Source organism: Pinus tabuliformis, chromosome 7 (genome assembly GCF_031772625.1).
Source record: "Pinus tabuliformis cultivar Carrire ecotype Pingquan chromosome 7, CPIR1, whole genome shotgun sequence".
NCBI lineage: Eukaryota > Viridiplantae > Streptophyta > Pinopsida > Pinales > Pinaceae > Pinus > Pinus tabuliformis.
Window position 1 is genome coordinate 363,183,874 of NC_142293.1, and position 72,089 is coordinate 363,255,962.

The 72,089-nt window shown below is 38.6% G+C and overlaps 3 protein-coding genes across 6 annotated transcripts; all 3 read left to right on the forward strand.

Annotated features, from left to right (window-relative positions):
* Positions 1 to 25,336: 25,336 nt before the first annotated feature.
* On the forward strand, positions 25,337 to 26,362 carry LOC149247466 (uncharacterized). Its single transcript, XM_089458237.1, has 2 exons — positions 25,337 to 25,702; positions 25,817 to 26,362. Exons 1-2 carry the CDS (start codon positions 25,439 to 25,441, stop codon positions 26,054 to 26,056), a joined length of 504 nt encoding a protein of 167 aa, XP_089314363.1. The 5' UTR covers positions 25,337 to 25,438; the 3' UTR covers positions 26,057 to 26,362.
* A 657-nt stretch (positions 26,363 to 27,019) lies between these two features.
* LOC149247467 (wax ester synthase/diacylglycerol acyltransferase 4-like) lies at positions 27,020 to 30,918 on the forward strand. Of its 3 annotated transcripts, XR_016266630.1 has the most exons (4): positions 27,020 to 29,070; positions 29,191 to 29,517; positions 29,639 to 29,780; positions 30,023 to 30,918. XR_016266630.1 is itself a non-coding variant. In XM_089458236.1 (3 exons), the coding sequence occupies exons 1-3, from the start codon at positions 28,768 to 28,770 to the stop codon at positions 29,696 to 29,698; spliced, it is 690 nt and encodes a 229-aa protein (XP_089314362.1). In that variant the 5' UTR covers positions 27,020 to 28,767; the 3' UTR covers positions 29,699 to 30,909. The 3 variants fall into 3 exon arrangements, 2 of the variants coding, with proteins under 2 accessions (XP_089314362.1, XP_089314361.1); XM_089458236.1 differs by having other exon boundaries at positions 29,639 to 30,909; XM_089458235.1 differs by having other exon boundaries at positions 27,027 to 29,070; positions 29,191 to 30,901.
* A 25,906-nt stretch (positions 30,919 to 56,824) lies between these two features.
* On the forward strand, positions 56,825 to 59,256 carry LOC149247468 (uncharacterized). Of its 2 annotated transcripts, XM_089458234.1 has the most exons (3): positions 56,825 to 57,523; positions 57,554 to 58,507; positions 58,622 to 59,217. In XM_089458234.1, exons 1-3 carry the CDS (start codon positions 56,921 to 56,923, stop codon positions 58,817 to 58,819), a joined length of 1,755 nt encoding a protein of 584 aa, XP_089314360.1. In that variant the 5' UTR covers positions 56,825 to 56,920; the 3' UTR covers positions 58,820 to 59,217. The 2 variants fall into 2 exon arrangements, with proteins under 2 accessions (XP_089314360.1, XP_089314359.1); XM_089458233.1 differs by having other exon boundaries at positions 56,825 to 58,507; positions 58,622 to 59,256.
* Positions 59,257 to 72,089: the final 12,833 nt, after the last annotated feature.

Consider the following 72,089-nt stretch of genomic DNA (forward strand, 5'->3'; position numbering starts at 1 on the left):
GTTCCATAGGTAAGTTGTCTCTCTTCACTCATATTTTTGTAATTTAATGTTAACTAGTTGATAAATTGCTTTTTGATTATAAATCACTTGATTAATCTAATTAATTACGTGTTGTTATTTCTGGGTTGTTACACCATTGCCTTGGAGCCCATTTTAAGTCATACAAGCTCTTCTTCCATTTTCACACTAATTTATCATTCCCTTTGACCTCATACCCTTATGGTTGTTTCATATATATGTCTTCCTTGAAATCCCCATGGAGAAAGACTTTCTTTACATCTAACTGGTCAAGATGCAAATTTTCTGCTGCCACTAGACTTAAAATAGTTCTAATTGAAGTCATTTTAGTAACAGGAGAAAAAAATCCATCAAAGTCTATAGCTTTCTTTTGTGCAAACCCCTTCACCACGAGTCTAGCCTTATACCTCTATTTACCTCCATCATATTCCTTCAACCTATAAACCCATTTATTCTACTACGATGTTTTACCTATAAGAAACTTGACTAAGTCCCAAGTCTGGTTATGCATTACGGAGTCCATTTGTTCTTCCATTGTTTGCTCCCACTTCTTCCTCGTTTCTACCAGCATTACTTATTCATGTCTTTTTGGTTCATGATACATAATATAATGAAAGAGAGTATCATTTAGGGGGTCTACTTATATTGGTAGATCTTCTAACACCACTTTCAGGTGTTTGAGGTTCCTGTTGCTGTTGTGGATGTTATTGTTGTTGTGGCTACTGATAATTATGATTTTTAAGCACCTCTACTTTTTCTGTGATCTCATTAAGCACCGTGTATTCTTTGTTTTCCTTTTCCTATTTCTTTTCCTACATCTAATCCTTATACAAGACCTCTTCACTGAATATGCCATATTTGCTCCTAATTATTTTGTGATTTTCATAATCATATAAGTCATAACGAAAATCATTAACACCTTATCCAATAAAGGTACATTTATTTTATTTTTCCTCATACTTTGTTTTATTTTCTTTGTTGATGTGGAAAAAAGTTTCACAACCGAAAGTCTTTAAAAATGAGTAGTTTACCTTTTTACCTATCCATGCCTCCTTTAGAATACGACCATGCAAGGAACTTGAAGGCCCTCTATTTATTAGTAAACAACAATATCTACAACATCTACCCAAAATTGTAAGTGCAACCCTGCATGCAATCTCATTCACCTTACACTCTCCAGGATTGTCCTATTCATTCTTTTTGACGCACCATTTTCATGTGGTATTCCTGGAACTATATTCTCTCTATGAATTCCATGTTTTGATAAATAGTTATCAAACTCTTTGTTGCAACATTCACCTCCATTGTTTGATCTAAGACACTTCAACTTCTTTCCTGTCTCATTCTCAACCAAATCTTTCTATTTCTTGAAAGTATCAAATACATCAAATTTATTTCAAATATAATAAATCCAGGTTTTCATAGTGGCACCATCAATAAAAGTAACATAATAGTGAGAGACATAAAGAGATGAAACCTAAGCAGGTCCCCATACATTTGTATGCACATGCTCTAATTTTTCTCTCTTCTTTTCTTTCCCAACTCTGATAAATATGACTCTCTTTTGTTTTCCATAGACACAAAGTTCACAGAAACCCAAATCAGCATGCTTCAAACCTAGCAACACATTTCTTGAGTGAAGAATCTACATCCCCTTCTCACTCATGTTCTTGAGCCTATAATGCCAGAGTGTATTATATGCTCCTATGGAGGTTAAAGCATTAACAAAATTATAAATACTATTTCATAAATACAATGTACTAACCTTTTCTCCTTTTTCTATTTCTAGGGCTCCTTTAATGACCTTTCAGGTTTTGTCTGTAAAAGTAGTTACACACCCTTCACCTCCCAACTTCCTTGTTGAAATTATATTTTTCTTCAAATATAGAATACACCTTACCTCCTTAAATAGCCATTGGTGTCCATTATGTTGCTTTATAAAAACCTTACCCATTCCAATGATTTTACAGGGTTTATCATCACCCAGATGAACATGTCCAAAATATCCTTGAATATAGTCATGAAAATGTTTCGTATCAGGTGTGGCATGGAATGAGGCCCCTGAATTGACCACCCAGGTATCAATAATTTTCTCTATTAAAAGAATCAAAGAATCTTGCAACACATAACCTGTCATATTCACTTCATTATTATTCTCTTATTGTCCATTTCCTTCTTTTCCCTTCCAAGATTTGTAGTATTTCTTTAGGTGTCCTTCCTTCCGACATTTTCAGCATACTATCCCTGATCTTGACTTGGATATGCCTTTTCTTAACTTATTATGATTTCCTGGGATCCTTCCTCTTTCCTTTTTCTTCCCCTAGTCTCTGCAGTCAAACAATTACTTGATATCTCACTAGAGCTTTTTTGTCACATTTCCTCACTAAGGTTGGCACCAACAACATCATAAACTTTAAAGTACTAGATCCAGAGGTAGAGTTAATAATATCCATGACTAAGCCATTCCAACTTTCTGGCAATGAGCATAGAAATAAGAGAGCCCTAACTTCATCATCAGCATTTACCCCTACAGAACTTAAATAATTGATAACCATGTTAAATTCATTTAAATGATCAGCAATAGATCCACTTTCTGATATCTTCATCTTAAATAGATGATTCATAAGAAATACCTTATTTGAGGCTAAGGGTTTTTCATATAGTTTGGCCAATGTCGTCATTAAACCTTTTGTTATCCTTTCTGTTGAAATGTTGAATGCCACTGATGCTGCCATACACACCTGTATTGTTCCTAGTGCCTTTCTGTTGAGAATCTCTGATTTTTCATCTTTCATACTCATCGCCTTCTTTTATTTTCTTCTCAATGGTAGGTACAAATATTTCTGATACAGATAATATTCCATCAGCAACTTCCATAGCTGGTAATTTTGGTCATTAAATTTCTCAACCCTAAACCTACCATCTTCTACCATTGCTCCCACTCGAACCAGGAACCCTTCTCTCCTAAGAGTTTATCAGCCAAATAGACCTTCGACTTTGATACTAGTTTTTAAAAATTAGTTAATAGAGAATGAAATACATAAAATATTGTAAAAACACAAATACATAAATGCATAAAAGAAGAGAGACATAGATATACGTGGTTCACTCAATTTGGGTTACGTCCATATAGAAATAACTAGTCCTTCCTTTTATAGTATCCAGCAAAATGAAGAGATACAACCTACAACAAATCAGCTATAATTTCATCTTCGCTCTCACATAGTTGTAGGTTTTAAACCTATACAAAAATTACCTACATATGAATTCTAAAAACAGAAAATAAACAATGGTGGGAGTATAAACATAAAATAGGTATACATAGATATTTTCCCCTAGATCCCAAAAGCAAGACTACCAAATTAATTTTTCATTATGTTCCTTTCAATGTTACAATACATATATACATGTCAAAGCATCCATAAACCTCAATCCATTAACCCTATATTAGAACATAATCACAGTTCCCTTAACCGAATCTACAAAATACCATGGGAAGAAAACCATCATGCACAAAATCATGTGTGAAACCCATGCTAAAAACCATAGGTAGGTCTGCCCACCTAATATAGGGTCCAAAAACAAAAATCCTGGGGCACTGCCCTAGACCCCATGCAAGGGGGCTATTGGGCCCCTACAAACCCCCTGACAAGGGGGATTCCCCCCCCCCCCCTAACCCCCTGACTTCGCGTGTAGGGATATTCGTGGATAGAATATAACACACACCCAACATTCTCCCACTTGTTGTTTTCTTTTCCACACAAGGGGTCACAGGAGAGCTTAGTCATTGGTCCAGCCTTGTAACACCCATTGTTTCTCTACATCAAGAGAACTTTCTAGTGCTAGCAGACTTCATAAATGCATCTGCAGTATTCTTCAAAGTGTCCACCTTTACCAGCAACACCTTTTTTTCATCAACCATATCCCTCACAAAGTGATACTGAACATCAATGTGCTTTATCTTTGAATGATAAACAAGGTTCTTTGCCAAGAAAAGTTCACTTTGGTTGTCACAGTCTATCCTTATATCTCATTGTACTAATCCCATATTTGAACACAATGTCTGCAACCAATCTACTTCCTTGCTTACATGAGTGGCTGTCATGTATTTTTCCTCTATAATTGAAAGTGCCAGTACAAATTGTCTCTTGCTCATCCAACTGAGTGCACCTCCAAATAGGTTAAATACCTACCCACTTGTAGATCTTCTCTGATCCATATCTCCATCCTAGTTTACATCAACAAAGTCATAGATGTCCAAAACCTTGTCTAGTCCCGATCTTCCTTGGTAGCACAGACCATAATCACTAGTGCCACGAAAATACATGAAAATCCACTTCACTGTTGTCCAATGCTCCTTCCCTAGTTTTGACATAAACCTGCTCAATACTCCCACTGCACGTGCAATGTTTAGTCTAGTACAAAACATTGCATACATGAGACTACCGACTTCACTTTCATATGGAACACGGGACATGTCCTCTTCCTCTTCTTGTGTCTTGGGACATTGTTCAACAGATAATTTTACATCTACATGAATAGGAACCTTTACCGGTTTACTATCCTGCGTGTTAAAACTCTACAGTATTGTCTCGACATACTTCCTTTGGTTTAACCAGAGCTTCCTCTTTGCCCGATCTCATTTAATTTCCATGCCCAAAATATAGTTTGCAACACCAAGATATTTCATGTCGAATTTAGAAGACAATTGGGTCTTCAAATCCTAGATAATTTCTTTGTTATTTCCAATCAGCAACATATCATCCACATACAAGAACAAATAAATAACATAGTCATCAATTAATTTAAAATACACACAGTGATCTGATTTTCTGGTGAAGCCAAGTCCTTGTATAAATGTATCAAATTTATGATACCACATCCTTGGTGACTGTTTTAACCCATATAGATAATATTTTAACCTACATACCAGTTATTTCTTACCCTTCACCAAAAATCCTTCAGGTTGCTTCATGTAGATCTCTTCTTCTAGATCCCCATGAAGAAATGTTGTCTTCACATCCATTTGTTCTATCTCAAAATCAAAAGCAACAACAATAGATAAAAGTAATCTAATAAAAGCTACCTTGGTAACATGAGAAAAGATAGCACCAAAATCAATTCCTAGCACCTGGGAATAACCTTTTGCTACCAACCGAGATATGTATTTCTCCACTTTTCCTTCTTCATTCATCGTCTTCTTAAACACCCACTTTCTTCAAATGGGTTTCTATCTAGCCGACAACTCTACGAGATTCCAACACTCATTTTTGTCCATTTATGCCATTTCATCAACCATGGCTTCTTTCCAGAGTTTTCCATAATTTGAATATACTACCTTCCTGACAGTTCTGGGATCATCATCAACAATATATAAATGAATAGAAAGCATATGGATTATACTTTTCTAGTTGCCTTCTTTCTTGAACTGATCTTCTCACAACTGGAGTTTGTGGCTCTTCATCTTTTGATTCTTATTATGTTGTAGAGTTTGATTCTTCCTCCTTTAGCTCAAACTCTATATTCTTAGGTTCCTTTGGTAGGACATCGTGTTTAATAACATCTTTCACCTCTCTAAACACCACATCTCAGTTGTATACAACCTTCCTTGTTTCTAAGTTCCAAAGCTTATAACCTTTTAAACCATCCTTATACCCAATAAAGATGCACATTTCAGATTTACTATCCAACTTGGTTCTTTTCTCCTTTGGAACATGTACATATGCATCACAACCAAATATCCTCATATGTGAAAGAGAGGGTTTCTTACGAGTCCATACCTCATGTGGAGATTTATCATCCAACGCTGATGAAGTTGATGTATTAACTAGGTAACATGCAGCCCAAAATTCTTTTCCTAACCTAGCACCACTAAAAATAATTCTTGCCTTTTCCATCAACGTCATGTTCATTCTTTGTACAACTCCGTTTTCTTGAGGTGTGTATGGAGTAGTTTCTTCCATTCTATACCACACTTCTTACATGACTCTTCAAATTCCTTCTTGCATAACTCTCGACCATTATCCGTCCTCAACACCTTTATCTTCTTCTCTATTTGGTTTTTCATGAGAGCCTTAAATTCTTTAAACATGTCAAAGACTTTAGATTTATTCCTAAGGAAATATATTAATGTATTCCTTGAGAAGTCATCTATAAATGATACACAGTACACAAACTTACCCAATGATGGAACAGACATAGGTCCAAACACATTACTCTGCACAAGCTCTAATATCCCTTTCGTCCTCTTATCACTAGAGGGGAAACTCACCCGATTTCACTTCCCATATACACAACATTCACATAAATCAAAATCCAAAGAGAAATTAGACATACCTTCTACCATACCATTACCATGAAGTATTCAAAGGCCCTTTTCTCCAATATGTCCAAGCCTTTGATGCCATAACATTGTCTTTTCTCTAGAGACCACAAGGTTTTTTGCTCCACTTTTAGGAACCATAGAACTATTGCACCCATCAATAAAAACGCTACCCGAAGATTGTATAGAGTTCAAATCCAAAATCCCCACATCAATACCAGTGCTCCCCAAACCATCTTGCAAGTATATTTCTCGAACATTACTTTACTCTTGTATCATCCATCTTGCTTACAGAAATCAGATTTTTGTCTAATGGAGGAATATGCAGAACACCCAGAAGTGTTCTAATCCTTCCACCTTGCAACTTCAACTTGACTTTCCTACGTCCGACAATTCTAGCCTTCCTATGATCCCGTAAGAAGACATCACCACCATCATATTTCACATACTCGAAAAACCACTGCCAATGGGGAGTGAAGTAAAAGGATGCACCTGAGTCAATCAACCATGCCTCATGATGTGCATGTGTACTTGAAGAAGAAGCCAGGTACACATCCCCACCTTCATCTAAGATGTTTTCACCTCTACAGAAGTAGCAAAGGTTCAGAGTTGGCTTAAGGAGGCCTGACCAAGGTTCAGAGTTGTTAGCGCCAACCAAAAAAACCCTAACTTCTAGCCCTTTCAGAAACAACATGCATAGCGCAGGCTGCAATCCCTCCCGAAGTAGTATTTGGGGATGCTACAACCAGGTTTCTATATCGAGAGACAATGTGATAAGTGGTCTTAATCTTTTATATTTCACACCTGCCTTCACGCAGATCGATACTATTCTATGGTTTGATATATTAAATCGAGTAAAATGGATTTTAGACCTTCGCGAAGGTCTATGATCAATCTTTGCATACCCTAAATAGGCAGATTATCCACTTTCGTGCATTAATCAATAACCCTAGATCTGCCCTCGCACAAATCTATCCAATTCATTAGAAATCATAGCAGAAATAACCCTTATCTTCGCAAAAATAGATAATTACTTAAGACATGCATAAATATGATAGATTCATTAAATTCACATAACATTTATTCATTATTCCACAGAAAAAATATTATAATGCGACAGATCGTAACATAAGAATAATAGACAATAATACTCAGATGCCTGATATTTATTCAAAATCAATCTTTATTATGCTTCACCATTTAGTTTACAAACTTCTTTACCCTGTGCACTCAGCTGCAGGAGCCTTCCCCTTTCACCCAAGTACAGGAAGCAGAGCCTTCCTGCCTTAACACTTGCCCAAAAATCTCTATCTTGACGTAATTCACATGTTACCTCTTAGACTCGCTATGAATCAACTATATATAAATTTCTTCAATACAATACCATGGTTCGCGGACCATGGGTGAGTCTCAAAACCAACATATTTACTTATCAAAACAAGGGGCTAAGACCCCTTTGACTCATATCTAGTTGCACGCTCCGCATCCACGTTTCTCGTAGACTTTACATCATTTTACAAAATGTTTACCGAAATTTTGGTTAACTAACCCCAAAAATAACCCTAGGGACCCTATTCCAACATGCCCCCAACACAAATATGGTGGCTCACCCTTGAGTAACTCAGCTGGCACCTTGATCTTGCTGCGGAGACCACCTAGCTTGACCTATAATACTGCAACTTCAGCAATGCTTTGCGTCGAGCCTGTTGTACTTCCTCTACGAACTTCTCTGTTGTCGGGCCTTCAACTACTGGGCGCATTGTCCTCTGTGTCTGGTGCAACACCTTGAGCTTTTCCTGAAGTGAGAGAGTAAGTTGGCAAGCTTCCTCTATCCATGACTATAGTCTGGCATTTAGAAGGGATTCTTTCCTCTGTAATTATTTTGTTTGTGCTTGCAGCTGCTTGCCTTCCTGTAACTTCGTGAGGCGTTGTGCTGGTGCCAAAGTGCGCGCCATTGCTCGAACTTCATCATACTTACGTTGTGTCTCCCTGACATTTGTTTTTAGCCTCTACAAGTTTGGGTCCTCCTGCAAGTTTTTCCACAACTCCATTGCTTGGTCGAACATCATTGCATATTCTATAACTGCAGCATCCAATGCGTTCATATTCTCTTTGATCGTTGCTTCGTGTTTCTCCCGAACCTCTAGTGGGGTAGTTGGCCACAACTTGAGCTACGGTTCTGATATCTTCATTTGAAAATAAAAATAAACCCTACCAATCTCATCCTTTGATGCGTGAACCGCAGCAGCTAATTTTCAGAATTTGGCTGCAGCTGCGACATCCTCCGGGATGTTCAATTCTCAAACGGTCTTGCAGTCTTTCTCTATGATTGTCTCCAGGCTTTGATTGCGTGTCTGTAGCTCCTCCTTTTCCTTCAACACCTGAGCTTTCTTTGCGAACATCCGCTCATTATTAACTTTGAACTCACTTATGACGGTGAGGGCGCACTACTCCCTGATCCTGATCTCGTTCGAGACCCCCTGATGCAACGCATGGAGAGTCTGAAGTGGCAGTGCGACCAAGTTAACTCCCATGTCCTTCACTATGCTTAACACAACACAGTCCTCATCTGACTCCACGCGAATGGACCCGTCTGGTAAAGTTATGACCCTGAGTTCTAGAGTCTGTTATATCTCTGTTATTGTTCCACTTCCTTACACCACACTCGCTTGCACCCCGCTTGCTTGAATCCTACCAGTATTGATTTGCAACTCACACAGATCCTTTTGGATGGTTCCTAGCATCTGCATATATTGTTGCTCAAATTGTTGCCACAACTCTATTGTGGTATCGCAGACCTTATCGTCGATCTCATCGAGATCCCCTTCCTTCAAGACCATTGGGTCAAAGTGTGTTTTATTATCAGCCTTGTGCTTCTTTCATTGTTCAGTAGTCTAATCCTTTCCGTGCTTCTTCAAGGTGAAAGGAGTGCTTTGTTCCTCTCCACCACCTCCTTCTTGCCTTGAAAGCTCCTGCTCATGTGTGTGCTATGAAGTCGACTCTTCAACTTCTTATCTATCCAAGGGTTCTTTCTCAGCCTACTCTTTTGCAGCGCATTCTTTCTCCAATCGTTCTTTGTCTGCAGTTGCCTTAGCAACAACTTACTTCTTCCTCTTCTCAGCCAGAGCTCACGTAGCCTTCTGAGCTACTTCCTTAAGCTTCTGCACAATGGTCGACTATGCGGCATAGCTCTTTGAACCTTTACTTGTTCCTACACCAAGCTCCGTAGGTTTGCGCCACTCTGTTGGCCAACTCCCCATGATCTCTGCACATCTGTCTCAGATACCAAATATGGAAGCTTGTGCCATAGGTGCTTTGGGTCCTTTCGCACCTTGATGGAAACATTGTGGAAATCGGCCTTGAACTCTGCGAAGGCTGTCAATTTATGGAACAAGGTGTCCAACTACATTGGCCTCTAACTGACAACTGTCCTCAGGTCCATCTCCATCAAAATATAGAATTTTTTTGATTCCTTAATCCTTTCTGGGTCCTTCGTCGACCACAATGAAGTGAACTTCATTTCTTTTTGTAAATCGTCCTCCTGTGAAGGAAACTGGTTGTCCTCCGGTAGCTTCCATGCTATTAAGACTATTGATAGTAACAACCATGCATAATAGAACGACTTGTTCTATTCCTGAGCCTTGTAACAATTCGCTAGGAATTCTTTGCACAGATACTTTGCCCAGTTGTATTGAACTCCCTTCGTGCACTGGGCTACTAGTGATACTATTGGCACCAGAACTTCATCCGTGCAACATTTCCTCATGATTTTGCCTGCAAGAATCTGGGTAGCAAACTGCACCGCCTAGTCTTGAATAAAGCGGATAGAATGTCTGCGTGACTTCTTAACGAGCCCATATCCGGCCTTCATCTTATTTGCTAATTATTTTTCCCCACTTTTCCCTCCAACTCCTTCGCAAGGTATGATCCTTTGTAAGGCAACGTCGTTATTCAATGAATTAACATGTTTCTGATTGGGATGGGCTCACCAATCCATAGGCACTCTTCGTGCACTAGCGCAAGGAGCTGGCGCACACACACCATGTTGATATTCGATCTATGAAAATGTGGCACACAGAGCATGTGCAACAACCCAACCTGCTCAACACCTCTGTCCTACTTCATGGGCTCCAACCGCATAAACCCAATATCCTCATAGTAAATTTTTGTCATATACTTTCTAGTAGCCAAATGTGGTAACCTCTCATGGTCTGCAAGGTCCCAATCCTCCTTTTTCAGCATGGGAATGTGCGCTAAGACCGCTTTTTCAAATTCCACCTATTCAGGCAAGAGGGGTGTCGACACCATGAATTTCATGGAATCTAGGTCTTCAGTAACTTTTCCTTTTCCCTTCCATAGACGAATATACGGCGGGAGCCAGGAGTCATGGGATAGGCTCACCCTCCTCCACATCTAACTCCTCCACAACCTGAAATTCTTCATCCTCCAGGTCAACCACTTTCTCTGGTTGTTTATCTTTTTTCTCCTTCTGTCTCACCTCAGGTTCTTCCTCAGTGAATGTCCTACTAATATCAACTTCTTCTACTTTAGCCTTTCGGCCTAGACAACCTCGGTGTGGTAGGCACAGGGGTTGTAGCTTCCATACTTGAAATCTCTAGGTCCGACGCATTAGAAATGACAGTTTCAGAACTTACGGCTTCTATGGGGTTTGTAGCAATGATTCATTTTAAGAAAAACACTCAGTCTTCTGCAGACAAATTTGCGAATGAGGGGCGCATCACAAAATCCTCCCAGAATTGACGACTCATAAGATTCAAACAACAAAGTGCCCAAACAACTCTCAGAATGCAAAGTGTTCTTCGGTGGACCAACATGCTCAATTTATAGAAGGTTTTGAATTCAAATCCAATCGTTCCCCCCAAATTCTGATCATAAATGCATCTTTGGCGACATATCTCCAAAGATATTCGCCATAAATAGTGCCTACCCACTCCTCTTAAATGATTTTTGGCCATCACATCATGAATAGTAACCCTAATGGCTACCTTTCAACCCATCTATGTGGCACCATCCTCCATGGTGCAGCTCATCCAGCGCAACTTCACCTGTCGCACTCTTGTTTTCCGTCACTCATCCTTCCTACCACGTTCTTTACTTAGTTGGGTAGCGTAGTTTATAGTCCCACAATCCCTTACAGATGCCTAGATTACTAAGACTGTCTTGCTTCCATATAATCATTACGTAGGGGCAGGATCCCCTATGTACAACTTCATCCTACTTAGTTCACTTTTTGAGGGAATGGTTCCCCATTTAGCTTCGCGAGTTGAATTTCACTACCATCTGTGATCTCCTTAATAACACATGGCCCCAACCAGTGCATTTGAAACTTTTCTAGAAATTTTGTGAACTTGTTTTCATCTAACAACACTAAATCATCTATCTTGAATGTGCACAACTTAATATGTCGATCATGCCATGCCTTCTCGCATTCCTTTTGCACTTGTTGGTGAAATCCTACAAGGAAGTTATCTTCTTCTAACTCCATGATCTGCGCGAGACGTTCCTCCAAGGTCTCACAATCAGCCATCCTTGTCAATACTGTAATATGTAAACTTGGCACAATATACTCCATAGGCATTACTGCTTCAATTCCATAGACCAACCTAAATGACGTTTGTCCTGTCAACTTCTTGTAGGTCATCCTATAATCCCATAACACAACAGGTACGTGCATGTCCCAGTCATTCCTTTGTGCGTTGCATACCTTTTCAATGCATGCTCAAAAATTTTGTTAAAATCTTCTACCGTTCCATTCGCTTGTTGGTGATAGGGCGTGCTCTTCTGATGGTACACCTGAAATTCTTCAAGAATCGCACTGATCGTTTCATTCAAAAAATGCGTACCCCTATCACTCATCAAAATCTTAGGGCATCCAAACCTCGTTAAGACATATTCAAATAAAAAATTCGCAGCAGTGGTCGTTGTACAATCCTTCACTGGCTGTGCTTCCACCCATCTGGTTAAGTACTCTATTGTAGTAATGATGTACCACGTGCCCGTCTTCTTACCTGGTGGTTGTATTGGACCTATAAAGTCAATAACCCATTTATCAAATACTTGCAATGAAACTTGAGGATTTAAAGGTAATTCATCCCTCCGTGAAGGATTCCTCGTCCTTTGGCAAGCATCGCATGCCTTGCATTATGCCTTAGAATCCTTGTGTAATGCTGGCCACCATAACCCCACATGCAAAATCTTTTGTGTGGTCACTTTCTGTGCATAGTGACCTCCTGCCACTGCTCCATAGGCTTCAACTAGGATATTAGCACGTTCAAACTCCAGAACATACTTTCGTAGTATCTCATCCATTCCCATCTTATACAAATGATCCGTAATCACTCAAAAATTGACAACGCGAACTACTAACTCCTTCTTCTATTGAGTGGAATAACCTTCTAGAGCTGTTCTTGTTGTTAAAAATTGAATGATATTAGAAAAATGATCTTCTGCGACACACACTGCAAATAGCTGCGCATATGGCAATCCTTCCTCTAAGCTACTTGGTTCTTCAACTGTTTCAATCCTTGATAGTTGGTCTATTCCTGCATTCAGCCTTCCAGCTTTCATAATTACTTTGAAGTCATACTCCTAGAACAATAGTAACCATCGACATATCTCCCCCCAACACAGGCTTATTGACCAAGTACTTCAGCGCGGAGTGATCTGTGTACATTTTAAAGTGTCCACCCAACAAATAATGCCTAAATTTCTGTAGCGCGTAGACCATTGCTAGCCCTTCGTGCTCTGTAGTGGAGTAATTCTTCTCATCTTTGGATAACTTTCTGCTCGTGAAGGCTATCGTATGATCAATCTCTTCCTCATCTTCTTTTGTTAATACTGCTCGTAACACAATGTAAGGGGCATAAACATGCACATGGAATTCTTTCTTCCAATCCGGAAACACCAAAATTGACATTGTCACCATTTTCTCCTTCAAGTCATCCAAGTTGCGCTGACAATCTTCATGCCAGCAAAACATCACATCTTTCTTCAATAGTTTCTCCATCGATGTGGTTGTCTGGGCATACACCTTGATAAAATTCTTGTAATACCCAGTGTGTCCCAATGTCATGCACAGTTGTTTCACATTCCTAGGTGTTGCCAAATTAATAATGACAATGATCTTTGTAGGGTCCACCATCAATACTTGCTTACATACGACATGGCCAAGAAAAATTCCAAAGGGCACATAGAAAATGCACTTCTTCAAGTTCAGCGTGACCTGATACCTTCGACGGGTATCTAGCATGAGGCGCAGACTTGCAACATGGCACTTCACCAACCCAAACACAGTCCAATAATCAAAATACACCTCTAAGAATTTATGAATAAATTCCTTGAACACCACGATCACTACTCGAGAAAAGATTGCAGGTCTGTTCTTCAATCTGAATGGCATAATTGTATATTGAAAGAAACCCCACTCAGTCGTGAAGGTTGTTTTGCTTCAATCTTCTGACACGATCTTGATTTGATGATATCCAGGAAATCCATCAGTAAAAGAATACACCTATTGTCCACCAACATTCTCTAATACTTCATCAGTAAACGGTGTTGGAAATGGATCATGTGCACAAGCATCATTAAGCTTTCAAAGATCTATGCATATGTAGATTTCGCTTTTCTATTTCTTTTCTTGGACCACCATTGGGCTTACCCAATATTATTCTTCTACTGGCTCAATAATGTTAGCTTCCAGCACTTTATCTAGTTCTTGGTGCACCTTCTCTTTATATTTTTGATTTCGCCGATAAGGCCTCCGGTTAACAGGCTTCACATTTGGCTTCAACGTAATCTTGATAATGCCTAAATCTCTTATAATTCCTTTCAAATCTGAAAACTTCATTGGGAATAAGTCTTGGTACTCGTGCAACAGCTCAACTACCTTATCAACTGTATCTTCGTCCCAATAGTCTCTTATCTTTGTGAACTTAGGTTCTTCTGTAGAGCCAATGTTTACTTGCCGAGTTTTCAAAGGCTTTGATATATCTGGGTTCACCACCTTCGATCCTTCGACTTCATGTTGTCCTTCTGTTTCTGGAATGGTAATATTCCGCGAATCATCTTCCTCGTCTTCAATGGTCACGTTATAACATTCTAGCGCATGGCGCAACTGTGTACTCCAACCTGGCTAAGTCCATTCTACTGGTTCCTTTGGGGTTTTGAAGATAGCTGCTTTTATCTCTTGTAGCGCCTCATCAATGCTCTCAAACCCATCCTCAAAGCTGAAGGTTAAGAGAAAACTCTCCCTTAAAACATCCCACTCAGTTGTTCTATGGCGAAGCTCCATCTCCAAATACCAGTTCATTGTGATTGTATCTAACGTATGAAAGAACATATGCACACATTCTGGTTGTGGTAATGTTCCGCAGGCCTTATTCCATTGTGCCAAATGATCACGCAGGTCATCCTTCCCAATGTATTTTTCTGTCATTTTAGTATTAGCATATCCAAACCTTAACTTCATCATTCTTCTATATTCTTTCCGTCCAGCAAAGCTCTCCTTGTGCGCACCCCACCAATGGGTAGACATAGCACACAACGCTAATTCCAGTGCCTAGAATCAATGCTCTTCCGGTACTTCCCTTTCAAATTCATCTAAAAATAGTTCCACATCAGTCAAGTCTTCATAATGGGGAATATCTCTTACCTTAGTCGACACACACCTTAGCAACTTGGTCATCATATTCCAGCAGAGCGTAGATACTTCATGTAGCCGATTCTGCCACTATTCAAGCTCTTCATCTAAATTTGAGGTGCAAGAGCTATCCCTATCCCACGCAATTCGTCCATCGGCTGTAGGATTGATCCAATCCTTGTCTCGTGCTTTTATATTGTATATTTGATCCAGATCATCATCACTTTCTACATAGTCATGTACAGGTTCAGTATAATGCGCTCCTTCTACAGGGTCTAGTGGCACTACAACCCTAAGCGACTTCTTTTCAAACAACATCTTCCGCTTATTCAAGTTGCTTACTTCGTTCATATCAATAGCCCATTCAATTCCTTATAGCGTGAGGTATGGGTTATTGTCATCCACTATTTCAATGACCTCAAAATTAGCCAGCACGCTCACACCCTCAATGTCCACCATTGCGCCATATAAGTGGCCCATTGGAATAATATTATGTTGATTTTCCATGTGCAATTGAATAGAGACCATTGTAGCGCAAGTCTCCCCATCCTTTCCTATATCTACTTAGGTAGGACATTTGCATTAGACCCTAGATCCAAGATTACCTAGTCCATTTCATATTTGCCTATCTGCGCAGTTAGCCTCATCTCGCGCCCTATTCGCGTTCTATTCTTACCAATATTTCTTATTGTACGCTGTTCAGGAGGAGTCTTTTCTTTATTTGCGCACTTGTCTATTAACTCTTGAAACCATTCTACTGCTTTCTAATCGCGCAAAAGCTTCATACAAGTCTTCAGGAAAGTAGCTAGTATTAAAGGATCTACTTCTTGCGTCGCACTAGTCTCTGGTATTTTCTCATGACTCCCTAAGGTGGAGGCCTTAGCGAAGTTCTTCTTTGCTTCCATGAAGGTCTCTTTAGCGTAATTAAGATCAAAATCTACTTCCTTCTCAGCAGCCTTGTGCACCCATCCATCTTCCTCAGGCTACTTACCTTTATCTGCACCAATTGTCATACCACTTCTCAACACGATATTTATGCTCTGATCTTCTTTGCGGGGCTTAGCCCTCATCATTTGAATGTTTTACGTAGGTTGTTGGGGCTACACCTTCTTTTCTTGCATATTTTCCATAAGGACCAGACATTCCTCTATGACATGGTCAAACTGTCGACAATACTAACATGATGGATGTGTGGGATTTGTAAAATCTTGCGTGAAGTGCCTTGCTTCACCACAGTTATAACAGATTACCTACCCACACCCTCGACCTGGTCCAATGCCTCTTCCTCATCCTTGGACTTGCAATCCTTCGCGCGTTGCTCTTGCACCTTGATCCTGAGGTTGGTTCTCTGCCTGCATCCTGTAGGTAGGGGTTCTATCCATCATCATCTCATAACTCCTATAGTGGCATTCATCATGTCCTACAGACTTACAGAAATTGCAAAACAACTGTTGAGGGGTCTCTACAAACTTCTGCAGTAAATGGCAGTTCTCAATACCATGTTGTCCTCTAACCTGACAGACACCACACCATATTGCAACTCCCGTGCTCGTTCCAACATCATTCTCCGTTTTCAGGGGAACATGCTCTCCCCCTATAATATAGTTCTTATAGACCGGGCAATGATCCTTATCATGGCCATGACTCTTACACTTCAGACACCAGACCTCAGCGCGCACCTCTGGCTAAGCTTCATTTCCTTTCTTTAGGCTCTGCAACTCCAAGTGCAGGCTTTCCAACTGTGAACTAATTTATTGCACTCCAAGGTTCATATCTTGGATAAGCGAGGCATCTAGCCTCATCGCGATCTCCAAGGCTTCCACTTGCATTGCTATCTTTTGCTGTGACAGATGTATTCTTAAATGTGGCAAGAGCGATGCTATAAACCAATCGCAATGCTGGGAATTGAGATTATCATATTGGCCTACCTGATTAGGCACTTCAACCTCTAATCAAAATCCCAAGGTGTCTCATCTATATTCTATCAGATTTCCTTAAATTCAATTACTAACTGCGCCTCTAACTTAGGCTTACTGAACTCCTTGTTTAAAGCTAGCTGGGTATCCACCAATGTCGCATTGGGGTTATCAGTGCAATACTTGATATACCATGTTAATGCGTGATCCTGTAAGGTTGTAACCAACTGCACTTTCTTAATATTATCGTCTGTAATTTGTTGTGCTGTCCAAACAGCTCCTGCGACAAACCAAAACTATTCAGGATCTTCGCTCCTTGTTCCCTTAAAAATCAACATCTTCATCGCGTTCGCCATGTTGAATGGTGGAAATGGAGGTGGAGGGGGTGAAGGCGTAGGTGTATGAGGCGGAGGTGGAGGTGGAGGTGGAGTGGATGGATGAGGTATCCTCAGAATACCCTGTGTAATTAACTGAACTGCACTTTGTGGCGTAGTCAACACTGTCCCTTCATCATCACTTGAAGGGGGTTCAATGAGCAGACTATATTCTAGGCTGGATCCTCTGTTCCTTCTAAATAATCTCCTGCTCTGCGTATCCCCAAACATCAAGGTAAATTCATAACCCTCTTTTCACATAACTATATTTTAATCCAAGTCTTTAATGATTTCAAATACTTACCTTGTGGTCCTTTAAATATCCTTTGTTTTGCTTCGCTATAGCTCACATTTCTATCAATCATGAAATAAGTCATAAAACTTCCTAATGTGCAATCAATCTAGTGGTCCACAGCACGCACGATATTGCTTTCTGATGCTTCTAGACGTCGATCCAGTTCAGGAGTCCATACTATAGGGCCTTCGATCCTCCACATCCCTTGACTATCAGCAAATTTAGACAACCACTCGTATATTTCTTCATGGAAGAAACAAAAGAACGCATCGGTATCATCTGTGTACAAAAATCTCCGCAACCACTGCGCCTTGGATAATTTAGGGCTTCTGTTCTCTTGAGCCATGAATGCGTGTGATTTTTTATCAATCCACTTGTCAAGCTATTTCTTCGTAGGGAACCATTTATCATGCATCTCTTAGATAGATTATGGTCCTCGCAATGGAACCATTTGTTGGCTTAAGGGGGCCTGACCCAAGTTCAGAGTTGTTCGCGCTAACTAACAAAACCCTAACTTCTTGCCCTTTCAGCAACAACTTGCATAAAACAGTCTACAGTCTCACCCAAAACAGTGTTGGGGGATGCTATAACTAGGTATCTGCATCCAACGACAATGTGATAAGCAGTCTTAAGATTTTATAGCTTAGACCTGCCTTTGCGTAGATCGATAGTCTTCTATGTTATAATATAGTAACTCGAGTAATATGACTTCTAGACCTTTGCGAAGGTCTATGATCAGTCTTTTCGGACCCTAAACAGGAAGATTATACACTTTCATGCATTAATCAATAACCCTAGATCTTCCCTCATGCAGATCTATCCAATTCATCAGAAATGTTAATGGAAATAACCCTTATCTTCGCCAAAATAGATAATTACTTAATACATGCATAAATATGATAGATTCATTAAATTCGTGCAACATTTATTGATTATTCCATAGAAAACATAATATAACGTGACAGATCATAACATAAGCAGAATAGACAATAATACTCAGATGCCCAATATTTCTTCAAAATCAGTCTTTATTATGCTTCAACGTTCAGATTACAGACTTCTTTACCCTGCGCACTTAGCTGCAAGTGTATGTGCACTCAGCTGCAAGGGTCCATGCATTCAGCTGTGGACTTTCCAAGGCCTCCCACACACTTAGTTGTAGGAGCCTTTCCTTTTCACCTAGTTATAGGAAGCAGATCCTTCCTGCCTTCGCACTTGCCCAAAAGTCTCTATCTTGACTTACTTCACTTGTTACCTCTTAGACTTGCTATGACTCAACTATATATAGCTTTCTTCAATACAATACCATGGTCCACAGACCATGGGTGAGTCCCAAAACCAACCTATTTACTTATCAAAACAAGGGTCTAAGACCCCTTTGACTCCTATCTAGCTGTGTGCTCCACATCCACGTTTCGTGAAGACTTTACATATTTTTACAAAACTTTTACCAAAATTTGGATTAACTAACCCCAAAACTGACCCTAGGGACCCTATCCCAACAATAGTCCTTTTTGAAGTGCCCTTCCTTTCCACATTTCCAACACAAATTACAGGTTTTCCTCAAGATTTATATCTCCCTCTAGATTTAGATCTCCCACTCGAGGACTTATTTTTATTTTTGTTCTAGGACCGTCCTTGTACAAACAATGCATCTCCATTCTAGCCCTCCATATTTTTCCATCTCATCTCTTCTGACAACAAGGATGAGACTATTTCATCAAACTTCAAGGTATTTGTATTACTATATATTGTAACAACCAGATTATCCCACGAATCTGGTAGAGAACACAACAAATTGATGCACTTATCTTCATCTGAAATTTTAATATCAACAAATAAAAATTGACTTACCACATTATTAAAGGTGTTCAAATGATTTGTCACTAAGTCTCCATCCTTCATCCTTAGGTTATACATTTTTTTCTGTAAGAACAGTTTCTTCACCAAAGACTTAGATTGGTACAAAGTCCCTAACTTCTCCCACAAAGCTTTCACCATAGCTTCCCCTGATACATTCAACAATATTGAATCTGAGATACACAATCGTATTGTGCTCTTTTCTTTCCGATCCAACTTCTCCTTGTCTTCATCTAGCATTGACATTGGTTTAATACCTGGATCTAATGCGATCCACTGATATTTATCCACCAGTAGATCCTCCATTTTAAGTTTACACAAATCAAGACTCTGACCATTAAATTCCTCAATCTCTATCTTTCCAATGCTCGCCATGTTCTTTCACCACAAGAATCGATCCCGCATATCTCCCACTAAACAGGGTCTACCATAGGTCTGAGCAAAACCCCTCAACAACAGAGATGTCCCCTTGAATTCGATAACTATGATACCAAATGTAGGTTTTAACCCTTTACATAAATTACCTGCATACAAATTCTAAAAACATAAAATAAATAATGGCAAGAGCATAAAACATAAAATAGATATAGACATATATTTTCCCCTCGATCCCAAAACCGAAACTTCCAGATTGATTTTCATTATGTTCCTTTTATTGTTACAATACATATATATACATGTTCAAGCATCCATAAACCCCAATCCATTAACCCTAGATTAAAACATAATCATAGTAGGAGTCGCCTAGCGTACACCTCTGGTTAGCATCGATCAAGTGGGGCGATGAAGAGAATGAAGCTCGTCTGTTACCTCACTTGCAGTTGTTGAACAAGGATGGAGGTTTAATGCTTTCGAATCCATCGTATCAATTCTACCTCCTACTCGCAGTACGCTCTTTATGATCTAGGATGCAGAGAGGCATGCAACTCCCATGGGCAGTTTTAGAGAGAGCAGGAGACCTCAAAGATTACCCATCATGCCCAAAACCATGTGTGAAACCCATGCACAAAACCATAGGTAGGTTCGCCCACCTAATATAGGGTCCAATTTTTTTTTTCTTGGCGTGCTTCTCCAGACCCCGTGTAGGGGAGCAGTAGCCCCCCTACAAACCCACTGATAGGGGGGCTGTCACCCCCCTCTAACCCCTCGACTTCACGCATGGGGTTAGTCACAGAAAGAATATAACACACACCCAACAACAATCTCCTCTCTCTTTCTCTCTCAAAATCATAATACACTACCACAATACAATTCCCTCCTATAAACTGAGGGTTGCCTTCTAGGGAAAAAAAACCCTAAATTAACATAACCTTTACTGTTAGATCATCTGCCTGAGGAAATGCCCAAATTGACTATGAAATTACAAGATTTTACAAGGTAATTTTTCATCCTTTAGTGTGGGGCTCATAAAAGTCACCGTCGCCCCCCTTGGAGCCCCCTGATGGCGATTAAATGGGCAGCGTTGTCGCCCTGTTAGGAACAGGGATCCAATGCAACTAAAACGAAAAAAAACATGGAACAATCAAGAAGACAATCAGGCTCCACACCCAACAGATGGATCTACACTAGTTTTTACATGTCATTTGTATCCCTCACGACTAAAAAGTACATTATTATTATTTACTTTCAATTAATTTATCTACTATATAAATTATGATGTAAAATTAAGGTCGAAAATGAAGTACTTTATTTATGGCCAACGTTCATTATTTGTTTATTAATATTCTTTAATTTGTCAATCTAAGTATTATTTTATTATTTAAAAATGTAACTTTACATGACAACATCTTCGTCTTACTAAATTAGACTGTAGAGCACCTCTCGGCACAAAAAAAATCAAAGATTGTACGGTGAAATTGAACAAGAACATCATAGGTGATTATGCTTTGTCAGCAAAGAGATTCAAGCCTATCCTAATCCATTTTCAAAAAGAGAAAAGGACAATTGATAATGTCATAATCTATTTGTTCTATGTTTTGGAGGATTTCTAACATATTTTATAGTTTAAATTGTTTACAATTCGATAGGGATTTCTTGGAATCACAAGTTTGAATTGTAAACTCTTCACAATCCAAGTGCCCCGTGATTTTTTCGAGGTGTTGAATCTATATATGTAGTCAAAAACCCATTTTAAACAACAAAAATTAAGATTTGGCAAAAACCAATTTCATTTGATTTCGAACAAAACACCAAAACATAGCATGTTTGAGCAACACCATTGATATCACCATATTGCATACCATATGTTACTAAATAAATAAAATATTCCAATCGCCTTCCTAATTAGATACCATAGTCTATTTGTTAGACTTTTGGGGGGTTTTCTGGCACCTTTTCCAATCAAAATTGTTCATAATCTGGCATGAATTTGCTGCAATTTGATTGCGTCAAGTTTTTTTAGCATGTTGAATTCATATGTGTAGTAAAAACCCTAGTTTAAACAACAAAGATGAAGATTTGATAAAACAAAAATGGTATAATTCCATCTAAAAAATCTAAAATATTTAATAGTTAGACAATGCTAATACTTTTAGTAGAAGTAATCTAATGTGTCGACAATTTTGAATTCATTTTTCAAGCCATCCCTTTGTCGAAAACTTCCCTTTGGCTCCTTCTTTCCTCTGTCTGCATCTTTGTCTCAGTGCAATGGGCCTGCTCAATCTCTGTCTCTGTCTCTGCTCCCAAACTCCTTCGCCATCATATTCTTTGTTTTCCTCCTCATACAAGTCAACATTTTCATACTCTTTTCCCTCATTAATGTGCACAACTACAATCACCGAAACTGAAATTTCCAAATTTGAACTCTGACCCACATTCAGATCCATTTCTCCTTCTCCTCCTTCTGTTTTCTGACGATCAAATAGACCTGCATGATACCCCTATCATTGTTGACTTTCAGAGCATCTACAACTAGACGTGCCTACAACTAGAGGAGTAATCACTCACGCACATATGAGTGACAATAAGTTTTGTTTGGGGAATTATTTTTTATACCTCTTTCTCTCTTTCTGTAAGCAATTTTTGTTCCATGCTTTAATTTAACTCAAGTTACTTCTCCCTTACATTTCACACTAAGTTTACAAAAAAATTACATGAATGACTTCAACATTTTGTTTCAATAGTTTTGTTCTTCGATTATTCACAAATTTTCAACATACACATGCTTTTTTGAAGTTTTTGAAATCTTGTAGTTATTTTACATTCTAGACTCAGGTTTTGACAAAAACATTTCATAGAAGTTGAACATTTGTAATTCTGGACTTAGGTTTTGAAGAAAACATTTCATAAAAGCTTAACATAAGTCCAAATCCTATAGTCAAAAATTTGGACTTAGGTTTTGAGGAAAACATTTCATAGAATTTTAACATAAATATGACCTCACATTTATTCATTTGTTCACCGTTGCAGGCAACTCATTGGGTGACCATCGTGGTAATTCACTATTGTATTGTTGTTGACAAAATGTCTCAGTTAATAGTTGTAGATGCAACATCATCAAGATTCACACCTCATTGGGTTTTGGGAATAAGTTTCTTTCATGGCTAGTGCTTTTGGATTGCTAAAAATATGGTAAAATGTTGTTCAAATTGCAACTTTATGTTAGTGAGATGGTATAATCTTAGTGTTCTAGGGTTTTTTAAGAGCCATACATTCATTTTTAAATTCAAAAGTGTAATTTAAGTAACAAAATATTGTGACTTCATTATCAATTATAAAGTGAGAAATCTTGCGAGAAATTGTTGGAATTATAGATTTCAGTTCTTGGGAGTGTACAATTTGAGTGCCCTAAGGTTTTTCCAGGATTTTGAGTCCATTATATATGTTCAAAAATGCAAAATTTAAGTAACAAAAAAATTGGGATTTCAGTAACAATTCTATAGCTAGATCTAATTATGATTGTTGAAACAATGTAAATGACTATATAATGTGATGCCACTATTGCAACAACTTGTTGATGATTTATTGGTGGCAAAATGTCCTAGTCAATAGTTGTAGATGCAACATCATCAAAATTCACACTTCATTGGATTTTGGGAATAAATTACTTTAACGGCTAGTGCTTTTGGTATGCTAAAAATTTGGTGAAAATTTGTTCGAGTTGAAAATTTAAGTTATTGAGATGGTATAATGAGTGTTGTAGGGTTTTTTAAGAGCCAAGAATTCATTTGTAAATTCAAATGTACAATTTAAATAACAAAATATTGTGATTTCAGCATCAAATGTAAAGCCAATCTAGCCATAAATTGTTGGAATTATAAATTTCATTTCTTGAAAGTGTATAATTTAAGTGTTCTAGAATTTTATAAAGGTTTAGAATCTATTTATATATATTCAAAAATTCAATTTAAATGACAAAAAACATGTGATTTCACCAACACTTTTATTGCTCGATTCTAATGATGATTATTGGAATAATGCAAACATTTGCATATTCTGATGCCATTGTTTCGGCAACTCACTAATGTGTCGTTGATGACAAAATGTCTTAATCAATAGTTATAGATGCAACATCATTAAGTTTCACACCTCATTGGATTTTTGGGAACAAAACTTCAACATTGTGAAAATTCATTGGGTAACTATTATAGTAACTCACAGATGTGATGTTGCCAACAAAATGTCTCAGTCAAGAGTTGCAGATGTAACATCATCAAGATTCACACCTCATTCGGTTTTGGGAATAAACTGCTTTCAGAACTAATGCTTTTGGATTGCTAAAAATTTGGCAAAAATTGTTCGAACTGCAAATTTATGTTATTGAGATTGTATAATCTAAGTATTATAGGGTTTTTTAAGAGCTAAGAATTCATTGTAAATACAAAAATGGAACTTAAATAACACAATAGTGTGATTCCACCATTATTTGTGAAGTAAGAAATCTAGCTAGAAATTATTGGAATTATAGATTTAAATTCTTGAAGGTGTATAATTTAAATTTCCTAAAAAATTTTCAATGTTTTAAATCCATCCGAAAAAATGAGATTTCACCGACAATACATCAACTTCTACTATGGGCATTTTGCCATTACCTCCCATGCAACCCCAAATGGGGCGATGCCTTCCCCTCCCTCCGTCTTTTACTTGCACATGTCAAACTAACCTCCCATGCAACCCCAAATGGGGCGATGCCTTCCCCTCCCTCCGTCTTTTACTTGCACATGTCAAACTATCCTGAGAAATTAAATTATTATTATTTATAATAATATTAGATTATCAATATATGATTATGTAATTAATAATAAAACAATTTTATAAGTTAACTATGCTTACCATTTTAATGACATGTCATAACCGTTGCGGTGGTTCTTGTTTTCTTTATTCATGACATATCATCACCGTTATTGCCACTAGATGGCGTGCATTCAAAGTCTTTGAAACTAATTCATGCATCGCATAGAGGCCCCTCTCGGTAGCGTGTGAGTTTATTCAACTCATCTGGATAGCCTCTGGGCAGACCTGATTCATCAGTAAGTGCGTTATCGATGTGGTTTAATTATTTATTAAAAAATGGTATGTAATAACATAAGATGAGATGAAATTCTTGCCCCGTCCCCCACAGAAATTCAAGATAAACCTCTCATTGATGTTTCCGATATCACAAGAATTGGCCCTCGCCCCGGGACCAGTCACAGTCAATCAGGGTAAGGTCCGTTGGCAGAAAGCGAAACTGAGACGATGATACCGTCACGATCACTTCAAAAATAAAAATATCCAACCTACCCGGGCCCTACCCTCCTTATGGTATTTTGGCACCGACATTGTGGTAACCCGATGTCGGTTACATCTGACCATTGTGGGCATGGCGCGTGTACGGCGTGTACGAGCAATCCGAAAGAAGCAAAGAGATCTTCACACCGCCACACCAAAACTATAAATACCACATTCTCCTCCCTTATTTTCATCTACTGCGTTCTCTCCGTTTGTTGTTTGTTATATCGTCTGCAATTTTTACCAAGTTATTTGCTCGTCTTAGTGTTTTAAATTAGTATTAAGATGGCGGAAGAAGCACCAGAGCACAAGGACCGCGGTATGTTCGGCTTATTCGGCAAAAAGAAGGAAGGTGAGGGAAAGCATTCTGATGAGGGTGGGCAGACTCCTGCTCGGACTGAGGCTGCCCCTTATTATCCAGCTGCTCCTCAGCATGGAGTCGAACACGGCCACGGTCATGGTCACGAGGGGCAGTTTACCCGTGAGGAAGCTGAGCAACAGAAACACACGGGAAAGATTCACCGCACGCACAGTTCCAGCTCCAGCTCTATTAGTCTCTTTCTTCCTAATTCTTTTATTCCTCACTCATAGCTTCGTTTCTTTATACTTCACATCTTTTTCCTGTGAACTGAAAAATGAATATATATACATGTATAATTGCAGTCGAGCGATGAAGAGAAGGAAGGCGGAAAGAAGAAGGAAGGCGGAAAGAAGAAAGAGGGCGGAAGGAAGAAAAAAGGGTCGAAGGAAAAGTTCCCCGGGGACGGAAAGCAGTATTCCGGTCAGCAAGGAAAGCAGTACCCGGGCCAACATGGGGGTGAAGAGGAAAAGAAGACGGGTATGCTTGATAAAATAAAAGAGAAGCTGCCTGGACACCATAACAAGAATGATGGGGAACAGTAAGAGAAGATAGTGTAAAGAAGACTCCCTGCCCATATATGTGAATCTGTGTTTACTCCTCCAGGGCGTTGCTTATGGTATGTGCGTGTTGTGGGGTTTTGATTAGCAATGTGTTTGTGCTACAAAAGGGGATCAAAGTTACGAGTGTAATCCGATGAATCCGCATTGCCATTGTTATATAATTTAGCGAGGTCAGAATTTGCGGTTTTATAATAAATGGGGTTTCGGGTACCCTCTCTTACCTGAGCGTGTTTCCGATTTATCGGTTGAAGTTATGAATATAGATTACAAACAGTTTATGTCACCAAACTTTTAGCAATGTTCATCAAGGCATTTTTAGTGGCAACGAGCAGCCGCAGTCTAAAGTAAACTCGTCATTCGATGTTTTGTTTTCTTAAAGATATATTTATCTTTGCAAGGTAACGGCCTGTTTATGTTTTTACGTTTTACGTTGCACTTAGTGATTGGCCTGGATAATTTTTTAACTAAGAATTAATTATGATTTTAAGTTCTTTTAGTGTGATTGGCATGGATAATTTTTTTTAACTAAGAATTAATTTTGTTTTTAAGTTGCCCTTGGTGATTGGTATGGATAAAGAAATTTGTGTATTCTCAGTGAATACAACTTAGTTGGAATAACTTTGTTTTGGGTTTAGCAAAACCGGTTTATATTGAATAATTTTCTCTAAATAATACACTCACTTATTCTATAATAGTGTAAATTAATTTTATTATAAAATATAAAAAGTTATTAAACTAAACCTTATAAAATTGAAATTTATATAATACATATTTATATACTAAATTGTTTTCTATTAATTCAAATAAAAAATGTTTTTTCATTATTAAATATTATATAGATGGTGAGGATTCAATAAATCGTTAATTTCATAATTAAAGTTAGAAAGACAAAATTGAATATAAACCATATTTTTAAGTATTTTCTAATATTAACAATATATTTTTTAAATTTCAATAAAAGGGTGTTAACTTTAATGAACATGTATCCATAGACTCTTAAGCTCCTTTTTCATTACATTCATTCCACTTACCAAAATAAGCCCCCTTTGAAATTCGTGTTTATTCATTTCATTTCAAATTCAAATTGTGCATTTTCTTATTGCGTCTTTGTTTTGACTTTATCTATCTTGATCGCAAATTTCAATCTAACAAATGGTACATTCGTTAAAAGGTTACCCTCATCCTTATTCATTAGAATTTAAAACAAACTTTGGTTAAAATGTTATCTTCATCATTTTTCATTAGAATTTAGAAAAATTTTGAAATTTGTAAGAGAATTAAGTTTAGTTGTGTTTTGCATGATTTTATGTTGCATTTATTTTAGACTTCATTTTAAAATTGCCCTATTTCATAGTCATCCTTATCTTGATTATTTGCTTCTAATTTTTTCTCAATTAAATATATAAAAATTTAAGTGACTTCATTTCTCTTTATCCAATACTATAATATTTCCAAAATCAATCATCAAATTCAACATTATTGTGAATAAACCAGCCTCTCTAGTTCTCTTATAAATAAGAGCAACCATCACTCTCGTCAATTAAGCTGAGATAAATCACTTTTAATGTAATTATGGCCTAAATTAAAAAGTTAAAATAATTATCGAAACTTTAGGAGACTTTGAAAAGTCATGGATTAAAGTTTTTAGGTATATAGGAAGACACAATAACTTCAAAATAATTCAATAAACGAAGTTAATAATAGCTAAAAGTGCTGCTGCCTAAGCCACAATGAAAATCATTTCCTTCATCGAAAAATCTGAGTATTCTCCTTTAGTATTCAATCAACTTATTCTTCCCGGATGTGATGAATAAAAAGGTAAAGCATTTATGAATTTAATCACGATTCGTAAAGATCTTTGAGATATTTTTATTGAACGACAAGAGAAGAAAAGAAAACAAGAAGACGCACCAAGGAATTGCTATCTAGGGCAAGAGAAATAAAACAATAACCATTAGGAAAAAGATTTTGGAAGAGGAAACACCATAATCGCACATGCCGTAACTGAAGAATTTATGAAAGTGCAATGAAGTGCGGTGTTACATGGCAATTTTCAATGAATAAAACCACCTAAATTTTAAATTCAGGTTCAATGATTTGTAGACATTATAGTGTTACGATTGATTCTTCTTACCCTTGAAATTAGATAAACTAATATTATTAATTACTAAAATTAGTTTTGATAACTTATAATGATCACCATCATAACTAATATTAATTTCAATAAATTACATGATCACTATCATCATCAATTTCGAGAATGTTAAATATATACATTGTTTGGCACACAAGTGGAACTTTTCTCTATTTATAATTCTTATTAAATTTTCAAGGGAAAAAATCTTTCAGTTACGAAATTAAGCCTATAAGCTTTGTATGGTGAAGTTCTTCCTCACACGACACTCTACCAGATTTGTCGGTCTAACGAATATGCCTTTTTCAGACACATGTCAAATATGCTGAGTTTATGCTTCTAAGCCCAGCGGACTGACTATCCATTTTCGTATTATCTTCGACGGCCAGGTGTGTATTTTCCTTGAGGCGCATGGCTCCGAAAGGCTAGCTCGAAGCCAACCTCATCGTCGTAGGACTAATCTGCACGGGTATGCTTGAAGGTTATGGTGTGTGCTAGATTTGGGCTCCATAACAGGGATGAGCAACGCTATGGCTATCCTGTGGTAAGATTCTAGAACATGATTCAATCCTCTGGTTCATGTGTGAATTCTTCCAATGATGCATTGTTCATGGCCTGTGCATGGGATCCCAAAGGGAAGGGCCTTTTCTTTCATCAGACTGGAGTGGCGATCGAGCTTTCAAAGATTTCAGAGTTCATTAAGGATGTGAAACGACTTGGAAGCTTCGATATGTTGAATTTTCACCATGTGTGCATGCCATCTATCAGTTTGACCAGCCCATCGATGTTTCTCACGCCAAGCAAGCCATCTGGGATATCCTGTTGCCTCAGGACTCAGAACCCTCGATTTTCTTGCATCATGGTATCATATAGTCAATTCTTTCCTACTTTGTATATTCATGGAGGATCTGTGAATGCACTGGCATAACTGTTCTGGTTTTACTATATTGAACTAACCAGGAGTTGTTTTCTGTGGTCGCAGACAAAAGATGACAAAGGAGTTGTAGAGTGGAAGAAAGTGGAAGTGGGTGTGAATGATCATGTTTTTGTTCCCAACTTTCCTTTTTTTCCCTTTGTACTTGAAGACTACAATGAATATGTGAATGACTACATTTCCGATATGCATCTTAGGCTGCTTCCTCCTTCTCGTCCTCTCTGGAAGTTTCATTTTCTCAACAACGAGACCAACCCGACATCAACGAAAGTGAATCTTAACTTGCATCATGCTCTGGGAGATGGAGCTTCTCTCATGTCTTTATTGCTTTCCTGCTCTACCAGGGCTGATAATCGCACTGATCCCACTTTGAATGTGCGCATCTCTTCCCAGAATCTCAGATTTCCCAAATCCATTGGTTCACCATTCATAATCTATGCCAGCAGGTTTTCACGATTGTGCTTATAATGTGGTACACACTGCTCAATTTGATCAGCAATTTATCAAGACAAAAATGGATGGACGGCAGTCAGTTGCCAATTCGGGGAGGTCCTAGAGTGGAGTGGAGGCCTAAAGTCACGTCTTCTTCTACTTTTACAATGGAAGACATTCAGCACATCAAAAATTCTAATGGAGGGGTGATTTTTTAGTTTGCTGTTTATTATGCAACTTTTTACAGTTAGGATTTGGCTTTGTTGAACCCTGCTGCATTGATTTACAGACCGTGAATGATGTGCTAATGGGCGTCGTATTTTATGGACTTCATCGCTACCTGCGAATTACTCTCGGCTGCCCCAAACCCTTAAATCTCTTTTCCTTTAATTTTCTCATTTATGTATTTCCACTGCCTAATTCCTAATCGTTGAGATTTTGAATGCAGATGAGAAAATTGTTGGGACAGTAGAAAACTTGAGATTAAAGGTGTTGGTCTTGATGAACACTAGAGCCAACCCCTGCCCCAAGGTATGGTTTAGTAAAGCTTTGGAAGTCGTCGCAGTTTGAAATGCATTTTGTTTTTTTTGTATCCAGTCAAATGAATGCTGGTAACACATGTGGAAATGCATTGGATTTGAACCAGATGGTTAAACCCAACAATAAAGCGGCTTGGGGAAAACAGATTTGGGTTTTCAAATGTTGGAATACCGATCAAGAAGTTGGATAATCCTCTAGACATTCTTAGTAATGTAAAAGAAAATCTAGATAACGGTCTTCATAATGGACAAAGCTCTGGGCTATGTAACAAAAGTGGAAGGACCTCAAGTACATGAGTACATCAATTATTATTATATTATTGTTGGCATTTGTGGTAGAGATTATAGAAGAAAAACCTAAAACTGAGTTGCTTATTATGATATGGAATGTGATATGGAATGTTGTTGTAGTAATAGGTATCAACTAAATGGATGTGCAAAACCCTTACAAACACCACGCTTAATGTAACAAATATGGTCGGGATGGGAGAACAGATATCCCTCACTGGATATATGGTTAAAACTTTATATTTTTGGCTATCTGTTGTACCCCAGGTTTGATGTAGCGCTTTCTTTTGTGATTTTCCTTTATCCATTCGATTTGAACATGGCAGACACTTCTTGTGATGAGTACAAGCTACATGGGTAAGTTGAGGGTGTAGATCATAGCTGCAAAAGGATATGTAGATGCCGGCCTGCTCTCCCAGTGATTCATTCATTGCTTTCATGAGATGAAGAAAGTTGTTGGGATCTAAAAATTATCCTTCGGTTTGTATTGGTATTTTTTTATTTGAGGAATGGGAGGGTACAATGTGCCGAAAATGATAAACTGCAACTCTACATTGGAGGAAGTGTTGTCTTGATCTCTTACACACCAACTGCTACATATAATAATATTGCATGTTCATTACATTAATTCAAAATTGTTCCCAGTCTCTCTCAACCCCGAGCAATACACCACTCTAAATTTGTTCCCATACTCCAGTTTAATAATTGTACAATGAGGTGTGTCTCTATATAGATATATCTATAATTTCATGTGAATGGTGAAATTATCATAGGGATTCCATAAACGTTCATTGAAATAGTATTCATATATTTAATTTCACTTTACTTAAAAGTTAAATTGGTCATAATTTCATATGAATGTTAAATTGGTAATTGAAGAATTGAGGAAACAACTAAAGTCACTTATACCTTAATGAATCCATATGAAAAATCCATATTAATATCAATGGCATGTCATTGTTTCCATTATGGTGGGACTTTTTATGACTTAAGTCAATTCCTTTATTTTATTTATGATTAATTAGAATAACTAACATATTTCCACATTTTTTCTTAAATATAATTGCTAATAATTTTAACACTAATTATTGTAGCTTTAATGTTTGTATGGCTTTATAATAAGATAATGATTTGTTAGTTTAATTTTCTTCAGTAAAATTATAATACTTAGATATCAATTTCAATTTGATCATCTACACTTGCATTTACAAAATGGGATCAAGCAAGTTCATGATTTGCATTTATTACAAAGTTAAAAACTTGTTAGCAATGTTGAGGACAAACAACTACTATCTCTATGTCTTGTTTATCTTCTTTTGTTACAATAATGTTGTGATTTAGGCGGTTGATACTAATGGGTGTTGTTCCCCTTTTGATTTTATGTTATCTCCAGAATATCTCAATTTTCATTGGACCTAATTGCTACCACAATTTTTTGAACAATTGGTTTCTTTGACTTACTCTTAACCATCTCATGGGTTTTAAATATACCTTTCAACTAATAAAAAATAACAAAAACACAGAAACAAACAAAAAAAAATCTTTGTGGATTCTAATATTATAGAGTCATTTAGAACATATAAAGTGATATATGTGTTACTGTGATGATACATTGAATTAATAGGGCTCTTGATCATCAGAGTAGGTACATTTAAGGTATAATAGATGGATAACAAAGATCCAAATACCCTGAAATAAAAAGAGAGAATCTTGTTGAGAAGTAAATAAAAAAATTAAACAAATTAATTAGATTAATTGGTTGATTTGTACGAAGTTTACTTTTCATGAATTCCAAATCTAATTGGAAAAATTGAAGGTGGGACTTAGTTGTGAAGTTTACAATGTTTAAAAAGACATTCATAATGAACTAAGTACTATAAATGTAAAAAATTATATTAGCAACATTCAACACATTTGGAATTTCTCTTTCAAATATACCTTTGCGACATCCATTACCCTATAAATATCCATCTCCAATGAAGTTGTCATTATAGGAGAGTTTATGCACTTGATTGCCTATGGTTGGAGAAATGAACTATGTGCAATTCGTTTTTGTTGAGCACTTGTTTGAACAATCACCTTCAATCCACCATCCAAGCTGAATCATTCGCAAATCGACGATCATGCCCAAAGAGATGATATTGGTTGCACAAAAGGAACCACGAAGAAATCAGAGGTGACATATGCATCCTTTGAACCAGGTTGCAGAGGTTCAAAAGATATTGATCATAATAATTCTCAAGTGGAAAAAGACACCTCGGAAAATGTCGAAAGATGCATGGAAGGAGAGACAATTCCAAAGCCAAAGGATGATTTTCGAAGAATTGTTGACAGTTGTGATGTTGAAAAGTTAGAGATCTCGAATTTATCTGATACTTCCCACAAGCAGGAGATCCTAAATGTGATGGAAAATGTCAAACAACATGAAATCTTAGATCTGACCGAGAGCACTCAACTAAAATTGAGAGAAGAAGAGCACCCAGTGGATTTTCATAATCAACTTAAGGATAATTTCTATCTGGTTGAAGAAAATGTTGAAGGAGAAGTGCCATCTGTTTTAACACCATTAGAAAACCGAAAGAACATGGATGCCATACCAATACATACAACTTTAGTTAGTAACGCAACATAGCGATAGACATATTACTATGTAAATTAAGTAAAGTAATGAATACAATATATATAAAATTATATGAATTGATTAAGCGATAGACATGCTATGTAAATTAAGTAAAGTAATGAATAGAATATATATAAAATTAAATTTTCATATAGATTAATGAGTTTTATATTTTCATTTGAAAAATTATAAGTTTAAAATTAGAAATGGGTAGAATGTGTATATTTGTAAATTTTAATAATTAAATTTATTATCAAATTAAAATTAGAAATGGGTAGAATATGTATATTTGTAAATTTTAGTGAGTAAATCTATTATCAATTTTATAACTATAAGTATATATCCATCTCTGAATATATGTTATATAGTTGACACATAGATATAGTAATATTAATTATTAGCTAGTATTTTCTCATGTAAATAAATCGTTGAAAAGGATACATGTTCACATTATTGAAGTCAATAAATATAGACTCATGAAATGTGTGCATAGAAGTTAGAACTTAAGGGCACTACCCCTTGAACCCACCTATCAACCATGGTAGGAGGATGCTAACGGAATTACATAGTCCGATGCGAAAGGATTGGTTTAGTGCAATCAATAAATAATACTCACATCTTTTTCAATACTATTAAATCAATTTTAAACCTTAGTAAATGTTAATTATCATCAACATCAATAATATATGTAGATTAATACAATTCTAATTCTAATTTAAGAAAATAAAAAACATATATTAAATATTTGACAGTAACTAAAAAGAAAAGAAAAATAAAAAACTAAAACCACTTTGCTTTTGTGTTAAATTTTTTTTCTAATCATTCCCTTTGATTAAAATCAAAGTAAGGAAATGATTAAAAGAGAAGCTACATTATTTCCCAACCATTCCCTTTTCTATTTGCATCTAGTCTCTTTTTATATATTTTTCCCTTTAAATTAAAATTAAAATTGGATCGTTCATGAAAAAATTTCAGCTGGAGTCTACTACCATCCATGAGGGTTTTGCTTTAGGGTTTTGTCACTGGTCACCATGGCAGGGTGCGGAGGAGGGAGATCAGCTCCCTCCTATAATCAGGTGCTTGTGGATAGAAGCAAGGGATTTGGATCGCATCGCTTCAAGAAACCAACGGAGGTGGTAACAGAGACCAAGAATACAAAAAAATCAGAAACTATCAGACCTCAAGGACAAGAAGAGAATCATGAGGAAGCTAGTAAGGAGAAGAGGATAGAGGCTAACAGTCCAAAAATTGCTCCTATAAGTACATCAGGGGCCTGTAAACCCAAGTCGACCACTATTCCTTGAGTTGTTTTAAGTGACTCAACACTGCAGGTACACAGAGACCACATGTCGAAGTACGTTATTATCTGTAAATTTATGGGGATTTGGCCGACGAAGAAGGCTTTGCAAGCATGGATAAGGAACCACTAGAAACCAAAGGGGGAAATAGACCTTCACCTTGGGTTCAAGGGCTTCTTCACGGTGGTGTTCACAAGCGTAGAGGATAAAGACAGAGTGTTTGAGGGAGGACCCTATTTTTACGCTTCGGCAGGCCTTTTATATGAGACCATGGGTAATGAACTTTGTCCCAGAACAAGAAAATTTCACCACGGTGCCGGTATGGATAAGACTCTATTCCATTCCTTTAGATTATTGGCTGCTGGAGTCTCTATAGGTTATCAGAAACAATCTAGGGGCATTTTATTAAGATCTCAGATGCCACTCTAAGAGGCAATTACACCTCCTTTGCCCGGATATGTGTGGAAATGGAATTATCTGGGGCACTTCTGATAGAAGTGTATGGCGAGGAATGGGTGCAGGTGGTGGACTATGAACACATCCCATTTAGGTGTCGTAGGTGCCATGAGCATGAGCACCTATACATGGACTACCCATTGAACAAGCTGGAGAGAAATACAAAAGCCACTACAGGAAAGGATCCCGAAGGTTTTACTAAGGTTGGGGGTAAAGGGAAAGGAGGCAAGCGGTACCAAAAAAAAATTAATGAAGATAAACAACTGAGTCACAATAGTTTCGAGATATTAGGAGAAGAAGGTGAAAACAATGGGACAAACCAGGAATCAGAGAATATTCCCACTGAGAAGGAAAGTGGTACTAATATGGAGGAAATACCATAAAACAACAAACAAAAGGATGATATGCCGAACATTATGGAGCTCAGTAGGGACCAAGAGATGACCCCAAGTGAGGCTAGAACGGAAGACCATGAACTGTAGGAGATTCTAGAGAGGGAGAATTTAGATCTAGAAAAGTTTATGGAGTAGGGAATCACCAAAGGGGTAGACTCTATGCAAAAAGAGGAGTTTGATAGGGTTAAACGACTCTTCCTCTAGAGATCACAAACAAAGTGTTCTGGAGGCAAAAGAAACCATGATATCTAGGAGAATATGGGAGTGAAAACGATGGAGGATACACGGGTGTATTCTTCCAAGAACCCGGATAGGAAAAGAGGAAGAAAAACACAGAATGAGTTGCTTACCAAATGTGGGAAACTTATGATTAACTCAGGTAAGATGAGGGATCTTACCAGCTACTCCTTTACAAAAATTTCTTAATGAAGCTTACAACCTAGAACATTAGGGGTCTAGGAAGTAAAAGGAAACAAAGAACTCTTAGCAGAAGAATGAAAGAAGAAAAATCAGATATGGTGTTTATTCAGGAAAAAAAATGTTCGATGGACAAGATTAGAGAGATACACAACAAATGGTTAATCAATTATGAGTATCTAGAAGTTAAAACGAATAACTTGGCGGGTTGTATTCTTACTCTATGGGATCCTCAAAAACTTGGAATCATGGATGCTGAAGCTTCTAGGAACTATCTATCGCTGGTGATTCAACCTTTGGGTGATAAGGAGATCTACATGATCACTAACGTATATGGTCTTCAAAAACTAGAAGACAAACTTAAGCTTCTCACCTCCATTGAGAAGCTGAGCGAGAGATATCCTGATATGCCCTGGATTCTGGTGGGGGATTTCAATATGATCAGATCTCTTACAGAGAAAAAAGGTGGTACCAGAAAACTAGGCAGAGATTCCATTGCCTTCCAGAACTTCATGAATAACATGGGGCTAGTGGACACCAAAACAATAAATGGCACTTTTACTTGGAATAATAAGAGGGGAGGGGCTCCTCAAGTCGCCTATAAACTAGATAGGTTCATAATCTCAGAGGACCTATTTATCAAAGGCCTTGATATGCCAACTTCAATCCTTCCCTTCGAAGGCTCAGACCATTGGCTTGTCTAGCTTGAAGCTACTTTCATGGGTACACTGAGCAACAAACCTTTTACGTTTGAAAATGTCTGGCTCTCTCATGGTGACTTCACCAACAATATTGACAAATGGTGGGCAGAAGATATGCCCGTCCAAGGCACTAAAATGTTCATGTTGCAGTAGAGACTTAAACACATCAAATATAGGCTTAAAGATTGGAACAAAAAAGAGTTTGGTAATATTTTCAAAGCAAAAGAGAAGTTGAACAGAAACTCCAGGAGATTAATTAGATCATCATCTCATAAGGTTTTATCGAGGAATGGAAAATTCAGGCTGATTCGCTTCAAAATGAATGGGACGATCGGTGCATGCAAGAGGAGGGTTTATGGAGACAGAAATCAAGGGTGCAATGGATTAGAGAAGGAGAAAGAAACATGAAGTTTTTTCATAGATCAACCTTGGATCACAGATCTCGTAACAAAATTTCAAAACTTAAATATTCTCAAGGGAAAGAGCTCGTCTCTCACAAAGAAATGGAATATGTCCTAGTTCAACACTTCCTTAGCATAGCAGAGGAGCCTCTCATAAAAAAATCTCGATTCATTAACAAATTCACCAAGTTCATTCCTAAGCTTGTAACCAGGGAAGACAACCACAATCTTAACACGCCTGTGTCTGAAGAAGAGGTTAGTGAAATTATCAGTGAGATGTAAAATGGGAAAGCTCGTGGCCCTGATGGCTTCAGTGTGGACTTCTTTAAAGCTTGCTAGAAAACAGTCAAACAAGATATCCTTGATGTCGTGGAAGACTCTAGAAGATTCAAAACTGTTTTGAAAGCTCTTAATGCCTCTTTCATAGCTTTGATTCCAAAGCAAGAAAAAGCTATGACACTGGACAGATTCAAACCCATAGCCTTATGTAATGTGGTGTACAAAATTATTTCCAAAGTGATCGCTAACAGACTCAAGCCTCTTCTTCCTGCTCTCATCTCAGAGGAGAAAACTAGATTTGTGGAAGGAAGACAGATTCTTGACAACATCATACAAGCTCACAAGGTGGTACACTATCTTAAGAGAAATAAGCAAGTCGGTATGATCATGCAGCTTGACCTAGCGAAAGATTATGAAAAGCTAAGGTGCTCTTACATCAGGGTAGTGCTAAGAGCTTGTGGCTTCGACCACAACTAGATAAGATGGGTTATGGTCGTTGTATCCACGGCCAGCTTCTCCATTCTGCTTAACAGCTCTCCCTCTAGAACCTTTATGCCTTCTAGGAGTCTCAGACAAGGGGATACACTCTCCCCCTTCCTATTTGTTCTCATGATGGAAGGGCTAGGCAGAGTGATCAAAATGGAAAATTTCGAAGGAAAAATCCACGGTCTGAAACTCCAGATGGTGTTGCTTCTACTCATGAACAATTTGTTGATGACATAATGTTGCAGGGCATTCCTACGATCAAGGAAGCTAGAGCTTTCAAGAAAATATTGAACGACTTTTATTTGGCCGCTGGTACAGAGGTAAGCCTTGAAAAATCAAAGGTGTTATTGTTTAACACTGACATTGTTATTCAGAGGAACCTCATCAGAATTCTTGGGTTTCAAAGAGATCAATTACCTTCCAAGTACTTTGGAATGCCTCTTACTAACAAACCTTTAAGCAAGGGAGTGTGGGAGCTGGTAACTAATAAAATTCAAGACAAAGTCAGGAAATGGACCTGCAATTCTTTGAATTTGGCGGGGTGTCTGGTGCTTACTTAGGCTGTCCTGTAGGCTATACCCATTTTCACGTTTTCAGCTCTTCCTACTCCTAAAGGAGTTATGCAACAAATCAGGAGTATTCAACGAGATTTTCTTTGGGGAAAAGGGGAAGAGAAAAAGAAGTGGGCTTTGGTAGCTTGGGACAAGCTCTACAAACCTAAGGTCCATGGTAGTCTGGGGCTTCGTGACCCTGAAATCCTCAGCAGAGTTTCGGGATCCAAAATTTGGTGGAGGTGGCTCAAGGAATCAGCCACTCGTGGGCCAAGCTTTCAAAGCATAAATATGAAAATAATTGGAAGGAGAGTGATCATATCCGAATGTCAGGGCTCATCAAGGGCTCCTACATTTGGAACCTTACTTGGGAGAATAAAGCCATTGTCCAGAAGCATAGTTTGCGGGAGATCCGAGCTGGGAACCTTGCATGGTTTTGGGAGGATAACTAGCAGCAAGAACCAAATTTGTTTAGGGAAGAACCAACTGCTCTAAAAAATGACAGTGATAACAAAGGTTTACTTATGGTAAGTGACTTTTGGGATCAAGTAAGGAACAATGGTAAATGGAGAATGTGGAAGGATATTGGTTACAGTGAAGAGAGTCCTTTGAAGGCCCGGGTAGATTCTATTGCTCTTAACTTGGAGCAGAGGAAGATTTTGGTGTCATCCTCGTCTGACCAATTGAGATGGGGTCGAAACATCGAAGGCACCTTCAACCTCAAAGAAGCTAAACTCATGGCCCTTGGTTTCGATTATCCAAACACTGATCAGGTTTGGAATGACCTTTGGCAGAACTTGCAATGGATGAAAACCAAGTTGTTTATGTGGTTGGTGCACCAAAAGAAAATTCTAACATGGGAGAATCTTCTGAAAAGGGGCTTTGTTGGCCCATCAAATTGCCATCTATGTGACTTACAGGAGGAGATGATGGAACATTTACTAAATCTCTGCCCTTTCACCTCTACCTTGTGGGATTGAGCGGCCTCAGTCTTCAGGCAAACTGACAGGGACAGACTCAACATCACCAACACTTTGAAGAATTGGAGGAAAGAATTCTCAGGTAATGAAATCATTAACAAGGCTTGGACTCTGGTTCTAGGCTTTATTATCTAGGATGTCTAGAAAGAACGCAATGACAGGATATTCAAGAACAAAACAGGCTCGACCCAGAACATCATTGTCCAAATTTTATGGCAGCTCAAAGATACAATAGGAGCCCTTGTGTGGAAAGTTCCTGAGGACCCTCCTTCACCCCAGGATGCTCGCATACTACTGCAGTTGGGTCTCCATTCTCTGTTTCCCCAAGGCACTGTCAAGGGTGTGAGCACAACAACTGCTGGTAAAAATATATGGCAGCCTCCTCCTCATGGTTTTTTGAAAATCAATATAGACGGGGCCTCTAAGGGCAACCTAGGGATGGTTGGATTTTGCTGTGTCATAAGAGATGAGCAGGGGCGCATAAAGGATATCTTTCACAGTCATATGGGGACTACCATTAATAACATGGCGGAGCTCATGGCCTTAGAGCAATGCTAGGAAATCCTGATGGAGTCAAATTTACACAGCACCATCATTGAAGCTGACTCTAAAGTAGTCATTAATGTGGCCAAGAAAATGTGTAATGGAATGGCACCTAGAAAAGTGTTGAAACATTGGAGGCTCTCACAGGTATTTCAGCGTATTCATTCCCACTTGCGAACCCTGAGAACCATCAGCTTCGTTCATGTGCAAATAAAAGCCAATATGTTAGCTGATCGTCTAGCAAATTAAGGAGTGCTATGTAAGGAAATCTATATTTGATATGACTGGAATGCTATACCCTCTAGTAAATTGCGTGATGATTGTCAACGACAGGCAGCTAAAGACATGGCATACTTCTAAACCATGAATAATGAGTAGGAGGAAGACTAGTGGGAGTACGAGAGAGTGGAATTCCTTGAGCTGGGTTGAAGTGCCGCAGTAAATCCTGACCGTCGATCCCATATTCAATGCTTATGTCATAGCTAACTATGTGGGTTGAGTATTTGGTAAACATCGTGTTAGTTGAAGAGCCACAGGCCTTAGGATCTTATGGATTTTGTTATCGAAAGGTTATCGGGTTTTAAAATGGTTGGAGGTTAAGTCCAAGAGCAGACCCGAAGTTTTATATACCATGGTTTATAATCTATATCGGCTCCATGAAGGGGTAAAGTGTTGCGCAAGTTTCCGATGCGATATCATTGAGGATCATCGGATCAAATAGGTTTTTGATCTACAGTGTAGGATCACCATGCAACTCTGTTGATCGGAGAGAATATCAACCGTCTGATTGAAGATAAGATCGACGGTGTAGACTAAGCGAGAAGAAATGGGGAGATTAAGCGATAAGAATTGGGGAGACATCAATAGTCTGAACACTTAGGAATAATGACCAGGGATCTAATTTTGTTTTTGTGTCTAAGGTTTTGGGTTTTGTTGACCCTATTGTTTGTTTATCATCAACGACTCTATCTTTTGTTACACTTGTAAAGACGTGTACCATATGTAATATTTTTTGTCGGTTAATTGAAGGCTCCACTCTTACTTGACCAAAAAAAAAAAGAAATTAATTATGTATAAAAGATATGGGAAGCAAATGAAAGGATAAAATATTCAAAAGGTTAATTTCAATTTCTTAAAATTTTATACTTTTAAGGAATTAAGAAATGAAATGGAAATAAGTGAAATGTTTCTAATTAAAACAAGGATACAAAGATGTTCAACTGAGTTACAAGTGATATCAAAGTGTCATTAAATCAATTTAAGAAATTGTAAATAGGGCTACGTTTGAAATAGGGTGGATAATTTATCAATGGAAAATTTAAATGTTAGCTAAATCTCGATGAATATTTTCATGACTCTTTTTGATTTGGGTCAATTTATAAACCTCCCAAACCGCTTAAATTGTGATTATGAATAGATGAAACCACAACTTTGGGGTAGTGAAATTGTAGTTTTGTAACTATAATGAAAGATAAGTTTGAAAATATACCCGAAATTGCAAAAAAACACCATTCAGACAACACTGTGAGATTAACAACAATCATACAATTCTACACATGTTTAATATATATATAATTATGTAGAGTGGAAACTATATTGTATTAAAAAATGATAACAAGTTGAATGTTTAAGTGTGATTGACTTGTTATTGAGGAAACCAAATGCTCGATAATGTAAAATAGATGTTGTCAATTTTAAGACTATTAATATTTATAGACTTGCTCAAAAGGAAATTGAAGATTGTAATTCATTTTTGCATATAGATTCAAAATGAAATTGACCTAGACCCAAAATGAAATTGATAGCTAGGTTAACTAGCAATTGAACCACATGTTGCAAAGGAAACGTCTTGAGGCACCAAAGGAAAGAGTAGCATAGAAGAAAGAAGTAAAATTTTTATGATTTCCATTTACCAAGAACAATTTTAAGAACCTGCCAATGAGTTTTTATGACATCTACATCATCAGTTTTCATACATAAATCCATTCTTCCACTAATTCTGTGTCATTTATTGATCTGTTATTTGTGCAACTATAATGTCCTTGGAATCCACTACATTTACTGTGTTATTTGTGAAATTATAATGTCACATCACATATACAGTGTTATTTGTGCAAATATAATGTCCTTTGAAACCCACAATGTTTATATGACCTGTTAGTCTTTAATCAAAATCAAAAAATGAAATTAATCAAGCTTTAGTCAATGACTTTAATAAAAAACCTAATTGAGAACATTAATTTTTAAGAGTTGGTTTCCTTGGTTTAACATATCCAATATGAATTTTCTAAGTTAATTTTGGTTCAATGAGCTACAACATATGACTTATATCCAAGTAGCAAGACCCTGGTTGTGTCAATCTAAATGAAAGTGAACATAAATCAATTTTAATTCGCATAAGAAATATAAGTAATCTGAAAATATGAAATCTTAAAGCAGATGAATATATATTTTAGAAAATGTTCAATTTTTCATTTACACATTAAATTTATATATATATATATATATATATATATATATATATATATATATAGTTCAATATCTGCCACTAGAAAATGGGTTTAATGCTGATGAAGCAAAGTAATCCATACTAAATCACAAATACAAATGATCAACAACAATGTAAATCTTGATTTATTACACATATCAGAATTTGTTTGAGAGAGAATCTATTGTTCTTCCTCAAATATGGAAACATACTTATAGGCAAGGACATTTTACAATTTTCAAACTTGAGGTCAGCTCAACTGCTTCCTCATTATCAAGAATAGTGAATTCTCTTTGATGAAAGAGATCATGATCAAAGTGATGGATAACTAGTTGTGAATCTCACAATACCACCAAATCTTCAATATTTGCTTTTTTGGTCAAAAATAGCCTTTGCAATAATCCATATGCCTCTTTTGCATAAGTTGAGAATAAACTCACCCACTCCAACCACCCCCAACTTAAAACCAAATTACAACTTCTTCAACTTTAAAAAAATCTTAAATTTAAAACCAAAATATAACCTCACCCACTCCAACCACCCCCAACTTAAAACCAAAATATAAAACCAAAGTACAACTTCTTCAACTTAAAAAAACCTACATTCAAAAAATAAAAATAAAAATTTAAATTTTGAAACCAAAATACAACTTCTTCAACTTCAAAAACCTATCGTCATTTCTTGGCACATTTTGAAGCAATTGCTAGTTATTACTGACCGAGAACAATGTAACCCCAGTATCCTCATAGTAAATTTTTGTCATATACTTTCTAGTCGCCAAATGTGGTAACCTCTCGTGGTTCGTGAGGTCCCAATCCTCCTTTTTTAGCATGGGAATGCGTGCTAAGACTGCTTCTTCGAATTCCACCTATTCAGGGAAGAGGGGTGTCGACACCATGAATTTCCTGGAATCTGGGTCTTCGGTAACTTTTCTTTTTCACTTCCATAGAGGGATATACACCAGGAGACGTGTGATAGGCTCGCCCTCCTCCGCATCTAACTCCTCCACACCCTGAAATTCTTCCTCCTCTAGGTCAACCACTTTCTCCGGTTGTTTGTCTTTTTGCTCCTTCTGTTGCACCTCGAGTTCTTCCTCGGTGAATGTCCTACTGACATCGGCTTCTTCTGCTTCTCCTTTGTGGTTGAATGCTTCGGCCTAGACATCCTCGGCGTGGTAGGCATAAGGGTTGTAGCTTCCATACTTGAAATCTCCAGGCCCGACGCATCAGAAATGACAGTTTCAAAACTTACAGCTTCTATGGGGTTTGTAGCAATGATTAATTTTAAGAACAACTCTCGAGCTTCTACGGACAAATTTGCGAATGAGGGGCGCATCACAAAATCCTCCCAGAATTGATGACTCATAAGCTTAAAACAACAAAGTGCCCAGACAACTCTTAGAATGCAAAGTGTTCTTCGGCGGACCAAAATGCTCAATTTATAGAAGGTTTTGAATTCAAATCCAATCGTTCCCCCCAAATTCTGATAATAAATGAATCTTTGGCGACACATCTCCAAAGATATTCGCCATAAATAGTGCCTACCCACTCCTCTTAAATGATTTTTGGTCATCACATCATGAATAGTAACCCCAATGGCTGCTTTTCAACCCATCTGTGCGGCACCATCCTCCATTGTGCAGCTCATCCAGCGCAACTTCACCTGTCGCACTCATGTTGTCCTCCACTCATCCTTCCTACCACGTTCTTTACTTAGTTGGGCATCGTAGTTTATAGCTCCGCAATCCCTTGCAGATGCCTGGATTACTAAGACTATCTTGCTTCCATATAATCATTGCATAGGGGCAGGATCCCCTGTGTACAACTTCATCCTACTTCTGTTCACTTTTCGAGGGAATGGTTCCCCATTTAGCTTCACGAGTTGAATTGCACTACCACCTGTGATCTCCTTAATAACATATGGCCCCAACCAATGCATTTGAAACTTTTCTGGAAATTTTGTGAACTTGTTGATCCAGGTGGATATTGGTGGCCACCTGCCAAGTCCACCTGGACCCCCACCATTGTCTTTCTCAGCATTTTCAGTTTCCTTAATTGTAGCACAACTTACTATTTTTAGCAGTTTTTCGGGTCCTGAACTTCCGGAGCCGTTTTGAGGCCCTAAACGACGTTTTCTGGGGAATCCGGGGGCAACATGGGTCCATGGAATGGACCGATGTTGCCTGTTCCAACAATGATACTGCTCAGATAGATCTTTCTAATGAGCTATTGTACGCGTCAAACGGAGATCATATGCCAAAGTTACGACCCCAGGAAGTTGATGTACCAATTTACCCCAAACGGGGCCCACAGTTTGGCGTTTCATCTCCTAGGGTTAGGTTTTGGAATGTTAAGGGTTTTCCATTGTTTCTCAACAATAAATAGGCCTTCGAGCCTCATTGTAACACAGTTCAGAGGCATGTAGCCATCACATCTCTTCTCAGAGATAAGCTACCATCGCCCTAGCTGGTTTATTTCCATTTCTGGTTGTAAGCATATTTCAGTATTTTCCATTAATGAAATGAAGTATTATTTCCGCTGCATCTTTGTGTATATGGTTATCTCTGTAATTTGTTGCGTTCCTGTTTAAATCTGGATCAGTGGTATCAGAGCGGTCTGCTTTTTCTCTATTTTTCTTTGCATGTCCCCAACAAGGTCGGGATATAAGGAGTTAGGGCTTGAACTGGTTGAACCTTTGCAAGACCAGCCTCGCAAATCCCGACGGCCTCCCATGGCGGACGAGAAGAAAGACGAGGGGGCAGGAGATCCCATCAAAATCTTGCTCGAAGAAGCCCTCGAGCGACAACGGAACGCGATGATGGACAGCTTTGCCCAGATCCTTCAGCGGCTACCCAGAAGCGACGCATCGGCTTCCAGCAGCTACTCTGGAAACGCCACACCCTTTAAGGTACAAGTTAATTTTGAAATCCCCATATTCGAGGGTCAGATAGACGCAGATGCCGTAGATAAATGGTTAAGTCTGCTAGAGGGTTATTTTTCTGTTCATGAATTTTCGAGTCGGGAAAAGATTGTTTTTGCTCTTCTCAAAGCAGCCCCCCACGTCAAGGACCGGTGGGAAACCTACTGCGAGCCGAAGGAAGAAAGTACTGGCTCACTTTTTCAGCCGCACCCACCTGGGATTCGTTTGGGATGCCATCAAGGAGCAGTACTACCCTGTCGGAAGCTATGAGGATGAATACATAAAGTGGACCACGCTGCGGCAGGGAAGGGACCAAGACGTGCCGGAGTTCACCAATCTTTTCCATACCCTTCGCACAAAGTTGGGTATCAAGGATTCGGAGCAACATTTGATACTCAAATACCGTGGCTGCCTGCACAAGTACATCCAGGAAGAAATACAATTCCTAAACATCCCCTCGCTCGGCGCAGCATACCGATATGCCGTCAAGGTCGAGCAGAAGTTTAAACAAAAGAAGCGAGACTTTGGATCTGCGAATCCAAAGCAGGGGAAAGGTGCCACTAAACCACAGAACAAAGGACAAAGCCAAGGCGGGACAGCCCAAGACAACCAGCCGAAGCTGCAAGCAAAGAACAGCGCCGCGAAACCGAGAAAGGACACTGGAAAATGGTGCGAGTTCCATAAGAGCTCCACTCACAACACAAGTGAGTGTCGGGCCAAGCAGTCACTGGTGGCTGAGCTAAAGGTTTCAGAATCAGATGCATGTTCCGACTCTGAGTCAGAACCCGATAAGGGGTATGAAAAAGGGAAGCAGATCATTGATGCGGATCCCAGTGCCACTATTGCTACCGCAAAGATCCAGAAAAATGAACCCGAAGATCCAGAGGAGGAGGAGCGTCTCTTCCACTCCCAGATGTGGGTAAAGGGCTCCCCGATACAGTTCATTGTTGATAGCGGGAGTCAAAAGAACCTCATTTCGGCAGAGGTTGTGAAGCGGTTGGGCTTACCGACCACAGCACATCCACAACCATACACCATTGGGTGGCTTCACCAAGGACGAGATCTTCGCGTGAGCCAGCAGTGTCGCCTTCCATACAACATCAAGCCCTTCACGGATGAGGTATTGTGTGACATTGCTCCCCTTGAAGTTTGTGATGTATTACTAGGACAACCATACTTGTGGAAGCGACATGCTGTGTATGAATCCAGGCCCCGTGCTGTTATTATTACATTGGGAAATAAGTTGTTCAGGATACTAGAGGTAGCACCACCTGCCGCCATTTCTTTGATTACTGCAAAACAATGCAGTAAGATCATTTCCAAGACCAGGAAATTTGTTTTCCTGATGATACGCCCTCAAGGAAAGAAGAAGACAGTGGCCGCGGCCTCCAAACGGGGTCCCTCTGCACGACAACTACAGATGGACAAGATTGTGGAGGAGTACGAGGACATCTTCACCTCCCCGGCAGGGGTTCCTCTGCACTGTCAAGTCAAGCACTCCATCAATCTGACCCCAGGTGCGCCGCTACCCAATGGACCAATTTATCGGCGCTCCGTTCTAGAGAACAATGAAATCAAGAGGCAGATTCAGGAGCTCCTGCAGAAAGGTCACATCCGTCCGAGTTCATCGCCCTGTGGGAGTCCGATCGTGTTGGTACAGAAGAAGGATGGGACGTGGAGACTCTGTATTGACTATCGGGCGCTGAACAAGATCACTGTCCGTAATAGGTACCCGATCCCGCGGATTGATGACCTCCTAGACCAACTAAAGGGGGCGAAATATTTCAGCAAGATCGATCTGAAGTCAGGATATCACCAGGTACCAATCGAACCCTCCGATGTGTGGAAGACTGCCTTCAAATCCAAGGAGGGCCTCTTCGAATGGTTGGTCATGCCTTTCGGATTAACGAATGCTCCTGCAACCTTTATGAGGCTAATGGATGACATCTTGCGGCCATTCACCAACTCCTTTGTAGTAGTATACTTGGATGACATTCTGATCTTCAGCCAGAGTTGGGAAGAGCACCTCCACCACATCCGACAGGTTCTCCAAACACTGCGGCAACACAAGCTATGTGCCAATTTGGAGAAATGCACTTTTGGCATGACCCAGGTTCAGTATCTGGGATACATCATTGATGAACAGGGGGTGCATGTCGATCCAGCCAAGATCCAAGTCATTCGGGATTGGCCCTCTCCAACCACTCTAACAGAGCTCCGCAGCTTTCTAGGTCTTGCCAACTTCTACCGCAGGTTTGTGTTGGGGTTTTCTCATATTTCTTGGCCCTTGAGTCAAGTCACCAAGGGCGGGGCGAAAGCAAAATTCTTTTGGTCTGAATCTCAACAGAAGGCATTCAGGGAGTTGAAGGATCGCCTCTGCACGGCACCAGTGCTCGCGTTACCAGATTTACAACAACCATTTGAGGTCGAGACAGATGCCTCTGACTATGCTATTGGGGCAGTCCTTACTCAACATGGACATCCAGTGGCATATCACAGTGAAACACTTTCAGACACAGTCCGGAAGTACCCCACTTATGATAAAGAGATGTATTCCATTGTACAGGCCTGCCGACAATGGAAGCATTACATTTTGGGGAAGGAAACGGTCATCCACACAGACCACCGACCTCTGCAGTTCATACAGACCCAAGGGAAATTGCAGAATGATCGCCATCAGAAGTGGTCTACATACCTGCAACAGTTTCACTTGAATATCAAGTATAAAAAGGGCAGCACCAATAATGTTGCAGATTGCCTCAGTCGACCACCGATCATGGCGCTAACCACCGTGCTCAACTCTTGTGGGCACGAGACTTCCGATTGGCCACTGCTCTACAAAAGCGACCCAGAATTCGGCCACACATACCAGACACTCTTGGAGGGTCGGCATGTTGCAGATTTTCACCTCCAGGATGCCCTATTATGCCACCTCGGTCACCTTTGTGTCCCTTCAAGCGAGCGTGCCAAGATGATTTGGGAAGCACACTACAGTCGGGCTGCTGGGCATTTCGGGGTCGAGAAAACAGTGGCAGTACTGCAAAATTATTTCTATTGGCCGAATCTTCGACAGGATGTTGGGAAGTACATCTGATCTTGTACTGCCTGTGCCATTGCCAAACCGACCATTAAGAAGCACGGCCTCTATACCCCGTTGCCTACCCCTAGTCGACCTTGGGAATCCATCTCCATGGATTACATGTCAGGCCTTCCTTCCACTAAGCATGGAAATGACTGTGTTTTTGTGGTCGTCGACAGGTTCTCGAAGATGGCCATTATGATGGCCTGCAAGAAGAATATCACAGCAGAAGCCACTGCTAAACTCTTCTTTGAACGAGTGTGGGTGCACTTTGGGATCCCACAGTCTATCATCTCAGATCGGGACAGTCGGTTTCTCAGCACATTTTGGTCCAGTCTCTGGTCAATGCTGGACACCAAACTCACGAAGTCCACAGCCTTCCATCCTCAAACTGATGGCCAGACAGAGGTTGTCAATAGGATGATTGTGCACATTCTGCGCATGTATAACTCAAAGCATCCACGCACATGGGACGAGAGCCTCCCCTATGTTCAGCATAGCTACAACCGAGCTCTTCACAGCTCCACTGGCCATAGCCCTTTTCAGGTGGGTTTGGGATTCCAGCCACTATGCCCCATTGATGTGGCCATGCCACTTGCAGCTACTCACATGAATTCAGCTCATGTCCAGTCCGAAACAGATAAGGCCACCAGCTTCATTGAGCGCATCCAACATATTCGCCAGCAGGTCCATGACATTCTTGAGAAATCAAATGCCAAGTACAAGCAGCGACATGATCAACATCGGGTGCCACACAAGTTTCAGGTGGGCGACAAAGTCTGGTTGCATTTGCAGAAGGAACGCCTTACTGGAGCCTATCGGAAATTGAGACCACTCCGATATGGTCCTTACACCATTACTAAGGCTATGGGAGACAATGCATTTGAGCTCAGCATTCCCCCATTCCTTGGCCTGCACCCAGTGTTCAATGTGGACCGCCTTCGGCCATACTTCCCACCATTGCTAGACACATCCGACATTGCAGAACAGCTCAAACCCACAGAATTAAATCCAGATTGCATGGAACAAGCTGCAACTGATCGGATCATGGACACACAGATCAAGAACACTCGCCAACAGAATATCCAACTGTATCGAGTTGTCAAAGCAGGCCAACTCCTTCAGCAGGGCAAGTGGCTCACCAGGGAACAAGTTCAGCAGAAGTTTCATTATCTCATGGAGGAGCTCAACGCAATGGGGACCATTGCTTCCTAAGGGGGGAGGAATGATCCAGGTGGATATTGGTGGCCACCTGCCAAGTCCACCTGGACCCCCACCATTGTCTTTCTCAGCATTTTAAGTTTCCTTAATTGTAGCACAACTTACTATTTTTAGCAGTTTTTCGGGTCCTGAACTTCCGGAGCCGTTTTGAGGCCCTAAACGACGTTTTTTGGGGAATCCGGGGGCAACATCTATGTTGCCCATTCCAACAATGATAGTGCTCGGATAGATCTTTCTAATGAGCTATGGTACGCGTCAAACGGAGATCATATGCCAAAGTTACGACCCCGGGAAGTTGATGTACCAATTTACCCCAAACGGGGCCCACAGTTTGGCGTTTCATCTCCTAGGGTTAGGTTTTGGAATGTTAAGGGTTTTCCATTGTTTCTCAACAATAAATAGGCCTTCGAGCCTCATTGTAACACAGTTCAGAGGCATGTAGCCATCACATCTCTTCTCAGAGATAAGCTACCATCGCCCTAGCTGGTTTATTTCCATTTCTGGTTGTAAGCATATTTCAGTATTTTCCATTAATGAAATGAAGTATTATTTCCGCTGCATCTTTGTATATATGGTTATCTCTGTAATTTGTTGCGTTCCTGTTTAAATCTGGATCACTTGTTGTCATATAACAACACTAAATCATCTATCTTGAATGTGCACAACTTAATAGGTCGATCATGCCATGCCTTCTTACATTCCTTTTTGCACTTGTTTCGGCAACTCATTGATGTGTCGTTGATGACAAAATGTCTTAATCAATAGTTATAGATGCAACATCATTAAATTTCACACCTCATTGGATTTTTGGAAACAAAACTTCAATGTTGTGAAAATTCATTGCGTAACTATTGCAGTAACTCACAGATGTAATGTTACCAACAAAATGTCTCAGTCAAGAGTTGCAGATGTAACATCATCAAGATTCACACCTCATTCGGTTTTGGGAATAAATTGCTTTCAAGACTAATGCTTTTGGATTGCTAAAAATTTGGTCAAAAATTGCAAATTTATGTTATTGAGATTGTATAATCTAAGTATTATAGGGTTTTTTAAGAGCCAAGAATTCATTTGTAAATAAAACAATGCAACTTAAATAACACAATAGTGTGATTCCACCATTATTTGTAAAGTAAGAAATCTAGTTGGAAATTGTTGGAATTAGAGATTTAAATTCTTGAGGGTGTATAATTTGAATTTCCTAGGGTTTTTTCAAAGTTTTGAATCCATCTAAATAACAAAAAAATTGAGATTTCACCCACAATACATCAACTTCTAGTATGGGCATGTCGCCATTACCTCCTATGCAACCCCAAATGGGGCGATGCCTTCCCCTCCTTCTATCTTTTACTTACACATTTCAAACTATCCAGAGAAATTAAATTATTACTATTTATAATAATATTAGATTATCAATGTATGATTATATAATTAAAAACTAGCAATTGTCCCAAAAAAGGTACAAAGCGAGGCCGATAGGATTATTAAATTGGAATTGTTGAATTTTTATAATTATGATATTATGTGATAAAGGATTAAAAAATATAAAATCCCAAAGTAAAAGTTGTTCCAATTAAATTTACTTTATTATAATATCTCAGTGCATATTGTTCTGTATCTACATACCTATTTGAAAATGGAAAAACACCCACTTTAAATTCAAATTATACTCCTCTATTAACTGGAAATACTTTATCAATATGATAACATATACCATATACCTGTCTTAACTATATCCACTTTATTAATGTGGATCCATGAGCTGGGTGACACTCGTGGCCATATAAAAGTTTAAAGTCAAGAAGCTAAGTTTAAAGTCAAGAAGCTTGGTGATAATCGAGCATTTAAATAATATTTTTGAATTTTAAATATTTAAAAATCGTATATTTATTTTGCATCAAAAGATAGCTTTAATGACAGAAAACGGAAGCTGCTTTGCTTTTATAATTTCTAACTTCAAAAAACAGGAAGCTGCCTTTACTTTTATAATTTCGAAAAACAATGTGATAGAATTGAATAAAATATCATAGACTGAAATGAACAAAATTATAATAAAATATAATATAATAGACTGAAATGAATAAAATTAAAATAAAATATTGAACAAAGAAAGTAGTAATCTTTCCATACAAGTAAAATTTAGTAGCTAATATTGCAGAGGGAAATCCCATCATATTACAGAATGAAATCCCATCCTATTACAAGTAAAACTGAGAAATTTCATATACCACAATACAAGTAAAACTGAAACCAATCTTGTAGAGTGAAATCCCATCATATTACAAAATGAAATCTCATTCTATAGGATTTATTAGGGTCATTACAGAGAAAATAAACATAAATGGAGAGTTGATTCACAAGGCATGACATGGACTCTGTGGAGTGAATCCCCTAATCTTGTAGAGTGAACCCCATCATATTACAGAATGAAATAGCAGTCTAAAGGATTTACCAGAGACATTACAAAGATCGCTATTACAGTGGAGAGCTGCTTCACAAGGCAGGACATGGATTCTGCTTACAGGATGTAAGCCCTTCATTCACAACAGAAAATCTTGTTGTTGAAGATGAGAAGCAGCACAAAAGTTAGTCATTCCACATCTACTACAAACTTACAACAATATTAACATCATGCAAATATTCTCATCTATGAGGAGCTTTGGGGGCCTATAGATTACAAGAGAATTGCAGAAATTCTTCACTAAACATGTTAGTAGCGTAGAGAAAGGTTGGGTAACCGAGCTATATGGCATGTGTGGCCACAGTTCTGCATGCTTCCCAGTGCCTTTCACTTTCTTCAGTGCCTTGTTCGGCTTCACATATCCCGTGACTGTCACTTTCTGCATCTTTCTATTTATATACACTATTTAAACTCCTGCACAAAATTTCCCACAGAAGAGAAACAAAATTTATTACAATCATCAAAAACCCAGCTTATATTAACGTAGAAAAGAAAATGATGGGCCACTTGGCTTGTAGCTTAGAGGTAGATCTCAGTTGTAATAGGTGACAAAAGTTAGCATCTCCTTACAGAAATCAGTAACAAAGCTAACGGATTGGTAATGAGTAAACATAGATCCTGAGGTGCAACTTTTCAAAAGCCCAAAGCTAAAAAAATTGGTAAAACAGAGCAAACATGAACTTTGAGCTGAAAAACTGAAGAAACTTTAAAGAATTAATCAGCACACAAGTAGTTAATGCTGAAAGCATTTGCAAGGCAGTGTATCATTCTTCCACTTTGATCCGCATTTCCACCATATGTGTCAGTTCCCCTTGTGGTTTAAATAACCAAGAAATGCCTCTTAGTTTTCCAGTATTGAACAACAAATTTCAATCACAGTTTCACCAGAGGCGAGGGAAAAATTAATGTTCATTTTAACTCAGAATACTTACAACATAAAACCAATAAGGCTTGAAGCCCCATAGCGTGTGCTAGTTGCTATTGTACCTGCTGCTGTTGGTTTTGCTGGTAATTCAAATGCCTTCTGAATAGCATGATGTGTGGCTCAGGACGGTGGATAGCATAGTGCACCCACCCACAAGACTGTTGCACCACAATTCCTCGCCACTCATTCTGAAAAAATGATCAAGTCCAACATGGTGTCACAAAATAAATGCATACCAATTCCTGTCACAATACATGGCTTGGGGCACCAGAGGAGACATTGATATAAAAGGCCTGGGACAACAACAGAGAGTGTACCAAACCCAACAGAGAATAAATGATTCTTTTTAGAACTGACAGCCAAATACAAAATAAAGATATCAGATTTGGATCATTGATATTGGTAGAAGAAAAAACAACTCTTATAATTGCCAGCTAAAAGCAGAGTGAATATTTCAACATGTTTCATGACATAAGCTGCATTTCATTTTTTATCGGAGACCTTTAAGTTTCTGTTTCAAATATCCCCAATTAGACAATTTAGAATTTTCAAGTATCTAATGCAGATATGTGACATTGCAAAATTAGACTTGGATCCCATGCAAAATTCCCTCTGGCCCATGTCCTAGTCCAGGATGGTAGAATTTCTGCTGCCTGCTAGGGTCAAGCCCTGAAATTTGGCAGCAATCTGACTGAGAAATGCATCGGCTTAGGACGGTAGATAGCATAGTGCACCCATCCACGAGATTGTTGCACCCCAATTCCTCGCCACTCATTCTGAAAGAATGATCAAGTCCAACATGGTGTCACAAAATAAATGCATACCAATTCCTGTCACAATACATGGCTTGGGACACCAGAGGAGACATTGATATAAAAGGCCTGGGACAACAACAAAGAGTGTACCAAACCCAACGGAAAATAAATGATTCTTTTTAGAACTGATAGCGAAATACAAAATAAAGATATCAGATTTGGATCATTGATACTGGTAGAAGAAAAAGAAACTCTTATAATTGCCAGCTAAAAGCAGAGTGAATATTTCAACATGTTTCATGACATAGGCTGCATTTCATTTTTTATCGGAGACCTTTAAGTTTGTGTTTCAAATATCCCCAATTAGACAATTTAGAATTTTCAAGTATCCAATGCAGATATGTGACATTGCAAAATAAGACTTAGATCCCATGCAAAATTCCCTCTGGCCCATGTCCTAGTCCAGGATAGCAGAATTTCTTCTGTTTGCTAGGGTCAAGCCCTGAAATTTGACAGCAATCTGACTGAGAAATGCATCAAGCCCTATACAAAACTCTATAAAAAATTACCAAGAAATCATAGATTCAGATTTTATTTCAATCAACGGCTCAAACAGACAGTGAATCATTGGGCTCTTCTATACGATGGATATACTAGTTTACCAGGAAGTAGGCAAAGGAACAGAACCTATGGATATTGTTGCTTATTTTCTGAAGGAATTGGTAGGGTGGGATTACCCAACTCTTGTGACTTAGGTATATAGGCAAGCTCTTCATTATAAAGCTTGAAAACAAGAGACCTCTTTCCAAGCCAAACAATGGGAGAATACTGTAGGGGGCGATTTCTCATTTGTGGTTCCTTACCAAGAAATTCTAGATCCTTCCCGGAAAAGGAAAGAACAAAACTAACTGTAGACCTTGCATTTGGAACTTTAGTGTTGCCCAATAAGAAAAAAGAAACTCTGGTGTTTGAAGATGATTTGAAGGATACCCATGTCATCCAAAGATGCAAGACCTTCCAGAGCTTGCACTTGAACTAGGTCTTACCAACTGAAGAAACCCAAGCCCTGATTTCCTCTTCACCCCAAGTTACAGGCCACTTACAGCCACTAGGGCCTAAAGGGCAGGGAACTGAGCAATTCCGGGCCTCCGCTGGATGCAAATATAACAGACGCTTTTTCATCCAACATCTTGGGAACGCTCGACACAAAGCCGAGTGTGCACCCAAGACAGGGTATCTAATCCGAAAAACGCTCGTGGGAATATAACCAAGTATTAGGAATCCACTGGAAATACCTAGATTAATTCCAAATACAAATAAGGTAAGCTTAATTTCGGTGTAAAATGTCGAAATCCTACTATGGATCATTTATTGCTCCAAAAATGGATTTGGGAAATCCCTAAATAATACACCCTGAAATCGGGCGAAACCCTAAACCCTGAATGCTAAAGGCCCTACCGATCAACAACATCGAGAAAAAAAATTCTTGTCATTTCCTTAAATCCACGTCTCAGGACCCGATCATGAAACGAAAAAGGACATTAGGATCAACCTCACAACTTCCAATAAGAAAACCCATGGCTTACCTCGTTCAACAGGCAATTCTTGGGAAGAAGTCGGGCAATGTCAGGCGGAAGCACAACATGCCTGCACACAGAAACAAGGACCAGGTCTCAAAGCACTTCCTTACTAAAACTAATAGGAACATTTTATAAGAGTTCAGCCTTCAAACCCTAAAACAAAGCCTTGAAACAGATATTTTTGTGTAACGAATTTGGCATTCAAACCCCTAAATTGAAACCCTAAACAGAGAACTTCAAAAAATAAAACATTAAAAGACCTTCAAACAGGGAACGTATCAGCCCTGTACTCATAGGTATCGTCGTAGAATACTGTATTTGGGGCATCTTTCCAGCCTGTAAATGGAATAATCATTTCCTTGGAGAATGTGCACATTCTGGCTCTTATAGTCTACAGTTGACATCCGTCCAATTCCTTCTGGTACATTAGATTCAGTTGCACCCAGGCCATACGCTGGCATTGGCATACGGTTTAATTGCCCTGAACCAGGAGCACCAATAATACTAGCAGATGGAAAATTCAGGACTTGTCCACTCTGAAGCTGAGAACCTTGAAGTTGTCCGGCATTTATAATAAAAAAATATAGTCTGATCTGCTCTACAACACAGTTAACGACAACGTTGTTTAAACTTTTCTCCAGGAACTTGTGTTCGACCGCTTTTACAGGAAAAAAAGATTCACTTATAGTCTCTGCTCAACTCTGTGATGACAAGAAAATCAATCCCTTTCTATTACAACCAGAAATAGCCAGATGCATTGGAAAGACAGGCTAGGGTCCTCGTTCATTATAGTTTTAGAGTCAAACCATCTAATTTTGTATCTGCAATTGCCAAATATCCAAAATAGTCGCTTAGAATAAACATCTTCAAAAAAAAACTTCAAGGGCTTCTCCAGTCCGGGAATGTTAGCAACCCTCTTCATTATTTCCTCTTTACTACTGCAAATTTTCAAGTCCTTGCCATTTCTAGCTCTGGACCTCATCTCAAGCTTCTTGCAATGGATCATCCAGTGTTTCTCAATTCTCATATGAACCGCCACATATTTGGGTTGAAATAGAATGGGCTCATTCTGATTTTATTCTGATCAATTCCAATTCGAGAGCTTAAGCTCTTCAGCTTGGATACAACTCTAGAGACTTTGGTGGACAAATTATCAACAAGAACCAGGCATTCAAAGACTCTGGCATAATCAAGAACAGGCCAATGGTCGTGCCAAAGAAAAGGGTGTTTACCCTCCAATTTAATAATGGTATGGTGATCCCTTTCAGGGGTATTGCATTGTTCCAGCTGTGCCATATCCCTTTCCACTGTCCACCGCCGCCCACTCCCCTTAGCCACAATGAAAACATCGGAAAAATTATGGGAATTCATGCTACTTATGCGAACGAAGCCGTTGCAGAGGGAATTGAAACGATGGAGCGAGAAGAGACGATCGATCCTAGGGCCTCTATACTCGCTGAATGTGCACGCCAGGTGTCAACCTTAAAAACAAAAAGATGACGAAAGTCTCTTTCAAAAAAAGGCCTATTGACCTAATAAACCAATTTTATAAATTACCTATGCTTACCATTTTAATGACATGTCATAACCGTTGCGGTGGTTCTTGTTTTCTCTATTCATGACATATCATCATCAACGTTATTGCCACTAGATGGCGTGCATTCCCTTAAAAAAATAAAAATATCCAACGTATCCGGGCCCTACCCTCCTTATGATATTTTGGCACCGACATTGTGGTAACCCGATGTCGGTTACATCTGACCATTGTGGGCATGGCGCGTGTACGGTGTGTAGGAGCAATCCGAAAGAAGCAAAGAGATCTTCACACCGCCACACCAAAACTATAAATATCACATTCTCCTCCTTTATTTCTATCTACTGCGTTCTCTCGTTTGTTGTTTGTTATATCGTCTGCAATTTTTACCAACTATTTGCTCGTCTTAGTGTTTTAAATTAGTATTAAGATGGCGCAAGCAGCACCAGAGCACAAGGACCGCGGTATGCTCGGCTTATTTGGCAAAAAGAAGGAAGGTGAGGGAAAGCAATCTCATGAGATTGGTCAGACTCCTGCTCGGACTGAGGCTGCCCCTTATTATCCAGCTGCTCCTCAGCATGGAGTCGAACACGGCCACGGTCATGGTCACGAGGGGCAATCTGATGAGATTGGGCAGACTCCTGCTCGGACTGAGGCTGCCCCTTATTATCCTCCTGCTCCTCAACATGGAGTCGAACACGGCCACGGTCATGGTCACGAGGGGCAGTTTACCCGTGAGGAAGCTGAGCAACAGAAACACACAGGAAAGGCTACACCTGATTATCCAGCTCGGACTGAGGCTGCCCCTTATTATCCAGCTGCTCCTCAGCATGGAGTCGAACACGGCCACGGTCATGGTCACGAGGGGCAATCTGATGAGATTGGGCAGACTCCTGCTCGGACTGAGGCTGCCCCTGATTATCCAGCTCGGACTGCGGCTGCCCTTTGTTATCCATTCGAACACGGCCACGGTCATGGTCACGAGGGGAAGTTTACCCGTGAGGAAGCTGAGCAACAGAAACACACAGGAAAGGCTGCCCCTGATTATCCAGCTCGGACTGAGGCTGCCCCTGATTATCCAGCTCGGACTGAGGCTGCCCCTTATTATCCAGCTGCTCCTCAGCATGGAGTCGAACACGGCCACGGTCATGGTCACGAGGGGCAATCTGATGAGATTGGGCAGACTCCTGCTCGGACTGAGGCTGCCCCTGATTATCCAGCTCGGACTGAGGCTGCCCCTTATTATCCAGCTGCTCCTCAGGATGGAGTCGAACACGGCCACGGTCATGGTCACGAGGGGCAGTTTGCCCGTGAGGAAGAAGCACCAGAGCACAAGGACCGCGGTATGTTCGGCTTATTTGGCAAAAAGAAGGAAGGTGAGGGAAAGCAATCTGATGAGACTGGGCAGACTCCTGCTCGGACTGAGGCTGCCCCTGATTATCCAGCGCGGACCGAGGCTGCCCCTTATTATCCAGCTGCTCCTCAGCATGGAGTCGAACACGGCCACGGTCATGGTCACGAGGGGCAATCTGATGAGATTGGGCAGACTCCTGCTCGGACCGAGGCTGCCCCTGATTATCCAGCTCGGACTGAGGCTGCCCCTTATTATCCAGCTGCTCCTCAGGATGGAGTCGAACACGGCCAGGGTCATGGTCACGAGGGGCAATCTGATGAGATTGGGCAGACTCCTGCTCGGACTGAGGCTGCCCCCGATTATCCAGCTGCTCCTCAGCATGAAGTCGAACACGGCCACGGTCATGGTCACGAGGGGCAGTTTACCCGTGAGGAAGCTGAGCAACAGAAACACACGGGAAAGATTCACCGCACGGAGGCTGCCCCTTATTATCCAGCCCCTTATTATCCAGCTCGGGCTGAGGCTACCCCTTATTATCCAGTTGCTACTCAGCCTGGGGTCGAACACGGCCACGGTCATGGTCACGAGGGGCAGTTTACCCGTGAGGAAGCTGAGCAACAGAAACACACGGGAAAGATTCACCGCACGCACAGTTCCTATTCTGTAAGTCTCTCTTTCTTCCTAATTCTTTTATTCCTCACTTATATCTTCGTTTCTTTATACTTCACATCTTTTTCCTGTGAACTGAAAAATGAATATATATATGTATAATTGCAGTCGAGCGATGAAGAGAAGGAAGGCGGAAAGAAGAAGGAAGGCGGAAGGAAGAAGAAAGGGTCGAAGGAAAAGTTCCCCGGGGAAGGAAAGCAGTACCCCGGCCAGCATGGGGGTGAAGAGGAAAAGAAGACGGGTATGCTTGATAAAATCAAAGCGAAGCTGCCGGGACAACATAACAAGAATGATGGGGAACAGTAAGAGAAGATAGTGTAAAGAAGACTCCCTGTCCATATATGTGAATTTGTGTTTACTCCTCAGGGCGTTGCTTATGGTATGTGCGTGTTGTGGGGTTTCGATTAGCAATGTGTTTGTGGTACAAAAGGGGATCAAAGTTACGAGTGTAATCCGATGAATCCGCATTGCCATTGTTATATAATTTGGTGATGTCAGAATTTGCGGTTTTATAATAAATGGGTTTCGGGTACCCTCTCTTACCTGAGCGTGTTTCCGATTTATCGGTTGAAGTTATGAGTATAGATTACAAATAGTTTATGTGATCAAACTTTTAGCGATGTTCATCAAGGCATTTTTAGTCGCAACGAGCAGCCGCAGTGTAAAGTAAACTCGTAATTCGATGTTTTGTTTTCTTAAAGATATATTTATCTTTGCAAGGTAACGACCTATTTATGTTTTTACGTTGCACTTAGTGATTGGCCTCGATAATTTTTAACTAAGAATTAATTATGTTTTTAAGTTGCACTTTAGTGTGATTGGACTGGATAATTTTTTAACTAAGAATTAATTATGTTTTTAAATTGCAATTAGGGATTGGTATGGATAAATTTTTAACTAGGATAATAAGAATTAATCTAAAGAAATTTGTGTATTGTCAGTGAATATAACTTAGTTGGAATAATTTTGTTTCGGCTTTTTAGCAAAAGCGGTTTATATTGAATAATTTTCTCTAAATAATACACTCACTTATTCTATAATATTGTAAATTAATTTTATTATAAAATATAAAAAGTTATTAAACTAAATCTTATAAAATTGAAATTTATATAATATATATTTATATATTAAATTGTTCTCTATTAATTCAAAAAAATATGTTTTTTCATTATTAAATATTATATAGATGGTAAGGATTCAATAAATTGTTAATTTCATAATTAAAGTTAAAAAGACGAAATTGAATATAAACCATATTTTTAAGTATTTTTTAATATTAACAATATATTTTTTAAATTTCAATAAAGGCGTGTTAACTTTAATGAACATGTATCCACAAACTCTTAAGCTCCTTTTTCATTACATTCATTCCACTCACCAAAATAAGCCCCCTTTGAAATTCGTGTTTATTCATTTCATTTCAAATTCAAATCGTGCATTTTCTTATTTCTTATTTTCTTATTGCGTCTTTGTTTTGACTTTATCTATCTTGATTGCAGATTTCAATCTAACAAATGGTACATTGGTTAAAAGGTTACCCTCATCCTCATTCATTAGAATTTAAAACAAACTTTGGTTAAAATGTTATCTTCGTCATTTTTCATTAGAATTTAGAACAATTTTGAAATTTGTAAGAGAATTAAGTTTAGTTGTTTTTTGCATGATTTTATGTTGCATTTATTTGATACTTCATTTTAAAATTGTCCTATTTCATAGTCATCCTTATCTTGATTATTTGCTTGTAATTTTTCCTCAATTAAATGTATAAGAATTTAAGTGACTTTATTTCTCTCTATCCAGTACTATAATATTTCCAAAATCAACCATAAAATTCAACATTATTGTGAATAAACCAGCCTCCCTAGTTCTCTTATAAATAAGAACAACCATCACTCTCGTCAATTAGGTTGTGCAACATTTTTCCTCTTTTATATATGTAATTGGAACTTTTCTCTATTTATAATTCTTATTAAATTTTCAAGGGAAAAAATCTTTCAGTTACGAAATTAAGCCTATAAGCTTTTTATGGTGAAGTTCTTCCTCACACGACACTGTACCAGATTGGTCGGTCTAACGAATATGCTTTTTTTCAGACAGATGTCAAATATTCTGAGTTGATGCTTCTAAGCCCAGCGGACTGACGATCCATTTTCGTATTCTCTTCGACGGCCAGGTGTGTATTTTCCTTGAGGCGCATGGCTCCGAAAGGCTAGCTCGAAGCCAACGTCATCGTCGTACGACTAATCTGCACGGGTATGCTTGAAGGTTATGGTGTGTGCTAGATTTGGGCTCCATAACAGGGATGAGCAAGGCTATGGCTATCCTGTGGTAAGATTCTAGAACATGATTCAATCCTCTGGTTCATGTGTGAATTCTTCCAATGATGCATTGCTCATGGCCCGTGCGTGGATCCCAAAGTGAAGGGCCTTTTCTTTCATCAGACTGGAGTGGCGATCGAGCTTTCAAAGATTTCAGAGTTCATTAAGGATGTGAAACGACTTGGACGCTTCGATATGTTGAATTTTCACCACGTGTGCATGCCATCTATCAGTTTGACCAGCCCATCGATGTTTCTCACGCCAAGCAAGCCATCTGGGATATCCTGTTGCCTCAGAACCCTCGATTCTCTTGCATCATGGTATCATATACTCAATTCCTTCATACTTTGTATATTCATGGAGGATCTGTGAATCCACTGGCATAACTGTTCTGGTTTTACTATATTGAACTAACCAGGAGTTGTTTTCTGTGGTCGCAGACAAAAGATGACAAAGGAGTTGCAGAGTGGAAGAAAGTGGAAGTGGGTGTGAATGATCATGTTTTTGTTCCCTAACTTTCCTTTTTTTCCCTTTGTACTTGAAGACTACAATGAATATGTGAATGAGTACATTTCCGATATGCATCTTAGGCTGCTTCCTCCTTCTCGTCCTCTCTAGAAGTTTCATTTTCTCAACAACAAGACCAACCCGACATCAACGAAAGTGATTCTTAACTTGCATCATGCTCTGGGAGATGGAGCTTCTCTCATATCTTTATCGCTTTCCTGCTCTACCAGGGCTGATAATCGCAGTGATCCCACTTTGAATGTGCCCATCTCTTCCAGAATCTCAGATTTCCCAAATCCATGGGTTCACCATTCATAATGTATGCCAGCAGGTTTTCACGATTGTGCTTATAATGTGGTACACACTGCTCAATTTGATCAGCAATTTATTAAGACAAAAATGGATGGACGGCAGTCAGTTGCCAATTCGGGGAGGTCCTAGAGTGGAGTGGAGGCCGAAAGTCACGTCTTCTTCTACTTTCACAATGGAAGACATTCAGCACATCAAAAATTCTAATGGAGGGGTAATTTTTTAGTTTGCTGTTAATTATGCAACTTTTTACAATTAGGATTTGGCTTTGTTGAACCCTGCTGCATTGATTTACAGACCGTGAATGATGTGATAATGGGCGTCGTATTTTATGGACTTCATCGCTACCTGCGAATTATTCTCGGCTGCCCCAAACCCTTAAATCTCTTTTTCTTTAATTTTCTCATTTATGTATTTCCACTGCCTAATTCCTAATAGTTGAGATTTTGAATGCAGATGAAAAAATTGTTGGGACAGTAGAAAACTTGAGATTAAAGGTGTTGGTCTTCATGAACACTAGAGCCAACCCCTGCCCCAAGGTATGGTTTAGTAAAGCTTTGGTTGTCGTCGCAGTTTGAAAGGCATTTTGTTTTTTTTGTATCCAGTCAAATGAATGTTGGTAACACATGTGGAAATGAATTGGATTTGAACCAGATGGTTAAACCCAACAATAAAGCGGCTTGGGGAAAACAGATTTGGGTTTTTAAATGTTGGAATACCGATCAAGAAGTTCGATAATCCTCTAGACATTCTTAGTAATGTAAAAGAAAATCTAGATAGAAAGAAAATGTCATTGACGGTCTTCATAATGGACAAAGCTCTGGGCTATGTAACAAAAGTAAGTGAAAGGACCTCAAGTACATGAGTACATCAATTATTATATTATTATTGTTGGCATTTGTGGTAGAGATTATAGAAGAAAAACCTAAAACTGAGTTGCTTATTATGATATGGAATGTTGTTGTAGTAATAGGTATCAACTAAATCGATGTGCAAAACCCTTACAAACACCACGCTTAATGTAACAAATATGGTCGGGATGGGAGAACAGATATCCCCACTGGATATATGGTTAAAACTTCATATTTTTGGCTATCTGTTGTACCCCAGGTTTGATGTAGCCCTTTCTTTTGTTTTATCTGGAAATTAATGTATCATAAATATGTGATTTTCCTTTATCCATTCGATTTGAACATGGCAGACACTTCTTGTGATGAGTACAAGCTACATGGGTAAGTTGAGGGTGTAGATCATAGCTGCAAAAGGATATGTAGATGCCGGCCTGCTCTCCCAGTGATTCGTTCATTGCTTTCATGAGATGAAGAAAGCAAAAGGATATGTAGATGCCGGCCTGCTCTCCCAGTGATTCGTTCATTGCTTTCATGAGATGAAGAAAGTTGTTGGGATCTAAAAATTGTCCTTCGGTTTGTATTGTTATTTTTTTATTTGAGGAATGGGATGGCACAATGAGCCGAAAATGATAAACTGCAACTCTACATTGGAGGAAGTGTTCTCTTGATCTCTTACACACCAACTGCTACATATAATAATATTGCATGTTCATTACATTAATTCAAAATTGTTCCCAGTTGCTCTCAACCCCGAGCAATACACCACTTTAAATTTGTTCCCATACTCCAGTTTAATAATTGTGCAATGAGGTGTGTCTCGATATATCTCTATAATCTCATGTGAATGGTGAAATTATCACAGGGATTCCATAAACGTGTTGAATATGTAATTTCAACGCAGCCGTACCAACGCCCAAACAAAACCACAAACCACCTTGAGGGATATTGCACTGCTTTTGCATGAAGGCAGTGTCCGTATATTTGAGCCCGATACAATATAGTGCAGACGCGTGGCTCTCAGCATACGTAAGCATTTCTGACTTCTCGGGAGGTAATGGTCAGTCATGTAATGGCTCCCGATATTCTCCTCCACCGTCAGATCTGCTCCATCGATCTCCGTCGTCGATTGTTCCAAGATGCATACGAGCCTGCAGTTAATGTTGCGTGGAGTAAAATACAAGCTTGGTTGACTACAGACTTTTTCCATGAAGGCATTTAATAAGTTGTCATAGGTGTTGGTAAACATTTAAGTTTTTTTCTTACGGCACGTAAAATGTAATTATAATTATGTGTGTTTGTTTTTACATATGTTTTTTGTTTTAGGGTAATTTTCATATAACGAGTGGAATGAAAAAAAGCTCGTGGGCTGTAATGTTTTTTATGTGTTGGCCATTGTAAAACAAAGGCGCAGCAAAAAAAAACCCATGTATTAATGCACAACAGTGCATAAAGAAAAGTGGTGGAGCGCATGTATTTTCCAGGAGTTGAACTTTGAGGAAATGCATAGCAGTGCGGGGAGTGAAGCAGACATATAATGTTTTTGAGCTTCATATGTAAATTTTTTTTACAGCAGTATGTAAAAGAAGGTTTTTACACCAGTAAGTAAAATGTTTTCACAACAGTGAATGTAAATGAGAATTTTACCCAGCACAGTAAATTCTGAGGTGGAGACAGAGTTTAGTTTTTGATGGCTGAATGTAATTTTTTTTGGGTAAATCCCTCTTAGCAAAGAGGATGAAGTTTGTATCAGACATTTTGTTTTAATGAATAGAAATCTTTTTCTGGGCATAAATACTCTGTTCTCAGTCATTATTTTTAAAAGCCTCCCTGTGTGTAAAAGATCCTGGAGTGAAGAAAACAGAGCATTGCCTCTGTGTGTTTAGTTTTTATTTGTTTTTGGGATTTTACCAGAAAAATCCCCAACATTGGTATCAGAGCAGGTTTAGGCTCTTTGAAGGTGTTCAAGAAGTTGAAGGGAGGAGTCTTTTGTTGCAGCAGTAAATCTTCTCCAGGAAAGTGAAGTCTCAGGCAAAAGATTCAGGTATTCCTCAAAGTTTTTTTTTGAGTTATTGTTGAAGAAACAGTTAGTGCTTTAAACACACAGTCAAGAAATTTAAAGCATAGTTGAGGATGCAAGGAATGGCTAGCACCAGCACTAGCATGGGTATGTTTAATACCCAGCTCCCACAGTTCAATGGGAAAAACTATGACTATTGGGCAATAACTATGAGAGCTCTGTTTGCCTCTCAAGATTTATGGGAAATAGTTGAAGATGGTTTTGAAGAACCAACAGATGAAAATGAGTTTAATAGATCAACTCCAGCAGAGAAGGATCTGCTGAAGAGCAATAGGAAGAAGGATTCAAAAGCCCGTGTGTTGTTGTATCTAGCAGTAGACCAGAGTGTGTTTCCAAGGTTAGCAGCAGCTAAGACAGCAAATGAAGCATGGCAAACCCTCAAAACAGCCTATCAAGGCATGGAGAGAGTGAAGACAGCAAAACTACAATTGCTGATGAAAGATTTTGAGAATCTGTGCATGAAGGAGTCAGACAACATTGACTCATTCTTCACACATGTAATTGGTTTGGTCACACAGATAAGGACTCATGGAGAAACCCTTGAAGAAAGGAGGATTGTGGAGAAAATATTGAGGGTTTTACCCTCAAAGTTTGATGCGATTGTCACCACCATAGAGGAGACAAAGGATCTCTCAAACTTTTCAGTTGATGAGCTTCATGCATCACTGATAACACATGAGCAGAGATTGAATAGGAATAAAAACTCATCTCTAGAGCAAGCCTTCAAGACCCAGATGTCCTTTGGAAGAGGAAGAGGTCAAGGCAGAGGAAACAAGAGAGGAAGAGGTAGAAGTCAAAACAGAGGTGGAAGGAACAGCCCAACAAATGCTCAAGGAAGAGGCAGCAATCCAAATCAGAACCAAGGCCAAGGCAGCAGCCAACAAAGAGGACAACATCATTCTCAAGGACAAAGGTATGAAAAATCCAATGTCCAATGCTATTACTGTAAAAAATATGGGCATTATGCCAGTGAATGTAGGAAGAAGAAGCATGATATGAACAATAGATCAAATGCAAATGTCACTAGAGAAAACAGCAGTCAAGATAATGTGTTGTTAGCTTGTAACATGGTTGAAACAAACAGTGAAGACATATGGTTTTTAGATTCAGGTTGCAGCAACCATATGACAGGAAACATAGCCCTCTTTTCTGCTCTAGATCAGAATATGAAATCAGATGTCACACTAGGAAGTGATAGTAAAATCTCTGTTATCGGAAAAGGAGAGGTAAAAATATTTACAAAGCAAGGAGAAAGGAAAACCATAGCAGATGTCTACTATGTCCCTGGAATGAGATGTAACCTCTTGAGTATTGGACAGTTGTCCATAAGGGGTACAATGTTTTCTTTAAAAATGATGTGTGCATCATCATGGATATAGCACCCAGCAAACGATGCATTGCTGAAGTGAAGATGACAAGGAACAGGATGTTCCCTCTTAGAATAAGGGCAGATTTGAAAAACAAAGGAGAAATTGCAGCAGTTACCCAAGAGGCTTTCCAAAGTGTGCCAAAAGATGAAAATTGGTTGTGGCACTTGAGATTTGGACATCTCAATTTTGGAGGTCTAAACTTGTTAAGCAGGAAAGGAATGGTAAAAGGATTACCACTGATAGAGAAACCGGACAGCCTTTGTGAAGGCTGCATATTGGGGAAACAACATAGAGAAAGTTTTCCATCAGGTAAAAGCATAAGGGCAAAGGCACCCTTAGAGATCATCCACTCAGATTTATGTGGACCGATGCAAGCTCCATCATTAGCAGGCAGCCAATATTTCCTAACATTCATTGATGACTTTACAAGAAAAACTTGGGTATATTTCCTTAAAAACAAAAGTGAAGTGTTTGAAAAATTCCGAAATTTCAAAGCACTTGTGGAGAACCAAAGCGGGCTGCATATAAAAGTTTTGAGAACTGACAGAGGAGGTGAGTATATCTCCAAGGAATTCCTACGATTTTGTAGAGAAAATGGAATTCACAAACAGTTTACAGCAAAGTACACCCCACAGAAAAATGGAGTTGCTGAAAGGAAGAATAGGACTATCATGGATATGGCGAGGAGCATGTTGAAGGCAAAGCATTTGCCAAATGATTATTGGGCTGAAGCTGTACATTGTGCAGTGTATATTTTGAACAGGTGTCCTACAAAAGCAGTGTTGAACAAAGTGCCAGAAGAAGCATGGAGTGGGAGAAAGCAAGGAGTCACCCACATGAGAGTTTTTGGATGTGTGGCCTATGCACACATACCAGATCATCTAAGGAGGAAGTTGGACAACAAAGGGGAGAAATGTCTTTTCATTGGATACAGTGAGGAATCCAAAGCCTACAGGTTGTATATCCCATCCACCAAGAAGTTTTTTGTCAGCAGAGATGTTCAATTCATTGAAGAAGAAGCTTGGGATGGAAGCATAGAGAAAACAGTGAATGTTAAAAACTGTTTATCTCATGATGAAGATGATGAGGAGGTGGCTGAAATGGATCCCCAAACAGCAGCGCCAACACAAGGACAGCAAGGGACACCATTGAGGATAAATGAGAGTGCTTCTCCAAGCACACCACAAGGAGGAAATTCAAATGCGTCTTCAAGCACTTGCACACCAAATGAAAGAGGTAAGAAATTTAGAAATTTAAGTGACATTTATGATGAAGGAATGAATTCCTTGTTTGCTTTGTATTGTCATGTTGATGATCCTATTCATTTCGAGGATGCAATTAAAGATAGGAAATGGATAGAAGCTATGGATGAGGAGATGAAAGCCATAGAGAGAAACAAAACATGGGATTTGGTTGAGCTACCAAAAGGTAAAGAAGTCATTGGAGTAAAATGGGTCTACAAGACCAAAAGCAATGCTGAAGGTAAGATAGAAAGGCACAAGGCAAGGCTGGTTGTCAAAGGATACAAGCAGCAATATGGGAGAGATTATGAGGAGACTTTCGCCCCAGTTGCAAGAATGGAAACCGTGAGAGCAGTGCTGTCCATAGCAGCACAAAACAAGTGGAAAGTTTACCAAATGGATGTGAAGTCGGCATTCCTAAATGGAGTGTTAAAAGAGGAGGTTTACATTGAGCAACCTCTAGGCTATGAGAAGAAAGGTGAAGAGCACAAAGTGTGCAAATTGAAGAAAGCTCTTTATGGGCTGAAGCAAGCGCCAAGAGCATGGTACAGCAGGATAGATTCATATCTATTGGATAATGAATTTGACAAGTGTGAAGGAGAACCCACCGTCTACATCAAAGAAAAAGATGGTAAAATTTTGATTGTTGTCTTGTATGTTGATGATGTTATTTTCACAGGTAATGATGATCAGCTCATTGAGAATTTTAAATTAGTCATGAAAGAGGAATTTGAAATGACTGACATGGGTTTCTTGAAATACTTCTTAGGCATAGAAGTAGATCAAAATGAAAAAGGAATTTTTATCTCACAAGCTAGATATGTAAATCAAGTGTTGGGTAGATTTAACATGCAAGAATGCAAGGCAGCGATCACTCCCACAGTAATGGGATTAAAACTCAGCAGAGAGGACAACAACAAGGATTTTGATCCTAGTTTGTACAAGAGTATTGTTGGCAGCCTTATGTATTTAACAGCTACTAGGCCTGACATTATGTTTGCTGTTAGTTTAATTTCCAGATTCATGGAGAGGCCAAAGGAGACACATTGGCAGGTAGCAAAAAGAATTTTAAGGTATGTCAAAGGTACCAAAATGTTTGGAATTTTATACAATGTCTCAGAACATTCAGATTTGGTTGGATACACTGATAGTGATTGGGTTGGAAGTGTAGATGATCGGAAAAGCACTTCCGGTTATGTTTTTCATATGGGTTCAGGAGCCATTTCATGGGATTCTAAGAAGCAGTCCATTGTAGCATTGTCTACAGCAGAGGCTGAATATATGGCAGCTACAGCAGCAGCATGTCAAGCAGTTTGGATGAGAAGAATGTTGAGAAGCTTAGGCCAAGAGTAGGCAAAAGCAAAAGAGATTTTTTGTGACAATAGCTCAGCTATTGCATTGTCAAAGAATTCAGTGTTTCATAAGAGAACGAAACACATTGATACAAGGTTTCACTACATCAGAGAATTGGTGAACAATGGAGAAATTGTCTTAGAACATTGCAGGACTCAAGAACAGGTTGCAGACATCTTGACAAAGCCACTGGATCAGAAAAACTTTGAATTTTTGAGGAAGTGTTTGGGTATGACTGAATGCCCAGCAGTTGAAATTAAAGAGGAGTGTTGAATATGTAATTTCAACGCAGCCGTACCAACGCCCAAACCGCGCAGCAAAACCACAAACCACCTTGAGGGATATCGGACCGCTTTTGCGTGAAGGCAGTATCCGTATATTTGAGCCCGATACAATATAGTGCAGACGCGTGGCTCTCAGCATACGTAAGCATTTCTTACTTCTCGGGAGGTAATGGTCAGTCATGTAATGGCTCCCGATATTCTCCTCCACCGTCAGTTCTTCTCCATCGATCTCCGCCGTCGATTGTTCCAAGATGCATACGAGCCTGCAGTTAATGTTGCGTGGAGTAAAATACAAGCTTGGTTGACTACAGACTTTTTCCATGAAGGCATTTAATAAGTTGTCATAGGTGTTGGTAAACATTTAAGTTTTTTTCTTACGGCACGTAAAATGTAATTATAATTATGTGTGTTTGTTTTTACATATGTTTTTTTTTTTAGGGTAATTTTCATATAACGAGTGGAATGAAAAAAAGCTCGTGGGCTGTAATGTTTTTTATGTGTTGGCCATTGTAAAACGAAGGTGCAGCAAAAAAAACCCATGTATTAATGCACAGCAGTGCATAAAGAAAAGTGGTGGAGCGCATGTATTTTCCAGGAGTTGAACTTTGTTGATTTTTGCAAGAGGAAATGCACAGAAGTGCGGGGAGTGAAGCAGACATATAATGTTTTTGAGCTTCATATGTAATTTTTTTTTACAGCAGTATGTAAAAGAAGGTTTTTACACCAGTAAGTAAAATGTTTTCATAACAGTGAATGTAAATGAGAATTTTACCCAGCACAGTAAATTCTGAGGTGGAGACAGAGTTTAGTTTTTGATGGCTGAATGTAATTTTTTTTGGGTAAATCCCTCTCAGCAAAGAGGATGAAGTTTGTATCAGACATTTTGTTTTAATGAATAGAAATATTTTTCTGGGCATAAATACTCTGTTCTCAGTCATTATTTTTAAAAGCCTCCCTGTGTGTAAAAGATCCTGGAGTGAAGAAAACAGAGCATTGCCTCTGTGTGTTTAGTTTTTATTTGTTTTTGGGATTTTACCAGAAAAATCCCCAACAAAACGTTCATTGAAATACTATTCATATATTTAATTTCACTTTACTTAAAAGTTAAATTGGTCCTAATTTCATATGAATGTTAAATTGGTAATTGAAGAATTGAGGAAACAACTAAAGTCACTTATACCTTAATAAAGTCACTTATACCTTAATGAATCCATATGAAAAATCCGTAATAATATCAATGTCATGTCATTGTTTCCATTATGGTGGGACTTTTTATGACTTAGGTCAATTACTTTATTTTATTTATGATTAATTAGAATAATTAACATATTTCAACATTTTCTCTTAAGTATAATTGCTAATAATTTTAACACTAATTATTGTAGCTTTAATGTTTGTGTGGCTTTATAATAAGATAATGATTTGTTAGTTTAATTTTCTTCAGTAAAATTATAATACTTAGATATCAATTTCAATTTGATCATCTACACTTGCATCTACAAAATGGGATCAAGCAAGTTCATGCCTTGCATTTATTACAAAGTTAAAAACTTGTTAGCAATGTTGAGGACAAACAACTACTGTCTCTATGTCTTGTTTATCTTCTTTTGTTACAATAATTACTTCATCAATGACTATAATGTTATGATTTAGGGGGTTGATACTAATGGGTGTTGTTCCCCTTTTGATTTTATGCTATCTCAAGAATATCCCAATTTTCATTGGACCTAATTGCTAGCACAATTTTTTGAACAATTGGTTTCTCTGACTTATTCTTAACCATCTCATGGGTTTTAAATATGCCTTTCAACTAATAAAAAATAACAAAAACACAGAAACAAACCAAAAAAATTCTTTCTGGATTCTAATATCATGGAGTCATTTAGAACATATAAAGTGATATATGTGTTACTGTGATGATACAGTGAATTAATAGGGCTCTTGATCATCAGAGTAGGTACATTCATGGTATAATATATGGATAACAAAGATCCAAATATCCTTAAATAAAAAGAGAGAATCTTGTTGAGAAGTAAATTAAAAATTAAACAAATTAGATTAATTGGTTGATTTGTACGAAGTTTACTTTTCTTGAATTCCAAATCTAATTGGAAAAATTGAAGGTGGGACTTAGTTGTGAAGTTTACAATGTTTAAAAAGACATTCATAATGAACTAAGTATTACAAATGTGAAAAATTATATTAGCAACATTCAACACATTTGGAATTTCTTTTTCAAATATACCTTTGTGACATCCATTACCCTGTAAATATCCATCTCCAATGAAGTTGTCAGTACAGGAGAATTTATGCACTTGATTGCCTATGTTTGGAGAAATGAACTATGTGCAACTTGTTTTTGTTGAGCACTTGTTTGAACAATCACCTTCAATCCACCATCCAAGCTGAATAATTCGCAAATCGACGATCATGCCCAAATATTTGATATTGGTTGCACAAAAGGAACCACGAAGAAATCAGAGGTGACATATGCATCCTTTGAACCAAGTTGCAGAGGTTCAAAAGATATTGATCATAATAACTCTCAAGTGGAAAAAGACACCTCTGAAAATGTTGAAAGATGCATGGAAGGAGAGACACTTCCAAAGCCAAAGGATGATTTTTGAAGAATTGTTGATAGTTGTGATGTTGAAAACTTAGATATCTTGAATTTATCTGATACTTCCCACACGTAGGAGATCCTAAATGTGATGGAAAATGTCAAACACCATGAAATCTCAGATCTGACCAAGAACACTCAACTTAAATTGAGAGAAGAAGAGCACCTATTGGATTATCATAATCAACTTAAGGATAATTTCTATCTAGTTGAAGAAAATATTGAAGGAGAAGTGCCATCTGTTTTAATGCCATTAGAAAACCGAAAGAACATGGATGCCATACCAATACATACAACTTCAGTTAGTAACACAACATAGCGATAGACATATTACTATGTAAATTAATTAAAGTAATGAATACAATATATATAAAAATATATGAATTGATTAAGCGATAGATATGCTATGTAAATTAACTAAAGTAATGAATAGAATACATATAAAATTAAATTTTCATATAGACTAATGAGTTTTTTATTTTCATTTGAAAAATTATAAGCTTAAATTTAGAAATGGGTAGAAGGTGTATAATTGTAAATTTTAATAATTATATTTATTATCAAATTAAAATTAGAAATGGGTCGAATATGTATATCTGTAAATTTTAGTGATTAAATTTATTATCAATTTTATAACTATAAGTAT

What these genes read in the sequence shown, in the direction of transcription:
- LOC149247466 (XM_089458237.1), top strand. Translation starts at nt 25,439, where the DNA reads ATGGCGGAAGAAGCACCAGAGCACAAGGACCGCGGTATGTTCGGCTTA. An exon ending in ACAGTTCCAGCTCCAGCTCT is followed by an intron (nt 25,703 to 25,816) that starts ATTAGTCTCTTT and finishes GTATAATTGCAG; the next exon opens with TCGAGCGATGAAGAGAAGGA.
- LOC149247467 (XM_089458235.1), top strand. Translation starts at nt 28,768, where the DNA reads ATGATTCAATCCTCTGGTTCATGTGTGAATTCTTCCAATGATGCATTG. An exon ending in CTCGATTTTCTTGCATCATG is followed by an intron (nt 29,071 to 29,190) that starts GTATCATATAGT and finishes CTGTGGTCGCAG; the next exon opens with ACAAAAGATGACAAAGGAGT.
- LOC149247468 (XM_089458233.1), top strand. Translation starts at nt 56,921, where the DNA reads ATGGCGCAAGCAGCACCAGAGCACAAGGACCGCGGTATGCTCGGCTTA. An exon ending in GCACGCACAGTTCCTATTCT is followed by an intron (nt 58,508 to 58,621) that starts GTAAGTCTCTCT and finishes GTATAATTGCAG; the next exon opens with TCGAGCGATGAAGAGAAGGA.